We start from the raw sequence: 72,089 nt of genomic DNA, 5'->3' as shown, positions 1-72,089 counted from the left end.
GATCTATACGCTTATCCTGAATGAATATTATGTTAGTTAATTTCCATTTACATACTTCCAAGAGCAGAATATACTGTTAGTGTTACTATACATTTTGGCATACTGTACACTGTTCGATGACTTGTGAGCTACAAGGAAAGCTAGAAGGTTGTACAGTTAACTCCCAGTGCAAAATTCTAAACCATACAACCTACTACCTCAACCTGGATGCACACACTTTCAGCTGTTGTCACCCCTGTTTATCTTCACTTTCGAAGTTTACAAAAATGTCAGGCGATAATAAATTACACTGTAAAACAAGACCTGGTGAGTAAGGAAACACATGCAATGTCATGTGCAAAAATGAGCTGAACTTTCAAGGCTCGCTGGGATTACATGCTGGACGATTTTCCACCACGGAGACAGAGACCCATAGAAACGAGCTTGTGCCATTAAACTAATCACAAGATCGGATCTACGGGTTAATGACAAGTGGCTATTCACTGATGAGATGCTTGGAAAGTAAAACAACTGCAGTGATTGTGAACTATTTAGAGACGTAATGAGGTTAATATTAATATATCATGTAGGAATGTGCCATGTGAACCCTCATGGATATCTGGATAAAATTTTTTATTTGCCATCATGCAATTCAATGCACAGTAATATACAAACTTTTCTTTTGGGATGAATTTAATTATCATCTATGCAATGAAACAAGAAATGAAGTAGGCAGTATTCCTTTGAGAACATTCCAGATATAAGCATTATCGCCTGTACAGGTTGCTGAAGTTTGCACATATTATGCGCAGATTATGCGGATTGGTTTGGATTAGTAACAGTTAAATCAACACAAATTCTACTGCTAGCTTTCTGTAACTGTTTAACAGTTACAATAGTCGGGGGAGTTCTTTGTGCAAAGCCCTCACGTCAACTCACAGAAAGGCTTTTTGGGGAAAAAATAGTAGGTAGCTAACAGATCGTGTTCCCCATTAAAATCTTTGACAAGTTCTTCGATTGATAGCTCACAACCTTTGCCTAGTCCAAAACCTCAACAGCTTTTCCCACTTCAGTGCTCATGAGTCATTGAGGTAATCTTGCTCTTTCAAAACCGTGCCAGACATTCAAACACCGCCACGCCCTGGGCTGTCAACATGAGTTCTGTTAGGTAAAGAGTGAAGTTGTATGCTAGCATTACTGACTGGATGATAATAACATTGATATTTTAGGCATTTTAGACAGACAACATCTCTTTATTAGTATTCTGTAGAAGGAGCGGTTAACAATGGTTGACTAGCTATCCAACAACAGAACAGTCAATTGCAGGATTAGGGTTGATTTGTTTTTCAGATGGCTGTTTAGACATTCTTAGTAATTCTATGATTCTTATTTTTTATACTATACGCTCTATTACTACGTATTATATATTTTTATACTATACTATTTTCAAAATGTTAAATATTACAGTTATAAAGTTAGTGTAAAGTATAACGTACTAACTGTTTTTTGACAGTTTTTTAACACATGTCCTGAAAACCTAAAAGAAACATTCATCAGACATCCGACTATTCTTGTTGGCTTCATAAAGATCAATTTGTAAATAATTATGTCGATGCCCACAAACATATTTAACAGATACTGTATAATGCCTTCGTTGCCATTACAAAACATAAAAGAATTAAAAGATTTAAATTACTCCAACACAACATTCAGATTGGTTTTACAGGTTGTTACTCGTATAGTGTTTTTCAGATGTCAAACTAAGTACAGTCGGTTTTAGGCTTGCTGCTCTAACCCCTCTGTTTAACGTATGTGATAGATGGCAATGTAAGGACAGTCGGAAGACTCTAAGTACAATATCAGTTTCATTACCTCTTGACCTCTATCTAGATTGACAGTTTTTGTAGAGGAAATTCTGCATGGCCTCTAAATGGACAACGTTTTACAACCACCATCTGAGAACTTTACTGTCGGCCATAAGACATATGAACCGAACATCCTTCTCCGAAACGGCCATGTAAGGTCGAACTCAGCTCTTTGATTTTCCAGTCAGCTTCCAAGTTTAACTTCTGCCCATAAACTGGTTCACATTACCAGACCATTTCAACGGAGCATGGTGAATAGGATCCAAGTTCTGATGCTTAGCAAGTAAAGAATGTGGACATGTCAAATTATACCAGTCATGATTTTTGCATTTCATGGATCTCCCCACACCAAAGTCAAATTCGAGCATCATTAACAGTCTGCAGTACATGTGTAGAGCTTCAAGCAAAGATATTTTTGCCCTTAAGAGTGAGCGTAATTTAATAAAAGTATGAATCAAATACACTTTAAAAAATCAACCCATGGTTAGAGAAACATGTTGACAAAGCAAGCAATTTAGATGGGATATGTCCAGTCTGATCTCACAAGAATTTGTAACTATTTTACAAGGTGGCTAATTCGTTTAAATTCTTGCATTGCAATCATACAAAAACGTACGATTACTAGAAAAAAAGTATTACTGAAGCCACACCCCTAACCCAGCCCCTAATCCTAACGTCACTGGTGATAAAGCAAATGGTACTAAATGAGATTGTACGAATTCATACGAGTTTGCCAAAATTATCCACCTCATAGAACCGATATGTTTTTGCTGAAAGATTGTGTTCACTGTGGTAAAAATATTTGTCGCTTTTTGTTGGTTCAACTTTTAAAAAATAAGTATTAAAATATTAGTTACGTTAAAAATAAAACCAGGCAAATAAAAAGCCATCAGCCTTAAGAATTTCCTCCCCCTCGACAGGGCCGTTTGAAGGAATTTGGGGGCCCCAAGCAAAATGGACATGGAGGCCCCCCCAAACCCCCGCCCCACCCGCCCGCACACACGCAAAGCCTACAGGAACCACAGCATAGCCATAAAGTTTAAGTTCAACCACACTTTATATAAATAAAAAAGGTTTACAGTGCATAAACTGCTGTTGCATAAACAGTGCATAAATAAAACATGTTTAAAGTTCAAATACTCATGTTGCATATACTGTGCATAAATAAAATAAAATTACAGTGCAAATACTGCTGTTGCATATAATGTGAACATTTTAACATTTTCATGGTCATCAGCTATTATTACAGTGCTTGAGGTAGCTTGAGCTGTAGAGCTAACCTCAGTGTTGGGAAGTGGTGCAGACTCAATTTCTGTTCTGGATGCAGTGTCTTCCACTGTGAGAGATGCTATTGATGGTGTAGCTGGGGAAAAAATATGTTTTTATCAATATAATCCATCTGTCGAGGTACAGAATTCATCACTGAGTGTCTGACACCTAGAAATTTGACAGGCACTACTGTATATTAAACATTCTGAAATATCCATGGGCTAAAGTGACTTGTATTTACACAGTTTGGTGGGAATTCAATAGTGATTTGCACTGTTGTTTTTCTAACAATATGACAGCACACACTTATCAGTTTAAACTCTGGGCTGTGCAGGATATCAGCTGTAATTCTAGAGCTTGTGGTGGTACCTTGTGCTATGGAGGAAACATCAGCACTGAGAAGTGATGCATCTGATGTTGAGGATGAAGTTGATGGTGTAGCTGGGAAAATAATTGAAAAAAAAAATCTGAAATTACCTGTGAAGTACGTTTTACCATTTCACTGTTAGCATATTGAAAGAGGTCACTATTAACAGCTCAGCTCAGTGAGAGAAATTCACTCTACCTTCATCAGTGGAGGTCTCCTTAGGAAGAGCCGGAGGGCTGAGAAATTTAAGCAAAGCACCTTGAGGGAGAAAGAAAAGATGGTAACACTTAATAATAACAATCATTAATAGATGGTAAATTGATAGTTAATTAATCTTTAGTTTACTGCCATTTAACTGTTAGCAAACAGTCTTTTTACTGTTAACAAACAATGAAATTATAATTATATGTTTACTAATTATTAGTAGTGCTGTAAATTAACAGTTTATTGTAACACACATTATATCTATCATATAATATATTAGGTATCGGGTAATGATTAAACATTATTTGAAAACCTTTAAGAAACCATTTTAAAATATCTATAAACATTACATAGATAGACGACCAGATATTCCTAACACTTTGTTAAGGGTTACTAATGCTTAAAAACATCCCAAGCTAATGTTTGATGCACGGAATTTATTGTGTGGTTTTCCTAACCCCCGCATTTGGTAAATAGATCATCACGGTGGAATAGTTAGTACAGCATGCTAACGTTATGCCACTTTCATCAAAACCTATTACAAAGCTATAGCAATGTCATGTCATTAAATACGATAAACAGTGATTCTGGAACAGATCTGCATCTTCCTTATCCCGTTAAAAAACATATTACAGTAGTATGTAACCATATTCCGTCCGAAGTTGCACTAACTGTTCGTTACAAGCAGCATTTGCCGTCAGGCAGGTTACAGGTAACGTTAGCTAACATATTTTTGCAAGCCTACCTGCTGCAAAATGACACCAAGACAAGAAGAGCTATTTTATTCAGTGTAATTTATCACTTACCACTATCTTGTTTATTCTTATCCTCCTCTTCCTTTCTCTTCTTTCTTTTTTGGGATCCTGAAGCATAATTCCGCTTCATGACTGCCGACGGAGGTTTTGTTTTTGCCGGCAGCAGAGATCACGAAAGGGGCCCCTTGAGGGGGATCCCAATAAAAGTGTCATTGCACTTTACTGCATTGACTGTCAAAGGGGCGCTCAGTTTGTCGTTGCATTTTATTCTTAACCAGTTGTTGTCTTTGGGCCCCAGGCCAGCTCGGGGCCCCCGGCCAGCTCGGGGCCCCAAGCAATTGCTTGGTTTGCTTGCCTTGTCGCGACGGGCCTGCCCCTCGATGCACCTAAGGTGATTCCGTCACATTAGCAATATAGCAACGGCATTAGTTTACAGTCATGTGTTTCCGCAACAATTTTTCAGGCTTAAGTTTAGGATATACTTATTTGTCGAAATTAAACCAAATGCAACTATTGGAGTCTATTGACCAAAGACAAGGCAGGGAGGCCAGCGAAGGAGGGCGGAAAAGCGCCGCAGTCAGAGGAGCCATCGTCCTCAGGTAGCCTACGAAAAGAGGCACATCAGCACTCATGAAATTCAACGACCTGCTCAAAATCGATCATATTTTATGTATAATAACAATAAGTAATGAGTAAATAAATATAAATAATATTATGTTAGACTTAGGGTGACCACCCGTCCTGCTTTGTGTTGCACCGCACAGCATTTTAACCCCTTGTCTCCAGTGCACACAACACTCATACAAACGCAACTATTTTTCATAATGTATAAGAAGTAGGCAGTGATTTCAGTCATCAAGAGGCTGCGACGTCTGTCAGTTGATCGGGTGGCGATTCTACCATGTCAACTTGCCGATTAAAAACTCACTAAAACACGTAAACTGTGTGGCTTTGAAACTGTGGGAAACTTTAGCCTATAGGATGTATTTAGCGTATTCAAATAAAAGAAATATTTGAAAATCATTAAATGCATTATTTAAAAATCCTACATATTAAAAGAGCCACTCTTATTCATTATTTGTTCGTTCTTTATTCCTTCAATTTTCTTATTTTGAGAAGATTTTCAAAGTCGACAAAAGATAACTCCACATCTGTGCTGTGAACGCTTGTTTGGGTTGAATAGGTGCATGTGCCCGTTTGCACGCAACGTTTGTATACGTTAACCACTTCTGAGGATAGTGGGGGTCTCGAGTCACTGGCACTGTTATTTTGGGGGTCGCGGGCTGAAAAGTTTGGGAACCCCTGATATAAACATAAGTAATGAGTTACGGAAGTTCTTCAACCGTGACCCTACCTAATTTCCTAAATAATTAAGTCTGTGCATTACAAAATATAAATAAAAGTTTTTATCCATAGAAGTTTATTTATAAGAAATATTTCCATCTTGCACAAGTTGATTCGTAAACCTTCACATGCCTGCTGTTCCACGTGATAATGAAAACCGATTAGTCCAAAGCCAAGCATGAAGGAAAGTAATGAAAGCAAGGAAAGATAGGGATTGCTTGGACGGTTTATCTGGAAAAGCGAGATATTTTAATTTGATATATTTTATTTAAATGTCTGTTTGCACACGTGAAGTGAACTCAATGGTGCTATTAGTCTTAAACAAGCAAATGCAGGCAGCAGCTGACTGGGGCCCCTCACGTGCCATTTGGCTACAAGGCAGTGTTACATGCATTGAAGAGTCATTCGGTTCATAGCAATTACTCAAACATATGACAGGACCCATGACTCACACTGCACTGTATTCTGCTGAGTGAAAACAAGACTACGGTCTGAATCTTATTAAAGTCAAAGAGAAAACTCGGATGCATAACACTCTTAAAGGCAGACCTGCACTCTTCAGCATTTATAGTGAACTTTAAAAGTTCGTAAAGGGAACCGTTGCCAGAATTAGATTTCTTCAAAAAATGTATATGAAATGAAACACTCATTCATTCCGTTATTTCATTAATGCTTCATCACTTTAATAGAGGTAATTAATGATCTGTATGGTCAATATCTGGTTTGTATTTCCCAAAGTGCTTTTAGTCTTCGCCTGTCACATCAAATGTTTTTATTGAATGCTCCTTGCTTTTATGCCAGCTTGTATTTCATATAAAAACCAATTAAAGATCAATTAATGAAATACAATTTAAGACTGACATATTATAGCACATGATCCTAGTTTGAGATTTAGCCAACCACTTAGTCCACCCACACTAACTGAAAAACAAATTGCAATACTGTCCTGCGCCCCTCCGCAGTAACTCATAGGCAATTTTAACAGTGTTATGCACCTGCATGTGCCCGTCCCGGAGAATGTTAGTGTGCACATCACGCAAAGACCACCGAACCTGGAACACTTTTCCAGAGGTACGGTAGTGTTGCAAGAAGGTTATTCTTCTTATGCTTGATAAATAGCCAAAATTGTACCCAACAGGGAGGTATTCATGAGGTCTATGAGGTGCTTATGTGTTATACCTCATCATTTAAAGCAATAGCTGTAAATTCTGCCCTTCAATCATTTTCAGCCATTTGCGTCAGCTATAAGCAATTATTATTTTGATGGATGGTGGGATGGGCTGAGGCTAAAAGGTGCAAGGAAACCTCTTTTGTCAGCCCTTGTGGTAAGGGACCTGAGTTTATTGCAAGAAGCGCGTCGCTGGGAGAAGTGCCAAGAAAATGACTTTGTTTGACCCAGCTGTCAATCAAATTCCTCGATCAGTGCCAGAATAAACACGGTCAGTTTTAAGCAGGACGTGTTAGTCAATTGCCGGTTCTAAAGCTGCAGGCAGAAGGACTGAGGAGAAAAGTGAGGGGTCCTTTTGGGGGAGCAAGGGTGGACACGCTCGCATAAAGTCGTGATGCGAAAGTCTCCAATAGTTGCATTTGGCCATCATTTGGCTTTACGTGTACCAAATTTGACCATCGCAATAGAGAGCTTTTTATTTTATAATGTAATTCATTTGTGGTGTCAGTAATGTTTCAAACACATGTTAATATCATCGCTGTCATTTCGAAACCTCGGATGTCCAAATTGGCTGTTTTTCAGGAAATGAAGAGAAAACTGAACATTCAAAAAGGATTAAATACTGTGTTGTCAAAGTTGACAAGCACTTTTTAATTCTTTTTATTGGTTAGATATTAGCTAAACCCAGTGACAAACTAAATATGGAGATACAGGGTTTCAGAAGGACACCAGCCATATCTTGTTTTATCTTCATATTACCATGTATAAAATCTATAAATTGTACATTCTGACAGTTAAACTCTATTACTCATTTAGCAGAATTGGTGATAACACAAAATTACCACAAAACGGCCAAGTTTCTTCATTTATTATGGTATGTAACAAAGTGTTTTCATATTCGAGCAAGATTAGTCATGTCTCACGATGATTGAATTTTTATGATAAAAAGTCCAGGAGAGATATGGATTGGAGAGTACAAAAAACATTGATCATTTTTTGCTATACTGTATGAATCACTGTTCCCAAGTGCTAAAACATTGATGAAAAACATCAAAACTTTATGAATATGAAATGATCATACCATCAATGTGTGTCAAATAAAACATTATTTCAGTGCTTACACCATTTCTTAAGCTTGTGATAGCATTCATTAGATTACCCTTACAAAAGATCAATGGCATTTCGGTTGAATTACTGTCTCTGTTAATGAATCTCCTCGTCTGTGGCTTAACTATGCTTATTGTTGATTGCTTACCAGTATGTCATCCATTAGAGTTTGTATCCTAGGTTTTTTGTACCGGCTGCAATCCGCATCTACAATGTGGTTTAATCTCTCTTAATGCTTTTCAGATAACTCTCAGTTCTGGTCCTGATTTAATAAAAGAAATTGAATATAGAAATACCGCCTTGATTTGTACTTGTCTTAAAAAATAGCAAAAGTCTGGAAGTTTAATCTGAGGTTGATTAGACTGGAGAACGATGCTTACAAATCAGTTTCAACGGTTGTCATGTCAGAACAACAATTCTCTCGGTTTCATGCAATTGCTGCAATACAAATACTGAGAGCTAAAGTGCGTTGTGATCTATATACAAAATTCAGAGAAGTCAGACGGCAATAGGCTGATAAAAGAAGAATAACTGTAATTATAGCTGTAATTTTGAAATATAAGCATTAAATATCACAGATTTTACAAGGAGGACAATTATTTACCAAGAAAATTTAGACTTATGATTTTGGAGAACCACTGTAATTTCCACAGACATATTTTCTAGTTCTTTGTAGTTTTGTTTTCTAATAAGGAAATAACATCAAAAGCTATGCTGGTTTTAACTCAAAATGCTAGGTTGTTTCAACCCATGGTGGGATTACAATAACACAGCATTGTTGACTGTACTGGAGATGGTTTTAGCGGCAGTAGCATAAATGTAGTCCGAACTTTACTTCCTGTAGATCTCCGCAAAGAATCAACTGTTGATTAGTTTTAATTGTATTTAATGCTATAAATTAATATAAATTAAATCTAATATTAATTGTTATATTATAACACAGACTGGAAGTTAAAGGAAAAGTTCACCTCAAAATCAAAAAAGTACTTTTACTCACCCACATAACGTACAACATGTTTTAAGACCTCCCGGTGTCTTCGGGACACAAATAAAGATATTTTAGGTGACATCCGAGAGATTTCCAGGCCTCCTCATATAATTCATGGTTATAGTGGTTGTCAAGGTCCAAAAAAGTAAAGACATCTTTAAATTGGTCCATCTGCTCATAGTGGCTCAACTGTTTTTTTTCGAAGCGACGAGAATTCTTTATGTGTGAAAAACTAACCAAAATAACGACTTTGATCATGTTGAACATCATGTGATGTGGGTGAGTAAAAAATAACTCAATTTTGATGTGAACTCTTCCTTTAACTTCGGGCCAGCACGTGTGTCTGATTAATCTGTCTATACAACACAAAGACTGGTTTTGTCCAGATGTTATTCAACCACTGGTTAAAAACTATCCTGTATTTTATTGGAGTGCATGCATAATGGATCATATGTATATTCAAGTTTACAATTCTGGTATGATTCACATGAACAACTACGCCCAGGCCTCTAGACTCATTCCAGATCACAGCAAATGAAGATTCATTCAGATTCAAAACACATCAATACAACTGTTACGACCGCTGCAGGCTGTAGTCGCACCTTAGTGTGAGACTGCATTAAAGAATAACAACCACATTATCAAATGTGCTGGTGGCACCATAGTAACAGCACCAGAAATAAAATGTTGAGCCCCATTTTCAAGAATTTCAAAACTTACGGAAGAAAGTCACAAAGGACACACACACACAATCATATGTTAAACTTGCTTGTTCCACAAACACCATATCCTGAAGTCTACACAATAGCGCTCGATTCTCTCACATCTCTGAAGAAATGTGGGTTGTGGAACAAATAAATAAAATCATTTACCACAGCACCACAAACAATGAGACAATAATGACTTGTGGCATCATGTAAATGCCAGTCAGAAGGTCATGGGAATGGGATTTAAAAATTGAGCTGATCTTCACTGACTGCTTTCATAACTACCATTGTGAAACGGAGAATCTAAACCAACAAAGTATGTAGAAGACAGACCGACAGATCTCATGTGTTTCAGTCATCGTTTCACTGCATAAGCTGATTGTTTAATATTAAAGCATTCATGGCTGTCAGACTAATCCTAAACAGTTTTCTGATTTATAATATTACATTTCCCTCCTATATGAAATCCATTTTCCTAGAATATACTTAATATAAAGATGTTAATAAAATGCATTCTTATATTTAATATTTATGTGTCTATTTCCTTTTAAACTTCAGTTGTCAAAAACAAAGCATATTCATATTGAGGTCTATTGTAGACCTCAATATGTATTTTCTATTTTCCTGTCAGTATGGTGTCATTTAAAAAACACAAATCTAGTCCAAATCATGCAAATGACACTGTGGGCAGAATAAATTGCTGTTTATTCGAACTGGAATGTATTGTACACTATATCCCTCTTGATTTTGGTACCCAGCCACATAGTTGCCTTATCGTTTATAAGCAAATTTATAGCTGAATTGCTTAGAATGTGGAATCTGTGCACACCGCAGTCTCTGTGGCAGGCTAAGGAAATGCAAAGTGGTCTCCCTCCACAGTACAGCTAATGGAAATAGAGTGGAAATGGATCACAATGATAGCTGGGGTCAGATGAGGCGAACGATTCCTCAGGGGTGGAATCAAAACAAGGAGCCGCATGAAATCGAGACTCAGATTTCACTGCTGCTCGATTCGATTGGGTGAGACCACTCAGTGCTACTATAATATTCATAATTACGGTAACGTGCTGAGAAAAGATCACGTTTTTTCGGATGATATAATGTGAGTGCTTGTTACACACTAAGATTTGAAAATTACAAGGCATGAACTACATGGGAAAGATGTCCTGCCTGGGCACCGAAATGCACTGTGTGGTGCAACACATCCACATCTTACATTTGCATCGTTTTTTGCACTAAAATCTAGATTTTGGCAGTTGATGCAAAACCTAGGATTAAAAAATATAAATATTGGGGGTGGGTATTTAATGTGTAAATATACTCTTTTTATAAACTAATTCCAACAGTGACAAACATTTTTTAAGAAATGTCACTCCACTGTTATACTTGAGCTTCATTCCATCCTTTAATTTCTCCTGAATCAGACTCCTGGACTCAAATCACTTCAGGGAGAAAGGGAATAAATGCTTATAATCCAGTTTTATGGAAAGTAAACCAAAGAAATTCACAATCAAAATCTGAGCCAGCAGAACAAAGAGCACGACTGCAATAATAAATATTTGGCATAACCTAACCAGGGTATGCAGCCATGTAAACCTTGTTTAAATCAACTACTCGGCCACTGTGAATACTCCAAACAGCAAGGGCTTTTTTGTATAACTAAACAAATAATTTTTTAGCATTACCCACAAGGCCAAACTTGCAGCATCAGCATTTTGTGGGATAGAAAACCCCCAAAACATATGGAAAATATGCAAAAGCCAAAGTTAAATGAAGGCCAACTGTTAGGGAAGTGAAGCATGTAGATTCCTGGTGTTTCCAATGTTCTACCCCTGCTGTGTTACATGGCCTCAACCCCTTTTGTGCAGGGTTAACCCGTTAAATCCCACCAAAGTGGCTATTCAGTGGAGTGTCATCCACCCCAGGGGTATTGTGACTGCCCTTTGTTAAGAACAATAGACTTAAAGAGGATAAGATACCAATAGCACGTCCTAACTTCCTCTAACGTCGTCTCACTTTCTTCACCCTGGTGGGCAAAGTGCCCACAGTCATTGACCCCCCCCCTTTCTTGTATACTCAGAATTGAACTTGTAGAAAAATGTCACAAAAATTATAGTCATTCAACAAATTAAAATAAGAACTGCTTTTAGTCTGTGGGTGAACCCAGGTATAAATGTTTTGCCTTTTCCTGGTCTGAGCTCATGACTGTAGTCAAAAATGCACAAAAAGGAAAAAAGAAAAATGCCATATATCATTTATAATGCCAGAAACAAGTTTGATCGTAACAAATGCATGAAACCAGAGGAAGCTACAAATAAGGGAAAACCTCAAAGCAACTACCAGACAAAACTCACCACCGAGTACAAAATGCTGACAAATGATCATAAATCAGGTAACCGTTTTATGTATTAATAGGATAGCACATTTGTATTTTAATCGCATAAAAAATGCCTAGTATCCAGAATAAATCTGTATAAAATTGCAGAGTTCTGCATTAAAATAAATGTCCTTATTATAAAATCACAGATTCCCAAATATGTTCACTTGAATTATACGACAATTTTAGCATTTCCGTTTCATGGGTCACTGGTTAACAAACACACTCTTGCTCTTGCCTCCCTCGAAGCAGGTGAACCGAGCGCAAGACTTTCCCACGATCCCTCAGTAAATCTCTCTGTGCTCAGCCTCTTTCCACTGCTTCAACCATCTGTCTAGTTTTCAGGGGGTTTCTGCTGGAACAAGTGTCAGCTGCCGGGACGAGTCCAGCATTCCCAAATAGATTTCAGCCAAATATTTAACCCACATTACAAATGTTTTGATAAAAAAAATAATTTAGAATTTCTAATGCTGAAAATGTACCACCAAATGATGCGTCACGTTTAAGGTCTGTGTGTCTTTGTTCCTCATTCTCTACTTAAAGAAACAGCTAGGTTTTTTACTTATGTAAAATGTAATTTTACATAAGTAAGCTTGAATTTCACTTTCTTTATAAAACGTTTCAATATTAATATTAATATCATAACAGGTGTTTAAAAATTGGCCAACTACACGGCAAATTAAAGTGAAATAATTATACATTTAGGACCACAATTCAACACTGATAGCAGCCTATCTGAACAAAAAGAACCGAACAAAATGAATAGGCGACAATATTTCTCTATCAGAAGCGAGCATCGTCGAGGAAAATTCACAACACAATAACTGTCACGTATCTGTGTTTGACCTTCGCGCTCCTCTTTTTGTTTCCGAGAACAATGCATGCTTTTTAAAATAAAATAACGCCTGTCGAAGCGACAGGAAAAATAACGCTCGGATTTTGAAAAAAAAATGAAATAAATAATAACAGAGCCATGGTACACAGTCATGTGACAAAGAGTCGTCCTTCTATCCACCATTTATTCTCTCTCTTGCAAGCAGCCCACGCATCATTTGAGTATTAAAAGAAGCGCGTCTGGTGCCGTGGCTCTCCTCCTTTCTAAATGTGTGACATTGGCTGGCCGAGAGCATGAGAACGGAGCCTATTCAATAGCAGAATCCTCATACTTGGCTAGTAACCATGGAAGCAGATGCCTATTCCTCTGCCCTTCTTACCTCCCTGCTCCCTCATTGAAAAGAGGGCTCGCCTCGCTTTCTTCTTCCTGACCGAACTTGCTTGGCCCTCAAAGGGAGCGATTCAGCAGGTCACTGGTCTAGACTTGTTTGCATGGTCCACGGATCAGCCTTGAGGTAACCCTTGGTCCGCGTGCGTTGCACCGCCGCAGTCTGCAGGGGGGGACATCGAAGATGTGAATTTGAAAAGGAGCTCCGTCCGATTTTCCCTTTGTGCCTTATCCCCCATCGATCGGATGAATATCGAACCCTCGGTCTGTGCATGTGTGAAACGGATAGCTTAGTAAGCATTTTTTCTAATCAAGCTTGCGTTGTGGGCCAACTCTATCTCTCTCTCTCTGTCTCTCTCGCTCTCTCTCTATCTATCTCTATCTCTCTCTCATACTTAGCCACCACTTTCACTCTGTCTTTAACCATCTCTCTCTTTCTCACTTTTTTTTTCCTCGATTCTCTCTCTTTCCCTCACATTGTCTTTTCTTTCTTTCTCGCTCTTCTCTTCCTTTTTTTTGATCATCTGGGACATCGGAATAAGCATGTTGTGATACGTCAGATCAATGCAATTTTTATCTGTTATTGATCCAGTTGTGATTTCAGCAACGTGGATTTGCGTTCTGCATCGACGCCATGCTTTTTTAACTCTGATCATAGAGGGACTTTTAAGATCACCAACTATCAAATGTGTTGCTTTTATTAGCTGTTTTGATTGCACTTGTGAACGTTATCTGTATGGAAATTGGAGCAATAGAAATAAAAAATAAGGCTATAAATAAAAATTTTAGGACGGCTGTTTTATGAAATACTGATCTCTCATAAGGTGAGTGTAATAGTGTTCTGATATCTTGAATTTTAACTGCATGCCATTCCTGTTGTTTCATGTGTGCACTAAAACATTTATGTTGATATGGCTGGTATTAAAGCTGTGTGTCTCAAAGCTTTATGACGTGTTGTAATTATTGTAGGATTATAGGGATTCATGATGTACACAACGACATGACATTCACACTGATTTTTAGACATCATAGAATTTATGTAAGAATATGCTTGATGCTTGATATGGGGAGAGGAAAGGTTTTACACTAAACTTAGTTTTTCATGGATTTATCATTCTTAATTTAGAATTCATTCTTCCATTGAAATTATTTACATCTTGAATTATTACTGTATTTAAAAATATACAGTAGCCTACCTTTATATACAGTATCTGTACCACTTCAACATTTTGTCATATTTCTACAAAAGAAGAATATTTCAAATATTAAAACCGTCTCAACTAAAAATTGTGTTTTCTTTTATTACATTTCTTGACAGCTGTCACTTTTGTTTTTACAAAGAATTGTTAAAACAAATAGTACAAATATGAAATGTGATGATTAATATTTTTTTATGTAATATGTTATAATTTAGAATGAATATATAATATGTTAATTTAATATTAATAAAACTAAAAAGCCATTTTAATCAAAATGTCTTAATTTTGAAATATCTGATATAATACCTGTATATATCATTAGTGTTATTATATTTTTGAAACACATTATTTATATATTTACTAATACATATATTTTAGATAAGGGTTGTGAATGCAAATTTGTTAGAATAATTCAGATAGAAAATGAACAGCTTATCGCTCAACTTTGCACCACAAAAAGCAATTCATGTTCATAATAGATAACATGAGCTCTAGTTTCAAATAGAGAATGCCCAGATCTGGATGGTTAAGGGGGCTGAAGATGTGTGTTTTAGAGGAATTTGATTGGGTGAAGCCCCTCACAATGTTCCACACACGCCATGTCAGTAGCTTGTGGTGAGGTCACAGGAAATGTTAGTTAATTTAGGAAATTACTTTCTAAATATGATATATATAAAAAACATATGCCTTTTTGTCTTTAAATTCACAAACATTAAAAACGTAAATTGGTCAATTATTTAAAGTGTTTGGATCTTAAACAGTTTTTTATTATATATTTTTTTATAAATGTGAACTTATATATTTTATATATCAGTTTTACTATATTATTTTCTTGTTTTTACAGAATATGTATACTTCATACTTTTATTTAGCTAAAAGAATTGTAGGAACTTTAATGTACATAAGCCACATTCACAGGTGCTTCCTTTTATTTTTACAGTATCGATTTGCATACTATTTTTTAGAAAATAAGATTATTAAGCTAAAATAAAAAATACGACTATGACTTTTTACTCTTTATTCCTGTGCCTTTTTAAAGCAGTCTTAGGAAAAGGTCCAATCAGATAAAACCTTACAATTTGAACAAATATTTACACTTGATAAATGTTAACATTTGATATGTATATACAATTATTTTTAAAGGTTATTAAAATTGTGTGTAGACAGACTATATCACAACACCAAAATGCAGATGACAATAACTGATCCATTTCACCCCAACAGACATTAAGACCCAGCCGATGATGTTCACCTGCAGTTATATTATGTGTGGTGTGCGTTAAACAGCCACGTCCAAAATTGTCATTTGTGATGCACGTCTTGTGTTTTGACTTTGAGACATCAGCTCAATATGTTCTCCTGGCTTGCTCGAACGTGAGACTCACAATGTAGACAATGAAGCCAAGACCAGCTGTGAGTTTCTCTTCAGCTCACTCTATGCATTATTTATAGTCACATCAGTAGATTAGGCTAAAAGCTTGACCCTGCTGCATGACATTGTCTCCGGACCATTGGCGTCCTGGTCACCGCTAACAAATGATAACCTGCTCTATCTGTCCCCAAACCGTCTGCCTTGCTGCACTTATAATGCGTTATTATCGTTTTTGTACATTTAGAAGATGCATTTCAAATGGAAGCACTTGGCATAACATAAGAACAACAAAAAGCATAAGCGCAGTAAAACTGGTCTCATATACAAAGCAAAGTTTAGACAGATTTTAGACTGCCCCTTAATTGCTATTGCTCAGTTATTATAGATGCTTAGAAAATGTACCAAAATAAACAAGACATTCACACATGGCTCGATACGTTTGTTTTTCACGGTTTTACCTCAAGTGTCATTCTTAAAAAAATCAAACAGACAGTGCCCCCCAGTACACAAAAGACATCTCCTTTGCATAACCCAGGCTAACAAAACACCATTATCTGTTTAATTGCCTGAAAACTGTTAAATAGCCTCTATTTACACGACAAGATGCAGCTTGTTGTGAAGTGTGGCACAAACGAGTCATCACACAAAAGATGTTGACAGACACAACCGCCCCTGAATCCCCCCCCAAAGACATTACACTGGCTCATGAATGACAGCAACCTATACACAAACAAACACACACACACCTTAATGGTTTTTAAACAGGTTAACACAGATTTAGAAAGAAACCCAGCATTTACAAATTTTGATTGGCTTCACTGTACAGATGTTAAGTAAATATTTTGTGGAAATTAATCTATATATGAAGAATTTGGTTTGGTGAAGATTTTAAAAAAAATCATGTATTTTAATTGTGCATTCGAATTAATATCACTTTAAATGTAGTTGGTTTGTTTTGATTTAAGCTATAATAACAAAATAATACCATTAACTAACACAATAAAACCCCAAATAAAAATAAAAACATGATAACATAATTAAAAACATGATTTTTGAGTTCTCTCTTTATTCTCATATATATATATATATATATATATATATATATATATACAGTATATAATATGCAAACAGTACTATGTGGTGCAAAAGTCGGAGACTTTTAACGAATTTAAAAATCTTTCATTACTTATCAGCACAAAATTTTTTCTACTGAAATTGTGAATTGAAAAATGTACACGTCGTTGTTTTGCATTCGCTCAAATAGGCTTGGATTTGATAATTTTTGTGCAAAACCTGATGATCCATGTTATTCCTGTATTCCAAAGAACATTTTGCATGCTTCAATAGAGGCTAGCAAACCTTACCGTTGGTATAAATGAGTTTAACAAGCTTAATATCACAGAATATCACAAACAAAAAGTGCAGAATATTAATACGGCTTCCTCATTTTGTATATTTTTAAATCTTAAAGCTGTATTCTATTTCCAGGTATTAATCAGATTTTTAGACTTTGAGACCCATCTGTATGATTATTGATCTTGGATGGATATGAAAAAGGAGCGAGAGTCTGAGCAGAGGAGCGATGACCTGAAGGCACGATGACTGGGAGAAAAGCTTGATATCACACTGGGAGAAAGACGAGAAAGAGAGAGAGATGGGGTTCCTTCTGTCTTCTCTCTCTCTTTCTCTTTCTCCTGCTGCCTTTGTGTGCCATGCAGGAATGTGCTTGCTTTTCATTTCTCTCTTTGTGTCTGCCTCCCGGGCTTTAGCAGGCAGTGTCTTATGCCACAGTGGGGTCAGAGAAAACACAGAGACACATTCATGGCCACATCAAGTTTATGTGAGAATCTGTTCCTTCCGTGACCCTAATTTCCATATGAATTGTTAATAAAATAGCAGTCCACTGAGGGGGGATCAATCTAACAGGGGAAGTCAAGCAAAGCAACCTTGGTTTTAAAATGGCCCCGTCCCTTATGTTGCCTAGGTGCTGAAGCGCTCGAGTTAAAGCCACCGCCAGCATATGTCATTATTGACGACGATGTTTACTTTAATTGTGAACAAATGGAGAGCATATATTTAGAGGCCTTGAATAAATCATGGCAAATGCATTTTACAATTTAGCAACACGTAAAGTTTGTAGCAATACTCTTTCGTATAAAGTGTAACAAAATGGCATCCAGAGTAATTTAATTGGGGAAAAAGATCAACGTGTTTAGTTTCGGACTCTTTAAGATCACTCAAGCCAATCACAGGTTGGGATTCTGGACATGGAGCAGGATACAGCTTGAGGGGCTGGCCAGCAGATTGACTTTTCTTTGGGTACAGCACACGTGTCCAGTGACCCCGCCACACTTTCCCATGCCCCCGATTCCCCATCTATTCTAATAGGCATCCCCATCCTACATCCTAGACAGATCGATCGGATTTGACAACGGCAATGTTTAAGACTTCCCTCTGTGATGTCATAGAGGTGTGTTGTAAAATGACAAGACGACAAGGATGGGAAAATAATTTGGGATGATGGGAAAGTAAATTATGATTGGAGGTCGCTGAAACACCTGTCTCTATCTTTTAACACATCTACATTTTTTTATGTTTTTATTTTTTTATTATAACATTTTATAATATTATATCGAAATATTATTTAATATAAAATATTAATAAAAATACTTTCATTATTAATATAAAATATTAATACCCTCTAAAAAGAATTGATTAATTATTCAATATATACTAAAAATAACTATGTTTTATTTTTAATTACATTTTTTTAAATAAAAAACTTTTTAAGCAGTAACACTTAAAACATTTTAAACAGTTAATCGTGATGATTAATAGTAGGATTGAAATAATTTACTTTTATTATAAATGTAAAAAATTTTTTTATGGATTTACAGATCGTTAACAATTTATCTACTTCAGATTTCAGATAACAAAAAAGCATTCCTTCTGACATGTCATGATATATCTAGTTCACAGGATCTCAAATCTCTTAACTCCCTCATAATAACTCATAATATCATGTTCTATCTGAGGAGCTTTTTTTCTTCTCAGTCCTGCTTTGCTTTACACATCTGTTATTCATACAGAGCTTTTCTTCTGATTAAGTTGTCTCTTTGAGGACATTGGATGTCCTCACTCTTCAGAATTTTTGGACTTGTGGACAGATCTCGCTGTGAAGCAAGAGTATGTCTGCCAGTTTGACACATACAGAAGAGAAGCATGACATCAGGGATTTGTCATTTGGAAGATATTTCCAAGAATTACATTGGGGAATAAGCCCATGCATGGGGAAGGCTTATTTAACTGAAACTCTAGCTGTTTTCACTACCTTTTTTCTCCAAGTTCTGAAAATGTGTTGCTTAGGGGAGCATAGTTGCCATTACATATACCTCCTGTTTCAAAACGGAGACATTTAAGCCTTGGGGACTAATTTTGAATACAAAAGAAGCTGTGTGACCACATGACAATATCACATGAAAACCCCACCCAAAGACTACACTGACAGAACTCAGAAAATTACATCATTTATTTTATTTGAAAGTCTTCATTTTATGGTATGTCAAAACCTTTTTCAAAATATTGTTATATTTTATTATCTTGGTATGAATTGTGGTTTGAAAGTTATCGCCTGTTAATAAATGAAACGCATTTTACAATTGTTTTAAAAACAATTAATTGCCTGTGGGATGTTCATTAGATTTTGTACGATAGTCTAAATAATTATGTCTATGTAACCCATAAGTTAAATATTAAAACACCAAACAGGCACATTTCCATAGCAAACTTCAAAGCAATGCATTCATTTTTACCTAAGGTTTTCTCTTAGCAGTTGCATTAAAATGAATTTAACCTTTTGCAATGTAAAACCAAATGAGATGTTTCTGAGACTACATGAAAACCAGTTATTTTCATCAAATATTCACAGTGAATAAGCTTGTTTTGACTGTTGAAATAAGTGTTTATTTTTGTAAGCAGAAAATTACATATCGACTAATTGTTTTACTACTTAAAAAGGTGGTTTTCCCTTGCTAAAAACATTTTGACATGACGCTATTTGTTATTTCTGTGTTTGACTGTACCTCCGACAATCTCTCTCAGAAACACAACAGAACATTTCCTGGGGATATCAGTGAGCCATTATACACACACAGTGCTTCTTTTGTTTTGTCATTTCCCTCAAACAAGGGTTCTGTGACATTGGAAAAATATTTTGGAAATGTTTTGCTTTCTTTATATCGAGTACAGGTGTTGAGATTAGAACGTGTTCTGACAATGCTGCCATATCACAAGTCAGAGTTGAATTTCGTTGGGGTATCAGCCAGCAGGATGTGCATAAAATAATTGTTAGATTTGATCTTACTCAGATCTTCAAATATTTATGGAGTGTTGAAATCTTTTTTTCTAAGTCACGCAATGAATATCAGATTACTAATGTAGGGGTTTCTTTTAAAATAAGGAAAAGTGTCTTATTTCTAAAAGCCATCGGTGCTTCTTTATGTAAATTTCCTCTACACATTAATCTACAACCCAAGTATCGATTTAAGTGGAAATGAGAGTAAATAGCTGTCCGTGTAGCTTTTAAAAAGTAATGTAACGAAAAGAATAAAATCGATCAAAATTCACTTTAAAATATTACAGTTTTAAATATCTGAGAGTGCCTTATTTATTGCATTTGCTGGAATGCTTCGAGTAAATAAAAAACAATATTTTCATTCATTTAAAGGTACCGTTATATTTGGCTGTTTTTAAAGCTTTCATTATGTTTTATGGGTGTTAAACAATGGATGTTCATGTTTCTAGTTAAAAAAAAGCTTTATATTTCACATTTATCATGTCTATTGTTTATCACTGTCCCTCTTCTCAAAAAACGATTGAATTTTTTCCAGTTTGTGTAAAGTCCCTCCTTCTGAAACGCTCTGATTGGTAAAGCTGACCCAGTCTGTCGTGATTGGTCCTCCGCTTAGAGCTTGTGTCTGAAATTGTCCCACCCACACTCTTCTCAGGCTGTTGTGATTGGTCGGTACCCCTCTCGGTGGCTTTTAGCAATACACAGTAACAATGGCAACTTCACATCATCTGTTAAAAACATCCGTATCGATCGAACTGTAACAGAGGTCTTCTAGTGCATGTGCAAACCTCAAGCTTTGTTAGAGATCACGATTTCTTCCTACTATGGCGAGGGGAAATGACACTGGATCGATCGGCGTTAAACCGGTTATATTAACACTAATAACAGATCATTATTTTTGCCTTTTTATATTGGACCCATGTTGGATAGTAAAACAAGTAGATTGACCAGGAGACATTTGCAAGCAGGACTTCAAAGGACGTTTCATAGACGTGTTTTAGAGGTATGCGCGAATTCTGTTAAAGACAATATCTCGCTTGGCATGGAACTTTGAGCTTGATCATTTTGCAGACATTATTTATGCTCTAACAGCAACATTACACACTAACTAAAGTTTGAAAATTGGCATCACGGGAAATGGCACCTTTAAATCAATAACGGCCATAAAAGAAACATTAGTATAATTAATTTTCCTCATTTTGTCTTCAAATAAGTCCCAGAAGGAATGCATGCAATTGCATTAAGGAACACGTGAACGATTCAATAAATTCCACAATTAAACAATTGAACAAGATGGTTTGAATCTCCAACTCCAGTTACCCCGATCAACACTTGACTTACTACCTCAGACCAAGAACCTCAAACGGATCTAACTGGGCCATCTTCCATTCTCAATAAACCCAAAACTGCATTCTCAGTAGTGTTATTTTAGTGAAACCTCATAAGAACAACCTAACTCAATATAAACACGATTTGATACAATTATATCCCACACAAAGGAGTTTCAATCAAGAATACATAAAAAAGATTACACAATTATATAACGTAAGTCGCTCTGTAAAGCCATGCAGTGCGAACAGCCCATCCAGGAAAATATCGAGAGCTACTGTATGCACAGAATGAGCTTAAAGTGATAGTTCACCCAAAAATGACATTCTGTCGTCATTTGCTCAGCCTCGTGTCATTTCATACATGTATAAAATACTTTGTTCTCATGAACACAGAGAAATATATTTGGAAGAATGTTAGCAATTTTCAATTCCGTGACATCATTGACTGCCGTAGTAGGACAAATGAAATGGTTGTCCAAAGTGTCCCAGAACTGTTTGTGTTCCTAAATTCTTCAAAATATCTCACTTTGTGTTGAACAGAACAACAAAATAAATGTCCTACTATGGTAGTGGATGATGTCACAGAACTGAAAATTGCTAACATTCTTACAGATATCTTATGTGTTTAACAGAACAAAGACATTTATATAGGTTTGAAACAACCTGAGGCTGAATAAATGATGACAGAGTTCTTATCCCTTTAAAAGTGCCAAAGCTTTGCTGTCGGCATTGCTTAAAAACTCCTTGATACAAGATAATCAGTCAGCATGCATTCATTTGTTTCATAAAACCATATAAATCCAACACCTATAGGAATCTACCAAAAAGCTTTCAATAAATGAAAACTATATCATTATTTAACTATAATCAATAAACGTAATGACACTGACAGTGCGATACAATGTAACACAAGAAGGTACCAGGAACTGTTGAAAATAACTTTAACCTCTTGTTTTCACTTCATGCAAAAAGTAAAAGATTGAAATTCCAGACAGGGCCATGAACTTGCATGGAATTTAAGAACAAAGCTGCCTTTTCACCTCAATTCCAGCCTCAGCTGATAAGGCGCACACAAATTGTTTGTATAGTCAATGCGCAGTGAGAATTCCCATTATTAAGGAAAAAATCCCTATACAATTGGCAACATACATATATTGACACACGCACACTTTACTCTCCCTAAATCGAGTACAGAAGCAAGTATACACTTACCATATAGCTCGTGTGCAACATGAATGAGAGTAAAGCATCCTCAGTCTAATCCATTTAAGGATTTCAAATAACTGCTGTCTAGACCACGCAGAAACTTGGAACTACACAAGTGAAACGACCTTCCCCCTTCCTGCGAGCGATCTGTTACCCCCCACCCGGCACCCCCTACCTCATCCATGAGTGGAACCGCTTTAAGTGCCTGTCAGGCAGAAAACCGGCTTCGGCATTGTGCAGCTGTAATGTTTCTCCCGGTCCGCCCTCCAATGGGGTTGGCCTTCTCCTCACCACATGACTTGAAGACAGGCTGAAAGTGAAAAGAAGGGAAAGATAGCACAGAAGTGCAGAGAGTTTAATCTTGTCTGCAGGGCCATGTACCTGAGGAGCAGGTTTGAGTTTACAGTGCTTCTCCAACATACTTTATGGAGCGCTGTGCGAGGGTGGGGGAGGAGGCGAGCGAGCGAGCGAGGAAACTGTGCATAATCCTTTCCCCACAGAAACTTCCTCTCGCTCTTGCTCAGAAGAGCCGCTGGCTCTTGTTGAAGCACTGGAATGCAAAGGCCATGCTTCAAGAGGCCCAGTCATACAAAGTTACTTTTCTATGACCTCGGGCTTAACATTAACACGTGTGTATGTGTGTGTGTGATGACAAGGCTGAGATTGAATATGCAACATTTTTGCATTTTCTGATGTGATGGGGGAAAACTGAGTTCTGAAGTGATATTTTTGTTTTACTGTTTTGTTGTACATTATTTTAAGTAATATTAATGTTGTCATAATCATATTTATTAAAAGTATTTGAGTTTATTTATTACTGAATATCCTCTTTTGGGAACATGCATTGCTAAAGTCATATGATTTGCAACCAGCTTTTCCACAATTAAAGGTATAGTTCATCCAAAATAAAAATTCTTTCATCATTTACTTACCCACTGTATGACTTTCTTTCATTTGCAGAACACAAAAACAAGACATTTTAAACAAACGAAATTTCTATTGTAAAGACAGAAAACCAATGGAAGTCCATGGGTATCACCCTTGTTTGGTCACCAACGTTCTTCAAAATATCTTCTTTTGTGTTCTGAAGATGAAAGAAAGTCATAAAGGTTTGAAAAAACATTCAAATATGATGGTAAGGGGACATTTTTTTACTCCAAGTGTCCGTTGCTCTCTTTCTGCAGAGTTGTTCATCATTCTGCATGGACCTGAATGTAACCAAAGAATATTACAAAGTACACACTGTAACAGCAAAGCATGCTAACAATTCCTCTACCATTATATCATCACAACTGTGCACGAGGATCGAATGATATCGGTCTTGTTACTTAATGATGTAAACCTGGAGTTTTTCCAGAGTTTGACTCGTATCACATGGCTCCTCTCCACTTCCCATTATTCAACCATTCTAGATGTCAAATTAAACAAGGGTCATTTTCCACGAACAACTGAATCAGTGAAAATAAGTTACCAGGCCTGAAGGCGTGTTGCGAAAACAGGCAGACTTTTCCATCTGCTTTCGCACTCCCCCGATGCACAGAACATCAGTGTTTGACCATAAACATGAACTTCATGCTCATATGATCAAGAAACACTTCCTCTGGCCTCTGCCTCCTTCAGACCGTCTCAAGGCAATCACATGAGTATTGTCTCTCACAAAAATAACACAAGTACAACACACTTTCACTTACAGCTCCAGATATGCACAAGTGGGTTGTAGAGCACAAGCGACTGCTCGCATCTGTTCTAGACCACACACTCGCTCTGGTACCGCTCAGAACTTAAATTAGAATGCACCTTGTCTTTGCCGTGCCCTTTTCGAGAATTATTCTCGAGACTAATCAGACCCCGGGGACCTAGACCACAGTGCCGAGGGCCTAGAATAGGGTCTATTAGACGTCCATTTGGACTTGAGCCAGCACGTCATAAATGACAAGCGGAGTGCTTGCTCCACCCGTGAGGCCCTTATGAAAAAGGTGGTTTGTCAATGACTACACAGAATATTTTCGTGTGCTGTATTTTTCCTACTTCAGGTCTTTTTTTAATGTTGTTTTTGAAAAGTACAACATTATAGAGTTAGCAGACCTGTAAACAGTAAATAAACACCTTATTTGCTCAGCTGTGCACCAATTAGAGGCTTTCAACATACATTATATAAACTATATTCTGGAAAAATCTCCAGTTTTATTCCACAAGCTAGAAGGTTTACACCTTAACACACATTTACAGGGTTTTATAATGGTCCCAGCTAATGTTTCCTCAGCCTTGAGATGTTTATATAAGGAGGGTGAGATGCAGAAATATAAATCTGGGAGTGGTCTACCCTCATAATGACACATAATTCTTTCATGTACAGTAATTCTAGAGGAACCAGTGATGAATTTTCATAAACCAGGTGCACATGGAAAGCAAACATCACTTCTGCACTTTTTTTGGTGCAGGCATTAACCGCAACAACACACTGACTTTTTGAGAACATAAGATTGTACAGCGGTTTGTAAGCCGTTGGCTTTTTTATCCATTTCCCTGATGGCCCGATTTCCATTTGTATACGCTGTCGTATTGTGTCAGGATAATATTTCATAAAGTGCAGTTCGCATCATACGGTATGCAGGGAGCATAGACCAGTGCAAAATTGCACACGTTGGCATATGTGTAAGCAAAATTACAGAAAAAAAGCTATAGTTTTAGTTAAGAAAAGATTCTGTTCAGAGGGAAAATAAAGTTTTTTTTGTGCGTGCTTCATCATTTGCTTTTAATAAACGCATATCGATGTAAAAAAGCCAATAACAAAGCACTTCTTGAACGATTAAAAATACTTCAAAGCTCACGTGTTAATCATAAAATGAATAAATATATCAAACCAGCATTGCATTTTACTTGATATATTTGAGTACTATTATATGTATGCTTACATCAAACCATAGTCACACATTTTTTGCTTGGTTGAGCTAAAGTAGGATTAAAACGTGACATTTCAAAAGGTCGAGTTATTGCTTTTGTCTGATAGAAATCGAACTTTTAAAGTGCATGTAAACACACTTATTGTCAAAGAACACTGGAGACACTTTCATACTGAACAGTAAGGTAACATCTGAAAAGCATTATTAACTCTTCAGTGTAATAAATCTGTCATGTTATTCAAACGAGCGCATTATCCTTCCATACAAAGACTATATAACCAAACAAAGGTAGTCAGGGCACCACACATTTATGAGCATCTCAACAATAACATCCCATTGGCTTGCAGACCAATCATACAGGCGAGGCAATCAAACTGACTGAATGCCGTGACAGTAAACAGCCTGTCTGTGTGAGAGAATGAAATGTGGGTTAATTACCACGTCTCCATAGAGGTGCGGTTTTTCAGATAAAGCGTCCCGCCACCCCAATGTTCCTGGAACCTTGCGCTGCGGTGACCCCTCTGAGTGAACCTTATGACAGGACAAGATTTTACCGGGTGCCAAAATATTTACAAAAACATAAACATCCTGCCATTTAAAAAAGGTACACCAATGTGACCCTGGACCACATAACCAGTCATAAGTAGCACAGGAATATTTGGGTAATACCCCCCAAAAAACATTGTATGGGTCAAAATTATGGATTTTTCTTTTATTCCAAAAATCATTATAATATTAAGTTCCATGAAGATATTTTGTAAATTTTCTACAATAAATATTTCAAAACTTTATTTTTGTCAGTAATATGCTAAGGATTTTATTTGGACAACTTGAAAGGCGATTTTCCCAGTGTTTAGATTTTTGCATCTCATATTGTCAGATCCTAACAAATCATACATCAATGAAAATATTTATTCAGATTTCAGAAAATCTAAATTTTAAAAAATGTACCCATAAAACTGGTTTTGTCGTCCGTGGTCACAAATATACATTTGTTCTAAAAGTCCAAGATGACAAGTAAAAATACTTTTATTTGGATTTTCTATTTTGATACTTCTTAATATCAGACTTACAATTTTAATGAAGTTCATGTGTTATTATTATAAATTTTTTTCTTATAAGGAGATATTTTACAGGGCGTCAAGCATTGTTGTGTGGTTGTCCTTCAGACAAGAAAATGTGTCAGTTGTCTGAGTACAAATATTACTTGTCCAAAGTTTTAAAAAATGTCAATATAATTGTTTGTGAAAGTTTGCTTATATGAGTTTTACCAAGTGTCCACTACGGCCACCTAAACGTGTCAATACTCTCCATGATTACTATAGGACAAAGACAAGCAGTAACTATTATTAGTGTCAATTCTGTACGTTTGGTGCTACAGAGGATTAAAGTTTTGTAGCACAAGAATAAAACGTCTGTTGTCATCATTACAAAATATGCAGTTCATCACATTAAGTGCAGGTAACAAATGACATTAATGTTACATACAGATGGAACATATAATTTATTGTTTTCCTAAATTTGTTTGATTTTTTATTGAACTTTTTTATACAATAAAGGTATAATTGTCCACATAAATTACTGTAGTATTTTATAGCTATAGTGTTATTTGCTATAGTAAGCTGCAGTACAATTTGCGTTAATGTATTTTATTGTTCTTGACTTCAGACATTTTAACCCACTTTACATTAAAGTAATAGTTCACCAAAAAAAAGAAAAATGTTGTCATTATTTACTCACCCCCTTGTCATTTCAAACCTTTATGGCTTTCTTTCTTCTGCAACACTGAACAACGGCGAAACTCTTTGACGTGAATGTGTTTTGTGTCTGTACAACAGACATGAATGGGTATTTTTGAACATTCTTCGTAATATCTTTTTGTGATCTACAGAAGAAAGAAAGTCATACAGGTTTGTAAAGACAAGAGGGTGAAAATAATATAATTTTCATTTTTGGGTGAACTATTCCTTAAAGTTCACATCATTCATTAATCCCACATTCTTTGTTTATAAGCAGATGATTCAATATTGACTACATCAGTGCAGATGTCAAATCTATGAAACCCAAGACTTTATCTTGCAATTACAGAACGTCTAGACATTGGAACAATAAAATATTATTAGCTGATTTAACCGTTATGGTTTTTGGAAGCAGTTGTGTTTAACAAAGATGTTCTTGACCATCAAAAGAAAACCACCTTACAACGAGAAAAGGAAAACCCCTGTTTTTCCACTCGCTGTAGACTTTGTCTACCAAACCTTGGATTTCCCTTATTAATCGACACTTTGAAACCTTATATTAATATGAAATGAAAAACACTGCAAACAAATCTAGATACTATCTGACCAGTCCAAAACGCTTGAGATCAAATGGGAATGATTAAATCCTTCAAGCCAAGCCCTATTGTTGTTCCTCCATTCTTTTTTTTGGTTGAAAGATCAAAGGGAGGGGGTTTAGCATTCCTTTGAATAAGCTTTTAGCTTAACAACACAAGGCAATTTAGATCTTTCCCCAGCCAAGACAAAGGCTTCCATGGATCTGCTAGCTGATATTCTAGGGCCTATTGTTGCCCTTGAACCTGATAAATTTGACAGGGCCCAAGAGAATGGACATTGTGATTTCACAAAGCTCTCCCTCAATAACCACCGGGCTAATCTCCTTGCCTGATACCGTATTAATAACCTTTTAATTAAAACAGAAAGCGACATTGAACAAGGACTAAGCTGCACCATGCTGGGAAGTAAAACTACGATCAATACGTATACTCGCCGTAGCCCGACTAGACGAAAAGCTGTTAAAGCAAAAGAGGCCTCTGTAAAGTGAACAATGCAGTAAAGGACAAAAATATTTGCTTATCAAAAGATCCAAAGAGATCAAAGGGGAGAATCAATGGATGAAACTCATTTAATTCTTAAAGTTTTATAATGTCTTTAGCAGGGAAATACCATGCAAATGTGAAGCTTAAAATGAAAAAAATCATTTTTTTGACAAAGGTTTTCACCATGTCAGTATTTGGAGCGTGGTTTAAAAACTCATGTGAAGTCTCTCACAAAGTTTTTAAAGCATTTTTCCATAGTCGGGTATAAGTGAGTTGTCAGTTCCATACGGTCTATATCCTCATAAATTGTCACATAAAATATAACAACTTTTATGATCTATAAAGAGCAATTCCTTCTATATTTTTTGGGTATTGTTGCTTCGGGTTTGTAAATTTTTTATCACAGAAATACTACAAAGTATGTTATCTCTCAAATGTGTTCATTCTTTTTTGTCACATCCATAACGCATAACATTTATACTTAAAATAGAAAACTTTATATTTTTCTGATTCCTGGACAACAGTGGTTTGGTGAAAAAGAAAAAAACTAAATGGCTAAAATGTACACATTATATAAGTTGGCACAATCATTTTCACTAAAAACATGATAAAAGTAGATCTAGATTTGTATTTGTGTTTCTGATATTACTGTCAAGTCTGTTATTCTTCATAATCCTTCTTTAAAATACTATCTGAAATGACACTTTTTGTCTCACATAACCAAGCCCTCCCAATTTGAACCCCTTCCCTCCTTTTCAATACAATTGCCCCCATCAAACATTTTTGTTCCAAACCAGAACCTTCCTAAATTACTGTTCTGTTGAACACAAATAAATTTATTATAGGAGAATGTTAGCAACTGAGATTTCTGGGGATTGTCAAAAATGGCATTCAAAGGTGCCCCAGAACAGTTCTTGTATTGTGAATAGTTATTCAAAATATCTTCTTTTGGAAAAATATACAAGATTTTTTCCCAGAAAATGGTGCCCCAGAAATGTCAGTTGCTAAAATTTTTACAAGTATCTTTCTTTGTGTTCATCAGAACAAAGAAATGTTTGGAAGGACTTGAGGGTGAGTAAATCATGAGAGAATTTGGCACATTACCCAAGTAAAATCTGTTGCAAACGCTGTTACGCGTTAAACGGTGATATTTCAAATGCCACAAAAAGGAAAAGCAGATGAGTGAAAAGAAAAACCGCATAATTTTAGCCAGGATATGTGGAAACCCTGATAAAGATCTGGTTTAGTCGGAGTCTGCAAAACCAGCTTTGAGAACCTGCTAGTCTGTCCTTAGCCAGCGCATGGCACGCTGAGGTCATGACCCGGTCATGAATTGCTTCAATCAGCTCCAGGCTGCGACAGGAGGGAGGAAAGCCGTGAGCGCTTTTGATCTCGGTTGGCTAGTCAAGCAGCATGGTTAAAAGATCCTTCTCCATCTCCTTCAGGTCAGGCTCTGTGGGAGCAGGGCCGAGGGCAGGTCAAGAGCACTGTGCTATTTTTCCTCCTCACCGAGTCCCTGCACCCTTCTATGAACTTTTGGAGCTCCCATAGCTCAGAGCGTTACCTTCCTGAATTGGGTTGGAAGAAAGGCCTGCCTTGATATTGGCAGGTGTCCTTTACTGGGTGTTTCTCTGACTGAAAGGCTATAAAAAACAAATACAAATCTGTCATCATTTACTCAGCCTCTTGATATTTTAAACCTTATAAATCTTCTGCAGAATATTGGTAACAAAAAACTGTCGGTCCCCATTGACTTCTCTTGTATGGACATAAACCAATGTAAGTCAATGGGGACAGACAATTTTCGTTTGCTTACATTCTTCAAAATATCTTCTTTTGCGTTCTGTAGAAGAAAGTCATACAGGGTTGAAATGACAAGAAGGTGAGTAAATAATGATAGAATATTCATTTTTTGGGTGAACTATCGCTTTAAGTGATGTCCTGGGCTAACCTGTAGTACGAACTATGAGAATGAAACATAGGGCTATTTCACTTGGACTCGAAGCTTTGATTAAATGGCAGGCGTGCATATCAGTGCTTATATTGGATAGCACAATACTTTCAAAGCCAATTTCTTTTGGACCGAGTGTTTTAGGATGAAGATTTGGACATGCCCCTGAGTGCGGGATAAGTCATCGATATTCATGTTTTGTTTCCCAAAAGAGAAAGCCTGTTCATTTTAAATTAGATTATCTGCTTTTATGAGAACACTAGCATACAGATACCATGAAAGCTAGACAAAAAAAGCCACAAACCAACGTTGAATTCATGACACATTACTGGCACAGTTCCCATTTATCGATACACCGGTACTATTCACAAGCTTACATCATTGTAATCCAATACACAAACAAGCTTTAAAACGCACGTTGTGCTAAAGTCAGTGTGTGGTCTTCTGCAACGAATCGTACTCTTCCATTCATAGTGTCTCTTGACAGTAGAGGCTTTTTAGCTCTGGATATCATCAAGCCTTAAGAGGCTGAGAGTAATGGGATACATTCTGCGGTTGAAGGCCAGCACATCATGATAGGTGAAATGAGGACAACGAGCATTGTTTCTTTGCACTGTGTTTACATTTACACCACACCTGCTTCCCCCACACACTCTCTGAATATCACAGATCAACCTTCGAAGAGTTTAGGGAGGACCCTCTGCCAATTTCTGATGCAAGGGTTGTCCAATATAAGCACGTATGCTTAGAATCCAACTGAAACAAATGTGAACACTGCCATTTGCTGCAATCAAAACCTGTTTTATAATGCACATCCAAAACAAAGAATCTACATCATTAACATAAGTTTTCATTTCTGATCTTGGTGTTATGTTGTTGATACATCAAATGGAGCAAATACTGTAAATTGGATTTAAAAATGCTTGTTTTCTTAAGATCAGTTAATTTGCTTCCTTGAATCTGTGAATTTGATTCATTTTGAATGTTTTATACTGCAATAACTTAGTTTTAGTTAGTTCTTCACTGCAAGAAATTAGAAATTGTGAACAGACAGCAGAGACAGTGTGAGAACGCTGAGGTTTTTGCTGCCACCTGGTGTCTGAACGTTAATCATGTTAAACCGAGTGAAAATCCTTAAATTCAATAAAATGTGGCACAATTTTTAAATATTGTTTGAGTTTATACATACTGTGTCAAATATATTGTGTGATGAAACTGACGTTACTGGAAAAGGAGCCTTTCACAAGAGACTTACTTGGAAATCTCGAAATGCATCAGAGGTCAACATTGCAACTGCTGTGTACTAATAAAAGGAAGCACGTGATTTTTACGAATCAAATCAAAAGTTCACCTCCAAGAAAACTTAAATGCCACATCTAAGTAAAACTATAAATAAATCAAAACCTGTTGCAATTCCTTAAAAAATCTTCAGAAGAAGAGTGTCTTAAACCACTTATAAGAAACAGACTTGGGAGACCACTCACTTTCCCTTCCTGTGTACAATCTCTGTATCACATACTTTTTATTACAACAGTTTTAACGTCACTGTTGTATTCTTTATTAGTAAGTTGTTTCAGTGAAAGATTTTGCAAAATCATCCGTATCAAATGTTCCACTTTTGGAATGGAAGAAAAATACTTTAAACCATGTATACTAATAAAGTATTACAAAATATTTGATTTTATTAAGACCACAAGTTTAGTATTTCTATGATATAACTCACAATTTATATATATGTGAGCAAAAATTTGTTTATTTGATTTGATTAAAAACATAACCATTATACCATAAAATAATTGAAATGATTATACCTGTAAACAAGCACGTGGGAAACTAAACAGGAATGAATCTTAACTAAGTTTAATTTATCCTTGTGATCCTAGTATCATTTTCCAATACCATTTTTTAACTAAATGTAATCAAAACATCTATGATCATCATCTGCTTGACATGGAAACATAGTGTTTATCATGTGATAAGGAAGGTCAACTAGTATTGTGTCAGACAGAATAAAAATAGTAATAATTTGAGTTTATCTGCAATCACGTGGGGCTCCAACGATTAGTCGACATTAGCGATAACGTCTACAGTAAACAATTGTCGACAAACAATTTTGTTGTCGAGTAGTCGTTTGATTTCACATGATTTTAAGGGCCCGCAATTACGTGGTTTGACCTGTGGGGCGCTGTGGCGCGACTACCCTTCAAGAGGCATCTGTACCTGCATTAACTCCGGCTAAATTAACAATAGAAGTTAGAACCCTGCCCAAAATACCACTTTGATGGGTTCCTATTGTATTTTTCCAGCTGGAAAGAACTGTGTCAATGCCTTGCCTTATTTATGACGCAGTAGCAGCAGTTTGATTGATGAAAGACTGAAACCTGATGGAAATGTCTCCATTCAGCTGACTCGAAGTTCACTAAAAAGCTATTTTTAAAAGCTGAAATAATGGCCTTGTTTTATTTATTAGTTCAAATAGGTCAAACCCAATAATTTCATGAACTGAAATGAATGAATAATCGAGCAAAACCTTCTGATTACTCTACAAAATAATCGACGATTAATCGATTATCAAAAGAATTGTTGGTTGCAGCCCTGTATTGGAATAATTTTGACAGATATAAAATAAGGAATTATTAAAGAAGTGCTCAACCCGTTACACTTTCAACTGGAGTCTCCAGAATGACCTCAGTGTCCTGTTTTTGAGCACTGCTTCACTGATGTACCCAGTCTATCTGCCAGGAGGAAGGGGCTGAGGTGACAATACTGGAAACAGCAAATAATTATGTGTAAGACACCTCTCTTGCATTCTATGAAATGTACAGACCAGAGTCAAAAATGAAAATATAAAGACTTATAAAAAGATATCTGAAAGCTACAGGTTACTGTGATGTCTACAGACTAACCTCACATTTAGACAGAATATTGTGAAATATATATTACATATAAAACAAATAAAAAGTGCAAGTAAACAAAAATAGAAAACACATAAAAAGAGAGGCATTCATTATGTGGCGTTTTGTTCATTACAAATCAAACTTAATTGATGGAAACTGATGCACTCAAACAGCATTACCTGTGGGTTACCACTCAAGTTTGGGTCAGGGATATCTAACATCATGATATTGAAGTCTGTAGAGAAACGTGTGTGCTGGAGGATCGCGGCCATCTCTGCACCCACCTCCACAGGAATATTTGTCTGCACAAATAAAAAATAACAGGAACCATCCACTGGTAGTTTACACTTAAGACTCTGGAAAGTGATGCTCAGCAACAAATAAAACTTAGAGAGGCTTGTATTGTTGAGCTTTATCCTGCAGTACCTTGAAAGAATAAAAGGCATCAAACTCAAAACAGTCCGCACAGTCGGGCACGGTGCCTTTATATGTGACAAGTGCTTTGGTCGTGATGGAATGTTGAGGCAATTTAAAGATCCGGTAAGTTCCAGATGTATATTTAACATCACCTAAAGTCAAGCAGAAATGTTAAAAAATGTTGCATCTGCTGGCACCAAAATTACTTCAATCAATTTAGAAAGAAACATATAAGATCAGCTTTAATCTCTGAACGTATCTTATTAAGTCTTTAAGAGAGAATAAATAGTTTACCCGTCTTTTGTTGAAGTTCTGGGTTCTGAACCACAATGTGACTACCTGCGACCAGGTGGGGAGTACTAAAACCCGTCTCTTTCATCAGAGTGATGAGGTCCTGCCAGTAGAGGGCGCCAGCCATTCCTTCACCTGATATATAAAGTAAATGCATTGGTTTACAACTTCGTATAGCATCCCTAGGGACACACTTACTAGCATGAACCAGACATGTTTAACTAAAAACTGCACCACACATATAACTGCATATATGACAACATTTTGCAAAACCATGGTGTAAAAGATAAAACAAAAAAGAAAAATACCAAATATATTTTTTTAAAATCTGTGTTTACCCCACAGAACTGGATCATCCTTGAAAGAATCTGGAACGACTTTGCTCGCATACATGTCACTGTAATACAACTCTCCACCCTCCTGTGAGATGCATCCATGAAATGCATGATATTCGTAGCATACAATACAAAATAATATGGCATAAAATGTATCAGTAGCCATGTGGTGACAATAACTCACCTTAAGAACTTTGTACGCTTCACTAATCACAGCTTTCTTATCTGGGCACAGACATATCACACAATTTGACCTGCAAAACAAGAAAACATTGGCTTTTTTACTTCACTAAAGGTGCATGAGAAACATGCAAAATGTAATAAATACAAATGTAAAACATATGGTTACAAATAATAAATCTGTATAATTGCATACACAACTACATCCAAAGAGTTGCTCTGTATCCCCGCATCACTGAGCTTCTCCATGTATCCTTTCACAAACACGGTGTTTGCTTTAGAGTAGCCAAATTTCTCCTGATGGTACTGGACGTATTGTTGTGAGGCAACTATCTAATTATAAAATAAACACAGAGGTTGCTGACATGTGATGTAGTTACAAGGGATATTTTCTTTTTTTACTCAACACAAACACAAATGTTAACAGAAAGTGGGTTAAAATGTTAGACCTGTGACGTACCATCTCCTCCGTCATATCCAGTCCAGTGACATGACCCCTCTCTCCAACCAGTTTGCTGAGGACATAGCAGTCCCTGCCTGATCCACTGCCCAGATCAAGAACTTTACATACTTCCAGCTTCTCCGGAATCACCAGACCACAACCAAAATACCTGCACAACAGATGAACGCTATATTAAATGAATTAAAAGTTCAATGCAAATGAGAAATCTTGGTTTTGTACCTCGTGCAGACATCTGGATGAACTTGTCTTAATGCTTCACATGCGCTTTTGGGCAGCGGTCTGGAGGGCATGACACAAGCAGCGTTGGTCTGCAAATCTTCTGACGTCGCCAGGCGAGAGCCATAATAATTCTTAAAAAAATTGAAATAGAAATTGCGTTATTTGTAAGGGGTTTACCTTTGTCACATAAAGTCGATGGGGACGGCATGTGCATATGACATAAAAAACGTACTTTGATGTCACAAGCTGATAAGTCTGAGCAGCCACGCTAAATCGCACACAGCTAATCTAAATTCATTTTGGAAATGGCTTACCTTCACATTTTCATGCACAGCAGAAGACATGTTTAGAGTTTGCTGTTGACCAGCCAAGGTCCGGACAAACTTGCTTGCGTAGTTCTTGTATTGGAGCCAATGACTGTGAAATGACTCAGCTTTTTATAGCTATCAAACGAAAAGGGTAAAGTCGCGTTCAAAATATACATACTCATTGACAATTATGCGGAAGAAAAACATTCTTTATACAATCTAATGCAGCCATTGTACTTCATTTCTTGTCACTTGTAACCACTGACTTGTCAAATGATTTCCTCGCTACGTGCAAAACTGCTACGACATCAAGTGGGGTCTCCGCGCGTCGGAGAAACGGGCGTGCCGAAAGGTAGCACAGCTGTCGTTGTCTTATGAGTATCTCAGTCTTTCTGCATGTTTTTGTTTACATGTAGGCTACTCAATCATAGTTGTACTAAAGGGGAGAAATGCATTTTACTGCTATGTTGTTGCTATTCAATCATGACATCAAGGAAAGCCAATTTTTTTACTTTAAAAAGCTTATCGAGACATTTGTACCATCCTTAATAATAATTGTAATTTGCTTTTTAGTGCGACACTTATCAGCTGTTCCTTAAAGATCAGTTATTTATAAATAGTTCAACTCCAATATGTAATACGCTGTACCTTTTACATTAACAATAAAACTCAATGTGGTGTTAACACAACCATGTCCTTTTCGTTTTCATTTTAAATATGTGGTTTAGGTAATCTGATGTGACTATATTCACTCTTAATCAAATGAAATAAGATACAAAACTGAATATTTTACTGTTAAGTATAAGACGTTTGCACAATAGGGGAAAACTATATACAGGCAGTGCTCCAAGACTATGTTTAACTAATAAATAAATAGGCTAGAGCTAGCCTGTGTATGGTTATGAAATTCTGGGATGATTAGTCTGGGAACAAAAAGATTCAACAGGCCAACGATTGCCCATTATGAAATATGAAACAATATTATGTGTTATTAATAAAGTGACATTAGAGCTAGAAGGGCAGTTTTAGGTGTATTTGCTGACATCAAGCTGTGACACAACGGTGATAAAGGGGACCACAGAACTTGTCGAGGACACTTATAGGGCCTGGTATCCAAAGAATCACCCTTTGCAGTATCTTTGTAAATCAAATGCAGATTCTTGGTTTGATATTTAAAATCTTTGATACAAAAACAACACAATGAAAAGTTGGATGTGGGCCAATAGCGTTTAAGCTGATTTCCTCCAGCTTTAAGCGTGCTCAGAGACGTCTCGATCATTGTTGCTAAAATGATCAAAGTTTACACAATTATCAACCAGCAGAGGGCGCACGGCGTCCATATGTGAGAAGACCTTTCCGCAATAGTCACCACTGGTGTGAATTTATCAGAAGTGCAGAGCTTTTTGCTATTATTTAATACATTATAGTAAAAATAATATAGATATAGAGCCAAATGGGTTGTCAAAAGGGCAAAGGTTATTATTAAACAAAAATAAATGACTGTCTTAGACACACACACACACACACACACACACACACACACACACACACACACACACACACAGTCACCTACATTAGGCTATACACATATTTCATTTCCAAGCATTCTGGCATTTGACTGAAATTGTTCACAAGTTTGACCTGAAGCTACATTCAAGCATCAAGTTTCCTGTCAATGTAGATGCCAATTCACACATTACATTTAGGCTTCTGAGCTTAATACGGGTGTAGATTTCCATTTGGTTGTTTACTACTGTTATTTGAGACTACTGCTTTTTTCAAAGCATTTACAATTTGCGTTTTGAGTTAAGCTCAAGGAGGATTTTTAAATCATTCTAATGGAATAAAATCCCACAATCCATCTTGAAAGTGTCTTGCTGGATTTATATGCTCTCCGTGGACACACGCACAAATCACGGCTTGAAGCATATTTCACATAAAAAAAATGTCTTGCTCTTGTAAACTCTATATTGGATTTACTCACTGTATGCTAACTTTTGCAAGTTAGGGCACAACGGTTTTAATGCAGTCCATTGTATTTGCTTCACATATTTTCCACTAATCTATCATGTTGTCTGTAAAATAGTTTGAGTCTGTCGGCAAATACAGTATCTATATATCGTCTCTAACCTTGGCATTTATTGTCTCTGAACTGTGAAAAGGCAATACAAATTGTGATTGATCACATTGCATATTAGTTACCCAGCTCTCTCTTTCAACGGGGGCTGTACTTGTCAAAACAACACACCAAACCTTTCCTACAGTCAAAGTGGGGAACTTAGGTCAGTGATGATAAGGTCAAATGCAATCCAGCCTGAATTACTTTCCAGGAAATCTGTGTAAAGTACTGTTATTTTGATGGGGGTGGAAGAATGAGTGTGTCTTGGCACGGTTAAGAGACAGTAGTATGAAGAGACCCAGTGTGATGAATACGGACATTGTTACACTCCTGTGTATGTGGAACTGGAAAACTCTTCCCACAATGTCCTGCTTGACATTAAGCAGAATCAGTCAGCTGTGACCTTACACTGCCCTCAACGTCCTGAGTTCTTTTACTAAACAGCCTGTACACAGATTAAAGGGTGGTCTGAATATGTCTGGCTTCAGCCCCCCCTTGAAAGCTAATATCTGTGGGATGAGTCTTTTAATATCAAAGGCAAAACAGGGTCTATCGAACAGAAAATATACAATTAAGGTTTCAATTGTATTGTGAATTATATCTGTTACTGTAATGTGAGGAGTAATATATACGCTAATACAGACCTATTAAAGCAATAATTCTCCCCAAAAAGAAGATTTCTTAATTATTAATTCACCCTCACCTAACCTGTATGACTTTCTTTCATCTGCAAACACAAATGAAGGTATTTTGCAGAATGTTGGTAACCAAACAATATTGACTCCATTGACTACCATTGTATGGCCACAAAACCACTGAGTTCTCAAAATATCTTCTTCTGTGTTTCATAGAAGTAGGAGTAATATACAGGGTTTAAATGACACGAGGGTGAATAAATGATAATAAAATATCTATTTTGGGGAAAACCCTCCCTTCAAGACAATAGTGTGTTGTTGGCTTACGTTAACAAGCATCCGATATGATTTCTAAGTAACAAAACCATACCTGACTGTTTATCAAACCTCTGCTTTTAAATCCCTGACCCTTCGAAAATCCATGACCACTTTACCGCGGACCAAGAGATCAAAGCTAGCCATCTCCGCCGCGGCATTTCCACCCCCCTCTCTGCATCCTCTGACAAACGAATAGTTGTCAAGCTCCACAACTTGACCTCGGTCTTGCTCCCAGACTTATTTGTTTAATTTCGGTTCCTTTTTTTGTAGTCAAGGCAAGCAAAAGGTTATAGTCAGTTCAAGCCTGACAAACATCTACGCTGGGAAGAGTTCACTGCCAGACTAAAGGTTATGAGAAGTTGAAGGAAAGAGTAATCTTTGCAAGATCAAATAGGGGAATTCAGTGGAGGAGAATGTGTACAGTGTCACACAAGCGGCCCTTTCCTCTGCAAACAAAACCCCACTGTTCCACTTTCTGTCCGGCGCGCAAGCACGCATACGGTCTCAGAGGTCTCATTTAACCTCTGCTGGCCCTTTGAACCGCTCAGACCATCTAGTTAAAGCAATCTATTGCAACACGTTCAAGGTTAGTTATTTTCCTTTCACCGCAAGAACAATGTATGGGGGTGTGTCAGATCTTGCTGTGTTGACTCACTGCAGACGTTCAGATGGATTGTACAATGTGCCGTGAAGGGAATATATACTTGAAAAAATCATAAGATAAAGCTACATCTAAAACACACGATGTATACAAATCAGCTCTTTCATGCACCCAGTCTCTCTCTCTCTCTGTGCATATCTGGCATATCTAATGCGATATATGTGTGTGGGTCACATGATTTTTGTTTGATCAAACATATATTTGTGTATGATCTACCAATGTGATACAAATGATGGTTTAACATAAAGCACTACGTTTAAGGTTACAGTGACTTTTAGCTGAATGCTCGCTTGGGCTGTAAGTCAGCCAGGATGCTGTATTCCAAGTGTGCATCTCAGAGTCATAAATCACAGGTATGATTTAGAATTTCCAGCTCAAGCACAAGGGTCATTAGCTATCATCAGCCAAGCAGAGCACACTTTATATGTATTGTTCCACATCAGCGAATTCATGCCAACTGTGCAACTTTCTTTGATCCATCAAAAATGCACGCAAGCTCTTGTTCAATTACGAGGGAGAGGGTCTGTAAAAGAAACTCAGCAGGAATGTAAAATGTCCTCTGCTTTATCAGCGTCACCGCTGTTTTACACGCTTTCCTGACATTATCTCTCAGCTGTTCAGAGCTGTGCAGACTGGGGTAAGATGTGTCGCCCGCTTAATCTAGTGCGTTATTTTTGTTACACAGACTATGTACTAGAAAGGGCACAGAGAGGTGCATAGAAGTGCATTGTTTCATGCAAAACATTTTTTTTCTATTATAGGAGTAAGCATTGGTTTCAAATTCAGAAGGTACTGTTACCATTGACAGTTCATTTGTAAAAACAGATAGCTAAAATTTTCAATCAGTTTTAATATCAATTAAACTGCAGCTGGTTGTTTTGATCAAGTTATAGCAACTAAAAACAAATGCAGCTAACTAACAAAATAAAAACATAAAAATCATGATTTTTGAGCAAATGAACCCTTCTGTTTCTAATACAAAATTAAAAAGGAGAGTTACACGTATTACATTAAATATTCTGAATATTAAACCGTTCTTTGGTTGGATTGTGAAAATGATGCGAGACCAAATTAAGACTAACCTCACTTTCTATCTTTATCAGCTTTTCTTTTACACGTAAAGTGATGACTGCTCTGTATTTTTCTTTTTAATAATATAAAATACTTCCCCCAAAATGAAAATTCTGTCATCATTTAGTCACCTTCGAGTTGTTCCAAATCTGTATAAATATTTTTTTCTGATGCACACAGAGAAAGACATTTGGAAGAATGCTTATAACCAAACAGATCTTGCCCCCCATAGTGGGAACCTTTATTGTACAATATTTGGTACTGTTGAACAAAAGAAGACATTTAGAAGAACGAAGGACGGCAAAAGGTTCTGGGGCACTTTTGACTATGATTGTATTTTTTCCTACTGTGGTAGTCAATGGGGGGCGAAATCTTTCTTGTTAGAAGCATTCTTCCAAATATCTTTCTCTGTGTTCATCAGAACAAATACACATTTACAGATTTGCAAGAACTCAAAGGTGCATACATAATGACATAATTGTATTGTCAGGTGAAGTATCCCTTTAACATTCAAAGCAGCATAAAAAAAGGTTTGATTTCTGAGTCAACACACATTCGAACTCGAAAAGCATTTTGAATACTCGCTCATGTACGACTCAAGTTAATCCCATCAATTTGCACTACCGCCAGCCCCCCTACCCCCTCACTTTGACACACAAAGGAGGTGCAGGCCTATATTGTATGACCTAGTTTGGGGGGAAATCATGAAAGAACGATCATATTCAAAAGCAGGCTTGCATGCTTTCCACAGCTTTGAGCGTTAAAACCCCTTATGCTTGGTTGTCGGTCACTGAAACGTGTCATTTTTAAGCTTTCAAAAACGTAGACGCTAAGAATATAAATATAGAACTGAGCAGAAGTTGAAACAGGATTTTTCTTCTCCGTTTCCTGAGAACAAGTAACAACGTCGGCTTGAGGCAGGTTGTTCTGTTGCAACGTGTCCCTTTTCTTCTGGCGTACCTTTTTACAGACCGCTGATCTGTCTTGATGTTGGCCTCAGTGATGCACGAGGTCATCTCTACCCCATCACTTCCGCTCACATCCATGTCATTGCAACCAGCAGGAATTAAGGTCATGACTCAGGGCCCAACAAATAAAAATGAGGTCAGCAGCATGCTTTAGTCAGCCAGAGACATAGTTTTCGTGTACATCAGACATGCTTTAACGGATCTTCCGAACACGTCTTTCTACTTCCTTTTGGGGCTTGTAAAATAACTTTGCTGGGTGTTAAGTCCAGGTCGCGGTCTACTCTAGACATAATTCTATAAACATAAATCAGTTGAAGTGTAGAACAATGTGTTAAGGAAAACAACTTTACAGCTTCCTACCGGCCCTTCAAGTGAGACAAAAAACAAAACGCATTATTCTGATTGTGCATTTCAAAACTTTATTCGAAATCTGTGCAAGTAAACACTCAAATGAAATGTATTTTTAGAAATAATGATACACAGTAATACTCAATATATTCAAAACCAACGCAAGTTCAGTGTAATCCTTCTTTGTACGGTATAGTACAGAACATGATTGTTTACCTGTTGTAAAAAATAAAACGGAGTAAAAACAAAATATCTTCATATGCACATTTGTTTCAAATGTTCAAACGTTTCTGTCCAGCGGCCTATTTCTCATGACAAACATACATATCACATTTTATGTATTGGCTCCATGACAAAATATATATATATATATATATATATTTTAAGACTTTGAATTTCCCCATGTCCAGGAATACATAGGAACCTTCTCATGCATCTTCATGCAACAGGCAGCAGTGTACTCTTAAATATCTGACATAACACAAGATATTGCAGAACAGATTATCGTAGTTTTTCATCAGGAGACACATGCAAAAGAAGGACAAAAATCATCCTCTAAAGTATGTACATATTAACATGGCATTTACTTTGAAGTCTCTTTAAGAAATTTCAAAACTAAAATGCTTTTCACTCATACAAAATAGCTGTCTTTCATAAAGATTATGCTATGTACATAAATATAGTTTATAACGAGTCTTTAAGATTGATGAAAAATAACATGTCAGTATGTCAAACATAAGACTGGAAAATACATCAGCAAACAGGTTTTGTGGGAACCAATGCGTTGTGATTGGCTTGATTTGTCTCGAGTCGATGCAACAATCTCTTGCATAATAGAACAAACATCTTATGACACATGCTAATACCAAGACCTGTTCATAAATACACTTATACAATACAGATGAGCAAAAGCAGTCATTTGTTGTAACTTTTTTGTTATATTCATTCATCATATTCTTCTAGTGTACTTTAAAAATCAACTGCTGTCTTGAAAGAGGTAAATGCTGAGAAAAAGAATAAAAGCACATTACAACAATGGGAAACGGAGAGATCAATTAAAGAATACACACTTCACATACCATACATACTGGATATCAAGATGTTTTAATACTGATGGATTCATTATTCAAATATCTTTTTTTATATTTAACTGAAGAATACAGAAGCCACACATCTCTTTCAGAAAAGGCGACAGATCTTGTTTCTTTGAATGTTTGTATAAATACTGTGACATTTCAAACCATCCTGGCACAAGTAAACGTATACATTTCTTTCTCCATCGACTTGTAAATGAAAGAATATTTACTTGCATATGCTGAGGCACAATCTGTTTACACACCATGTGCATCAGTGCATCATAATTTACCACCTGAGGCCAAACGTTCACCCATGTGTGGGAAATGGAGTGGGAACTGATACTGTTAGAAATACGCGAGGGCATATCTGTCACATACCTTTCATACTGTAGAAACTTTTATTTCTGTTGTCGGGCAAAACTTGAGAAAGAAGAGACAGAAACTAGTGCTTTTAAGTATTCAAATGAACTTTGGTTTCATGGTCTTTGCAAACTAAATGAAATGTAATTGAAGTGGAACTGCAAGATCTCATTTGAAACACAAAGTATCAATCATGGATAAAAAGAAGCACATTTCTAGTCCAAGCAAAGCTGCTGCTTCACAGTCTCGAAACGTTTCTTCAATGACCCGTTTAGCACAACTTACAGTATAAGTGTTGCATTGTAATTCTATGAAATTAGAGAGATGTAATGTTCAAATTTCAAAGGCCCCAGTATCACCCACGGACCCGTTTTTGACCTTTGTCTGAATTTGTTGTGTGTCGGCATCCAGCTCCTTTCCCTCTTTGACCAGATGTGCATTACTCCTCTGGAGCATATAGTATAAAATAGGGTTAGTCTTGGTAAACCTAGGCATGTCTGCATCATACTTTTGTGTTTGATCATCTCCATTAACCATCTTAGCTGGGACCTTTAAGTCCTTTATCGAGGCATAATCGATTTTTGACCTTGATGTCTCCTGCAGTGTAACAAGGGGAGATTCAGGTCTGTGGTTGCTCGCCCTTTTAAAAATCACATTGCTGGGGCTCAGGCTCTGGTGAAAGGTCTGAAGCTCACCTTCACTACACGGCTGTTTGAATGTATTCCCATTCAGCACATGATGTGATGGTGAACTGAATGTACCCCTTGGCTGAGACAATTCCTTTAAGCAGTTGTCTGAAAGTAGCAGCTGCTTTAGGACATTGAAACCACGGTTTTCAGTAGACTCAATTGGTGGAAACCTAGCTGGTGGACTGTCTGCCTCTGGGGGACTGGATGGGTCACTGGCCTCTCGATCTCCAGTGACGTTAAAAACACTGTCGTCCTTTATCCTACTTGAACGTTCTAAGTACCCATCTTGTTGACTTGAAGAGTGGTCTTCCAGTTCTTTTGAAAGTTTTCGCTTCTTTGGGATTGATGGTCCCTGGATTTCAAGTGATTCTTCTTTGATACAACCCTTGTTTAGGTCGTCTACCTTGTTTGCCTGAAGGGTTTTGTTAAGCTGCTTTTTTAAGAGATTACAGAGAATGCCATCTCTGGGGGTAGCCTCTGGGGACACTGGTTCCTGCTTGATGTTTCCTGGAGAAAGATAACTGGTGCTTTTTTTAGGCTCTACTACAAAGTTCTGGCATTGCTTTGACATTTTGTTATTGTCAAAAAATTTGTCTTCGGCTTGATCATCTTCCACAGGTTCAGTTTTAATAGAAATGTCTAAAGAAGATCCATTTGGCGTATATTGGCCTAATGCCTGATTTGTCGGTTTATCTATAGAATTGTTCCTACCATGATCTCTTTTTCGTTTACTGCCTAACTTTTCTTTCTGAGGCGCGTTACCTAAAAGAAGCTGTAGAACTGTACGCCTTTCTAGCAAATTCTCAATCTCCGAGACATGCTGAGCTGAAGTTTTTGCCTTGGTCTCGTCCCATAACGGGTGCTGCTGGCTCTGAATTGGTGCAGTGAGTCGCTCCAGTAAAGTTATAGGATGGTTAACTTTCAGTTCCTGGTTTGTGAGATTGATAGGGGGTAAAGGTGGCTGTACTGGGGGAGAAATGGTTTGGTTTTGTTTTCCACACTGAGCTAAGTTCTGTAACAATTTACTAGCACTAAAGGCAGGTTCTTTTATTTCACTTGAAGGTTGTTTGGTTTTACAAAGATCCAAAGGGATAGACTGTGAATGAGGAGATCCATAAACGGTATACGGAGATACACTGCTGTTAGATTCTCTACTTTGGGCAAACGTTGGCAAGAGTTTGGGACTTCTACAATTCAATCGACATTGTGAGTTAAATTCACTAGTATCCTTACACCTAGTTGTACTGAAAACACTTTGGCTACTTGTTGATGGACTGGTGACATTTGGGATTACAGATCGCAAATCAGGATTATCCAGACCTTTGTTTACCCTCTCGTTATTTTTGTGATCCAACAGCAACTGTAAGAGAGTGACCTTATGATGAGGTTTCATCTCTGCACATGCATCCACCTCTCTGTGATCCATGGCTACTTTGAAAGGTAGACTATCAGGCTTCCATCTATTTAACGAACACTCTGGGCCCCTCTCCAGTGCAGGTGAGGAGGAAGTAGATACAGGTGTTTGCACATGTGTTCTGGTCTTCAGAGACAGGTCAATCGGAGAACAACTGGAGTAAGTGCTCTCAGCATCACTGCTGTCTTTTGTGAAACTGCTGTCAGGGTTTGAGTGCTCGCTGTCTGAAAAAAGAGGAGAGCTCCGAGTTCCAAAGGTGCTGAGGTCATCTTTCAAGTGACCCTGGCCATTAATTCGCTGTGATGTGTTATGACTGTTGAGAAGTTGAAGGAGGAGACTGCTGCAGTTCTGTGATGGTCTGCCCGGTTTCTCAAAAGGTCGACGTTCTCTAAAGCGATGACCTGTCCTCATGGATCCTTCTGCCCTTCTTTGCCCCAATACTAGGCTTGGACTCTGTCTGCTTGAGCTTGTTGACATTTGTGATGCTATTCCATTCTGAGTGTGTAAGAGGCTTAGTCCAAGAGCCTGGCTGGAAGTGGTTGGTTGCTTATTATCGTGATTTTGCTGTGTGGCCATGGCTGAAAGTCTTTCACTGGCTAGTCGTCCAGAAAGTTGGGCTTTTAGGGCATGCTCTCTTGAGTACTGCTGCAGGTGAGCTTCACTAGAGAGCAAAAGAGCAAGCTGACTGCAGGCCACACTTGGTTTGGGCGATGGAGCAGGACTTGATCTGATATTTACCAGGTTTGCCACAGCTTTGAGGCGTTCAGTACACGAAAGAGATTCTGGGGATGGGGAAGGTGTGCTACTCTTTAGAGCTTTAGGAGATTCTGAAAAACTTTCTTGGCTAGACCGTCTACGTTGATAAGGCACACTGCTGCTGTGATTCGTCATTTTGCTTTTGTTTACTAACCCTTTGAGGTGGCTTGAAGCAGGTCTGTGGCAAGGCTCATCTGCCCTCTGCTTTTGCTGAGCCTTGCTTACCTGACAAGAGGTGTCTTGTGGCCTCAAGCCTTGGATAATCTGCTGTGGCAGGGTCACGTTCTGAAGTCGAGAACTGAAAGATTGCAGCAAACTGGCTAACAGTGTACTTTCTCCTTTATCCTGAGAGGATCCATTCTGACCTCTGTGACGGTCTTCATTTTGCCCATTGAGTGCAGCAGGAGGTGCTGACCTCCTTAGGCTTTCACTGTTAGTCCAGGCCTCTGAGTTGAGTAGACGAGCCTTTCTGAGGTTCTGTGAGGCTCCACAGTGGGAATTTGTCCGGTTCGGTTCCTGTTGAGTGCTATGATTGGACTGGGCATGCCCTCTCCCCTCCTTATTTCTCTGCTCCTGGTTGCCACTCTGTGTTGCTGTGGCACCCTGTCCTCCTGCTACCTGATGCATGAGTAAGCCTTCCAGATATGTTAATACAGCAGAATCCTGGTGTGTTTCAGGGCCAGGCTCTTCCCCATGAGTCATGTTCAATACTATAGTCTCTTGAATGGTTGGCCACCACAATAAATTGTTCAGTTAATTTCTGCCAAAATACTTTTTAGCTTCCAAACCTTGTTGTTTAGGAAAACAAAGGGCCTAATTTATTTTTACAAGCCATTCCCCCTTTCAGGAGGCAAAAGTTAAGCAAGACTGTTGGTAAAAATCATATCTGCCACAGTCAAGACGTATACAGGATCATTTTGGCGTCAGCATTTTGGGTTTCCATGGGACGGGATGTGTGATCCAAAGCTCCAGGACTGTGAGTTAAATCACCGTTTGCATCCAGAAATTCAATCCACAGGGTCCGTTGGTGGTATCCCTGTAGAAATGAGAGAAAGGTGGTATTAAAACAATGAAGTCACATTCTCATAAAACAATGCAGAGTTGTAAAATAAAAATCTGTAGCATTAAAGGTTGTTTATGTTGATGCATTTTAAACATAAAAAATACTGTTTGTGTGATTATCTTAAACCCTTTCAGACCCTGCATCTAATGGATGGAGACTGCATTTGTGATGCTTAATGTCCAAAATTTGTAAAATAGACTTTAAAATATGCAATTTTACACAAACACTATATTTTGGGGATTCAATCAGGTCTCATTCTGTCCAACCACAGCTGCAACAATCAAGACCAATACAGGTTTCAAGGGAATTGTGAAAAATTACTTTCAAGCCACAGTTTGTGAAGGCGTCTTTATTGTTTTCACTATCTAGACTTCAAATCAGAAGGATTAACCAACAGAATCTCATTAAAACTGAATACACAGAACTTTCGTTACTGAATTCTCATTTATTTAATTAAACCTATATAGCAAATATACTTCATATTTAGAATTCATATTAATTAAATAATATAAATATGTGATTTTACATTCATAAAGGAAACATAAATACATTCCTGTACATTGTTTTTAATGAAAAGCTATTGAGACACCTGTGCTTTCTTTCTATTTCGCTTTATCTCTCTCCCTCTCCGGTCTGTGTTAGCACCTGGAGACAGAACACCCACATGCTGCACCCAAAGTCCTTCACCTCTATGTCACCACTGTTGCTCTTACTACATTATCTCAAAATATACCACCTCTGGATCACACAGTGCCATTTGTTTTTGTGGAATGACACATTTTATCGTGTATGCGTCAGCCTGCTAAACGTTGCACACACCACAAGTTTTTTCCTCACTGAGACACAGTAAAAGTCACACACGAGTTTCTCAATACAGTAGTACCAGCACAATCCAGTGTTCACACTATACCAGAAAACAGCACATCATTTTAAATGGAATTGCAAGGACTTAATAATAGACTACACACACAGCTGACCTTGTCCGTGCTCTGGTGTCAAAGTGAAGGTCAGTGGCTACAGTTGATTTACTCTGCTGATAATTGGCACCTCTGGTCGTTCTACTTTGCTGGGACTGACAATGGGCGGATGCTAGAAATGACCTTATAAAAATGATGGTCACGGCCGTGTTAGTGACAGACTTCTAAAACACTACATGATTAAGTCAACCGAGTTGATCTAAATGTTATCTTTTAGCAGCATTGTTAAAGAACAGACTTAGCAAACTGTAACATTTGGGTATAAAATCATGTATGTATTTCTTAATTCTATAATGGTTTTCTATCATATTTTGCATGCAGGTGAAATGAGTGAAATTTCAGCTGGTCTGTAAATAGATAACTCGAGCCCTACTAGTAAACATATAGATCACTATTATGTTAGCTCATTGAAAAAATATTAAACGCTCTCTTATTTGTAAGTTTGCCTAGGTTGAAATCGCTTGAACAATGAATAAATTAAATGCAAATGTATAATTGTACATTATCAGTGATTACAAATTATCAGTGTTAAAACTGACAGCCACATGTCGTGCCACTGGACAAAGTTGAGGAATGTGATGCAATTAATTATTTAAGACTAGATCGGGAGGTAATAAGAGATGATTTATCAAAATATACGTTTTATCTCTCCCTGATAAATCTTTGCATCTAATGTGTAAAATAGTGTGGGCGGGTAATTGATTTGGGCAAACAGCAACAACACCTTATCCTATTTACTTCTGCCAATAGGAATAGGCCACTGTATCTTACTGGCCTAATTCAAGAGGAAACACAATCCTGACAATCCTCCAACCCGTTAAATGAATAAAGAATTACTTTAACACGTATCTTTTCTTCAAGAACATGTCCGCTATCTCATGTTAACTATAGAAAACATAAGAAAGCACTAAAGACTTTAAACATTAAACATTAAATAGATTATAAAATCTTAATTAGAGCCTAACTTTATCTTAAAGTGATAGCTCACCCAAAAATATTTACACACCGAAACAATGACTGTAACCAATCAATTCTATTATATAGACACAAAGCCATTGCAAGTAAATGGGTACCGCCGTTGTTCGGTTTCCAACATTCTTCAAAATATCTTCTTTTGTGTTCTGCAGTATCTTAGTATCTACTTAAACACAGGTCTGTCTTCTTCTCTGGGTTTTGTCTTTACAAGATTATCACCATCACAGCAGACTGAAGACACTCCTGAATAAGTAACTCCCGACTGGCCTGATATAAATGGAGAGACTTTGATATCTGGAGTGGATCCTTCATTTCTCAACTGCGAGGTAGAAGATTAATTGACCCCACAAAAAAATACCAGATCATAAATTACATCCACAGTCCAGAAACTGTAATCCATTTAGGCTATTTAAAATGCATGATGAGGCAAAAGGAGCGAAACCTGCTGCATGCCCCGTTCAAAGTCAAGGTCAAACTCACTCCGCGGAGGCGATTTGAGTTGATTCAACAGCTGGCGTCCATACAAAGCATTAGGTCTTAATAAAAAGAGACAAACCTGCCCTTGCAATGTACGTTCAAACTCAGCGTCTGGCATGCTGCTTCGCTGATGGTCTCTCGGTAAAAGAAACATTGGAGATGGTTGGGCTACAGTTCCACACAATCACTGCTGTGTTATTGTTATCCACTAGTCACACACAATGGCACACCACTACGTGGAACTGCAACAACAACACATTCCTAAGATTGCGTTGGGTGACTCAGTCAATAAGGGCCACGCACCACTCTAACTAGGTCACTGTGACCTACTTCCAAACAAGCATTATGGGCATCACACATTGACGTATCCCAGCTGGGGCACACCCCATAGTTAGGGCTTTGCCAAACAGAATCTCTGAATCCTAGTAAAAGCATGAGGTTGACCTACATTAGGATGGGCTGCCCTTTCACATGAGCAAGCACAGGGAGATGCCAGTATGTTTTAAGCAGGTCAAAGGGACCCCAAGCGGACAGAAATATATGCAGATCTTTGCGTCCAACGTCACAAGACTCAAAACATAATTCCAGAGTACTGCCACCAGCAATGGTCTTGACCTTAGGCTTGTAGATTTATGACGGCAACATAATGTTAACAGGAACGCTTAGAGAAGACAAGGAAGGTTCATCTTCAACTCCGGAATCAAATGTATCTTTGTCTACGGATGGCAAAACAAATGACATGCCTAGGTAATACTGAGTGTGCTAAAGGCTGCCAAGGAAAAATGTAATTACTGCTCACGACAAGGAAACGGGAACAAACTAAATATTTGTTCTCTTAATTGACTGTTGTAAATGGCCCAGTTTCCGGGGTTGAAAATTACTTTGGGAACGTCAGCATGGGAATCGGTCCACACCCATGAAGCAGACCAAGATAATAGCTGAAAACAGTACACAAGGGGAATATTTAAGACAAAATGAAAATTGTATTTACTTGACTTAAATTTCAGTCTGGTCGTAAAGCTTTCGTATTGCCTTAATATGCGAAACCCTGAAGTGTAGAGATGAAGGTGGGTAAATGACAAGACTTTTCAATTTTGGGTGAACTGTGTTTAGGTTTATATACAAAAATCGATTCGCATTGATCCAGTGACATCACAGCAAAAGTAACTCTTCAGATCATGTTCAGAGTTTGTGCCAGTCACTATGTTAACAACATGGTCCAAGTACAGCACAACTATTGCCAGTATTACAACTATACTTTGGCAAACCAAGTCAAATACAAGAAGGGCACATGACACCTTCAAAACAAACCGAAGTAGCCACATGGGGAAGACTAGAGTAGAATATATCAATGATCGACAGACGCAATATCCAAATAAGGGGAAACCAAGTATCATGGAAGTCCAACACGAGTGCCTTAGGGGTCAAATGAAGTGCGTCATTACCCTCGCATCATATGCTTGTGTCTTCAGAGATAGCCAAGAAATATCAAAACAGACATGATCCACTTTTTCCGGGATGTGATGTCATTTAAAGTTACTGGCAATACATAGTATATTATCTTACACAACTATAAACACTAAAAAAGGTCTTGACTTTGGTAGGGTTAATATTATTTAATCATCAAGTTTTATAATGCAATCGATAATTAATGTTTGTCGGTGTGAGTTTATCACCTTGTGCTGTGACTGGCATCTTTTAAAGGGATAGTTCACCCAAACATTTTTAATTCTGTCATCATTTACTAAGCCTCTTTTCATTTCAAATCCCTACGACTATCTCTCTTCCGCAGAACTCAAAAGATCTTTTTTTTTTAAAGTTAATGACCGAACAACGGTGGTATCCATTCACTTCTATTATATGAACAAAAGCCCAATGCTGATATATTGATTGATATTTTAAATATGAAATAGATTAAATATATTATTTTGTGTTCTGCAGAAGAAAGTCATACAGGTTTTAAATGAAAAGAGGGTGAGTAAATTATGAAATTTTTGGATCACTTTAACATCAAGATAAAGTGTTAAGTATTCAGCTGGTCATGTTTGGATAAAAGTGTCTGACAAATGAATAAATGTAAATGTGATCTCTCTGGTAATGTGATGTCAGCGGCCATAAGGCAACTATCTCCAGATAAAACAAATGTACATGTTTTAATCTGTTATTATATTACTGACGTTACACCTAAGATTTGTCACAATAAAAAAATTGTTTTACATTATTTAGTACTATTTTAGTGTTTCGACTACATTAGTGCACATTCAAAGTCAACAATATAAAACAACTTCAAAGTGTAGCATTTCAAACCATTTAAAAGAATGTCACTCATATGAGCATAATATATATAGTAAATGCAAAAGCAATGCAACTTTGCAACTAAAACAAGCCCACAATACGCTCAAATATATTTCTGCCATGCTCAGGCTGATACAGTATACGATCTTACCTTCTTATGAAGCTGTGACACCAAGAACAGGTACAATGTAGTAATCAATTTGCTCTGCAGGCTGTAAGGCTCTGACTGAATACCAATACACCTCAAAAGCATCCTGCCCCTTTTCCTTCTTACTCTCTCTCTCTCTCTCTGAGTGTCTCTCTCCCGCTCTTCTGTTTCTTCGGGGTTAACACCCTTCAGTGCCCTAGTCTGACCAGCAAAGGAGAGGGCAGCGCCTTGTCCTCTAGGCAGATAACCAAGGCCACTAATCAAGCGTGCACGCACCAGGTTGGAGGATTAGAGGCTCGCTCAGAGCGACTCAGCTAAGTGCGCGAGCAACAAGGTCGCCATTAAACGTGTAGTTACCCTGTGGCTGGTCTCTCTCGCTCTCTTTATTTCCCGCCCACACACTCACCCCCTCTCACACACTCTTGTGTACGCCGCAGCCACGCCGCTAGCGCTCCGTCACACAAAACACACACACCCTCAAGCGTAGCCTCTTTATACACCCTCACATACTCTCACGTACACACGCCCACAGACGGGCCCACTCTCTGCCGAACGGGGATAATTCATCATATTTTACAACAACGTCTTTCTAACTCAGCTGAGTGATATTGCATCCTGGCAGCGTGACAAGAACGAGGCACGGCCCCTCCGACAGCCTGTGTTTTTTGGCATACACAGCCACACACTCGCTTTTATAGTATGAATGTGTGTGTGTGTGTGTGTTTGTGTGTGAATTGGAGCAGAGACCGGTTGTGGGTCTGTGATGGCTGAAAGAGCAAAGCCAAGCTGAGATGCATCAGCAGGCGAGACCTTATAGAATTTCTTCTTTCTTTTTCTTCTTTTTATTAACAGAGGAAAGTCTAACCGATGGCTGGCCGGTGCAGCAAATGATCTGGAGAGAAAGGGCTCATTTGGATCATTAGTTTAGCTGCACATGCACCGTGCCATTTTTAAGGTGCTGACATGAAGAAACATACAGTCATTAGCCTAGTGCCTTTAAATCCCAGCTGTTGTTTTAGTATGTATACATATAAGAGTACAAGCATGTTTCACTTGTTCTTCATTCCATGGGCATAAAAATGAACCTGGACTGAGAGTTTCAATCAAAAGCTCATCGATGCTGATGTGGTCACCGATATATTGTGCACCCCATCATGCAGTCAAAGGTGACGTTTTCAAGTGCTATTTAAACAGCTCTCTTAAACACACACCCTTCTTTAACTGGTCATCGAATGGATAACCCCGCCCCCAAACTCGGTTGAGTCAATATATACAGCACGCAAGGTAAATAGAGGTGAAAAACATAAATCAGACAGAACAGCATTAGACGGAAATATAGCAAATGCAATGTCTGCTGCATATAATTATGTACCTCACCCAGGACACCATTATGTCCATAATGAGCATCATTAGGAGCTCAGCAGAAGAAATATGACATGCAAATGAGAACCCAAATAAAAGCTAGACAACCCACAGGAACTCACTGCCTCACATTTTGATGTTTTCGACAGGCCGGGGATTAACGCAACGTGCGCGTGTCTGTGTGGTGGCGAGGATGCGGTGCCATTAGTCTACCCTTGACACAGTGACATCAAGCCGCTGTCATGTGACACTCTGTCATTGGCCACCTGGCAGATCCTCCACCTTCTCACGACCTCATCCTCTAGTGACCCGAGGCTCTGGGCCCGGCCCGTCAAGCCCCTCCCTCCCTCCGCTCCCCCAGCCGCGGGAAGGTCGAACGGGTCACAGTGTCCTCATCTGTAATCCGCTGCCATTCGTCAGCAGTTGAGGCCGGAGGAGGCAGCCTCGCTACGAGGGGAGAATGCCCAATTAGGCAGCTGTCACACAAAGCAGAGGCTGCAGAAAGAGAGCGAGGGAGAGAGAGAGAAGGCCGAGGGAAAAATCATCCCCTCCTGTTTGTGGAGAGGACAAGCAGCTGCGGGTGCCAATTACAGTGATATGTTAACCATTTCCACCCTAGAGCAAAGGGAGAAGGGAACCAGGCGCTCTAAGCCTTACTTTGTCTCCCGGTGGAATTCCACTGGTGGGGTCTGTGTTTACAACCGCTGTCACATTTGGCTGAGAAACTTGACTCAAATTATGGCACCTCCACTGGTAATAGTGTCGAGATGGAAATTGCAACCTCATATTTCTTTTAGCTGTGTACGTTTGCGTTCCACGCTGTTAACAATATATCAAGTCTTTCTGTAACACTTTCAAGTAAGGATGCATACAAGCAGCAAAATATTCTAGTACAGACATGTAGCAGCAAGGGACAATCAGGAAAATACAGTAATTCCATTGAACTAGAAATGTGTCCGTACAAAATTCAAAATAAAAGTCATTCAACTTTAATAAACATAGTTAATATAAACTTAATCAATAATCAGAAGAATCAAATAATTTAAGGTAATCCTTTTTTAACAATGTACCATCCAATAATGATCGTAATTGAAAGCACTTCTGCAGCCTGTTGCTATGGTTACCTCCTTAGGCTTACATTGCTTTTGTTTGTAAACATCCATTTAGCAGCAGGTGACAATACATTAGAGCCCTGTAAAACGGTGCTATGTGGAAAAAAAGGATTCTCCACCCAAAAATGAAAATTCTGTCTTCATTTACTCACCCACAAGTTGGTCCAAACCCGTATAAACTTCTTTGTTATGATGAAGACGAAAGATATTTGGAAAAATGTTAGAAACTGACATTTCTGGGACATCATTGACTGCCATAGTAGGAAAAATCATTACATAGTTTTTTTGTTTGTTTATTTTGTTAAGAACAAAATGAGTTATTTTGAAGAATGTAGGAAAGCAAACAGTTATAACTACCATTTAAATTGTTCCTACTATGATGTACCTTAAATGTCTGTTGCTTACATTTTTCCAAATATCTTTCATTCTGATCAACAGGACAAAGATATGTATGCAGGTTTGGAACAACCGTTGGAGTGGGGGGTAGGAGTAATTCCATAAAAAAAGACATAAAAAACTATAATTCACTATAATATAATTCACGACAGAAGTTTAATTTTTGGATGGAGTATCCTATTAATTAGACGGATCAGACGGTCTACATAAAGTCTATCCCACGCGGCACAACCACCACAGCGGGTTATCTCCTAAGTTAAAACCAAAAAGAGATAACCCAGCTGTGAGTCTTCATCAACCCAAAGAGACCCAAGGGGATCATTGTCTCGTACCTCAGAGAACTCAGGTTAGTCTTCTTTTACGTCACAATCTCCTCCTGTTCTCGTGCCCTAGAAAGAGCAGGCAAGCACAGTTACCGAACGCTACAAGTTTAATCAGAGATGAATTAGGCACTGGAAGGCAGCAGGAGCTGACTCCAGGCTGAATAATCACTCCTTTTCTTAATTAAATGATTGAAGAAAAGCCAGCACATTAAAGGGAAGACGGTGCCTGGGTCTCCTGCCTTTTCCCAAGATGAGAGAGAAGTTATTAACACAGTAAAGTCTTTGCAGTCATCAGAGCCAAATGCATGTATCCAGGGGAAGAGGGCAAGAGAATTCAAGGATGTGACAGACTATGATGGAGTTGAATGCTTAATGGCAAAGTACACAAAGCTCCAACTCATAATACTGAAGAAGAAATTGGCCAAGTTATGAAGCTTCGAAATATAAATATATAGACATTAGGCAACAGCCAGCCTGTTATTTATGCATTAGTACTGGCCATTAAAGAACCCATAACATTTGACTGCTATTACTAATGTGAAAGCAACTCTAAACTACCAAACTAAGCCGTTCCATTTAAAAAAACATATGGGACTATGTGTTTCATATAAAAGCATATCAACACATAATAATAAACACTCATCTTGGTCTTTTTTTTGCATAAGCATAAATACACAAATCCCTGTCTGCTATTTCAAGAGATTGTGCTCATATTTCTAAAGAACCAGCGATTTAGCAACTATACACCTTTGTGGTGTTTTGATAAGTTCAATAGGAGTGCAAGTGACAGTTGACATCCTGACACATGACATCAGTACGCCACAGGTAAAACCTGGTTTCCAGGGAAATCAAAGACATCTTCTTCATTCGTAAACAGTTTTACTTTGTGAAAGGCTCCCTTGAGCTGCTTATGCAAGTCATAGTTGTAGACTACAATGAAACAGTTATAATATCATACGTCTGACTAGTGGTGTACACTTACAAAATACCATTCTTTGAAGTACCATGAAGTCTATGAATAAACATAGTCATGCCGTACCCAAGGTATGCTTAATAGTGACCCACTTTATTCCTCAAGTTATAAAATGTAAGATTTTTCCCAATAACCATGTTTATATTTTCATATGCTTAAATCAAATGGACTTACGGTGCATTTAAGCTAATAGGTTTTTATCAGTACGTGTGCTTCCTGGGAGTCGAACCCACAACCACTGCACTGCCAACGCAGCACTCTTTGGAACACCAAACCAGTCTTTTTTTTCTGATCACCATAGAAACGAGTTACATAAAATATGCAGTCAACTCCCCCTGAGCATTTAGTTGTAGGTCTCCACAGCACATGAGCTCTTTATGTACCTCCAACCACCCCTTCCATGTTCCTGGTCTGCTCTCTGTTACTGTGGTCCGTTCCCAAAAGAGCTGACAGTAAACTTTCCATCGGTTTGACTTAAATAATAATAAGCACTTTTGAAGGACTTGAAAAAGACAAAAGTAATGAACGCAACTCGGGGGGGGGGGATAGTTGTCCTGACACAGACGGATGGACATGGCCAAGCCGGTCAGTCCTGCAATCGCTAATGAGCAGAAATGAAGTGGGATTAAAAACTTAATGGCGGGGTGATAACAGTGCGAGTCGCACAGCTACACGAGTCAGCTAACTTTTGACAGGACTGTCTCTTTAAAAGCAACGTTTACATAGTCGCTCTATCGCCTTGGCATCATTTCTGATTTGTCTGCTTATTTATCGAGTTTCAAACCGTATCAGAAAAATGATCAAACTATAGCATTTACTTTGTCATGTCAATCTATCAACAATTATTTGTTGTTAAAGAAACAGTGAGTAAGGCTTTTAAGTAAGTGGGCGAGTTAATAAAACGGGTTTAATTTTTTAAAAGCTATTCCTTTAACATACGCAAATTCTTAATCAAAATAATCCCAACATCTTCAATATGTCGGAAAACGTAACGGTACGCCATCTCAATATTCGGAGTGCTTTGTACGCATCAAATAAAAGCCATTTAAAGACCCGAAACAGGGCAGAATTTAAAAGTGCATTCATTTTGGAGCCCGGTTCGAGATAAACCGTACTTAAGTCAAATAAAACCCTCTGACGTGACAAACGGCCCTACTGAGAGGCAGCCAAAGAACAGCATGTCTCGAGTTGTCGGCAATTGGAAGAGATGAGTAAAAACGCTTGAGCAAATGAGGTCCTGGCTGTACTCACACGGAGCAAAGTGAACTGTTTACTCCGAGCACACAAGGGAAGATGACTTTTACTGCAACTCCATCTTCCTTCCCTTCCCCCACTTTCTCTCTCTCTCTCTCTCTCTCTCTCTGTAACACACACTCTTTTTCCCTCTCTCTCTGAAGTGAGTAAATGTCAGAGGGTGAGCTCGCGTGACCTTGAGTCGCGTCAGAAGCACAGCGAGGGTCGTGCTGCCTGCAGGCGTCCTTGAACTGCATCTGCAAGACAAAAATCCCTTCACGCTACAGTGATAGATATCTCAAATATCCTGCCTTTCTCCGACGGCTGCCTGCGTTATCAGTTCCTTTGATGAAAAATTTCATAGAGGCTGTGTACCTCTAACCTCACGCCACAGCCGAATTGCGCAGTTATCTGCTCGCCTGGCCTGAGATACGATTTGCAATATGAAGGCAGTGCTTCAACTAAGACACTGATTCTCGAGCTGGAGTACATCTTACTCAGAGGGGACTTGGTTTTACTTTATTAAATGTATAAAACAGATTGTATGACATAAATATTATGGCTGTCGAATAAAATACGTTTTATATTAAGTAAACAAGGTAACACTTTTACATTGAGATTGTATTCAGTAACATTAGTTACTACATTAGTTTACAAACTTACATTGGAAAATATTTGTTTATTGCATTGATTCATAGAGTGAATATTGATTTGAGCATTTATGAATACATTTTAAAGTAACATTGTAACCGTTTTCATTAGATAATGTACAATTAACAAAAAAGCTAACATTAAAAGCTGAACAAATGTATTGATCAACATTAGCTGATGTTTGCTTATGTGTTAACTAATTCTAACATATACAACCTTCTGCTACCGTCAACAAAACGTATGTGAATATATATCATTTTATGTGGACCACACTCACAGTGAGTTTTTTAATCCACAGTAAATTGGTATTAGTTTAAAAAATGACAGAAATGCAATGTTATATACATAACTATGTTTTGTACAGAGGTGTATAAAGATCTTACATAACGAAGCAATATGTTTTTATTACCTTAGAAATACACCGCGGGTCAACCTCACCACTAGATGCCATTAAATTTCACACACTAGACCATTGACTAATATTAAAAATGTAAAATAAACACACATTGAGTCTTACGATGAGGCTACAAAAAAGATTGAGGACACTAAGAGATGAGATTGTCAACCGTAAAAGGAGGTCAGATTGCTGATGCCCACTGCTATAGTGTTACATTAACTGAAACATCATGCCAAGCTATGCTTTGCAACTAAGTAAAATGTACACCATTTTATGTAATTACACACCACCTGGCATGGCACAAACTAATAGGAGCGCAACTGCACTAACACTTCGTAGACGTGCACCTAAAATAGGGGGCCTTTTTCTGGGAGGTCAAAAACAGGGTTGATACAAGCAGAATTTTTACGACGTGAATGATGACAGCTTCTCAGAGACCCGGGCCCCCTTCCGAGGAAGTAGAGTTGCCCCCTCGGCAGATGAAACGCTACACCCTGCCAACCCCGGCCACGCTGGGGCCCAGCTGTTCTTGTCGTGCACTTGGGTGTGCTTTGCCCCGCATGGAGCGGTTTTTAGTTTAACCTCAAGAGGGTGATCAGGAGGGGACGGAATCCAGTGTTGATCTTCATCCCTGTCCGGAATGGCTAAAAACATGTTGGCAGATATCTTTTCTGAAAATACTACTCATTCAGATTGGCTTGCGTAGGCTCTGCTTTATAAACTCATCTATAATTATGCATCTGAAAGACGCTTCTCTCCGACGTTGGATGGAAGGGATACGTTTTATCACTTCATGCAATTACTGGGAATCAAGCCCACAACCTTGGCATCACATTCTACGCATTTTAGCATTAAGAATGCCAGGACTCAGCAGGGTGCTCGCACACATTTAACTTTGACAACACTTAAGTGCAGGTACACCGTGAAAGATGTGAAAAATGTAGCTTGTTAATGTAAAATCTGGCCAAAGCATTAAAAAGAATCATTGTTCTTAAAACGATAGTTCACCCAAAAATAAAAATTCTGTCATCATTTACTCACCCCTTGTCATTTCAAACATGTATAACTTTCTTTCTTTCACAGAACACAAATGAAAATACTTCTGAAGAAATGCCAGGGGGCTGATAAGGATAACCTCTGAGATCAGAGGTTGTGTTCATGGATAAAAAGCAAGGCCGGTTGGCTAGTCTGTCTACTCCTGTAAGCCTAAGAGGAGTAGCCCACAGGCCATAAGAAGTGAGCAAGGAAATCGTTTTTACGATATAAGCGAACATGAAAGATTCATGAAATGGCATGCACTTTAGAAATCTTAATAGTCAGATAACAAGTGCATAAAAAGGGCTCCAACCACATATTCAAGGTTATTTATTGTTATATCACCTGCATGCATATATTGTGAATATTTCATATATTGCATGGCCCTAGAGATCTATTCACACTGTAGAAATTCATAATTTACATGAAGCATAACCTTCCTGATTTCCACAAGAATATTCCACTCCAAGCGCTGGAATCTTAGTTTATAGGACCTTGTTTTCAGCTGGTGAAAATAGGTCACACAGTCTTCCACTTTCTTAACTGGACAAAAGAAAAGTTCAACACAGTCTTATCACACAACTCAGCAGAGACCACCTTAATTAACCCCAGCGAAGAGAGATCAAGCTCTCATATTGCCAGATGTGCTTTCTAGCTCTTATCAGGTGGCATGTATGTGAGACAGGCTGATCTTAATTAAATACTGCTCCTATCCAAAGGCTATGCGGCACATTCGTTTTTACTCACTTCACGGCTGCCTTCTCTATTCAAGGAGGAGATTATTTCAGCGGCTAATGGTGAAAGACTTTAAAAATCCCTTGCCTTATTAAGTAACATATTGTGCCTCGTGCTATCTTAAGCAAATGGTTTCGCTGGAACAAGCTAGAATTCGAGGCGGGGACCTAACACCACAGCGGTGGCTGTGACAGGTTACCCCGAATCGGTTCTATATGTTGATATACTTGTTAGGTGGCAAATGGTGCTTGTTGCATTTCTCAATTCCCAGTCGACAACATTAGCATCTCTTGACGCATGACCATAATTTAAACTTGTGTTATTATTTACTCACTCTTCCAAATCTGTATTTCCGTGAAAAGTAGAACACAAAAGAATTTCTGACTTATGCGCTGTATCCATAAAATGGAAGTGGATGGGAAAACTGATTTTGTTGTTTATGCATGCGAGAAAGTCATAGGTTTGGCATGCCAAGAGTGAGTAAATAATGACAGAGAAATAACAGAATTTTTGGGCAACTATGTTTTGTGTAAACAATAGAATTTTATAGTTTTATTTAATTAACACTGCATATAGGAATTTATAGTCTGTCTGATATTTGACCTGTGTTTTGACTTGCATAACCTTATATGTTTTGCTTATAGTCAATGTTTTCTTGTACAGCTGCTTTGTAACGTTGAAAATTGTAAAAAGCGCGATATAAATAAAGCTGACTTGACTTGACAATAGTTTATTTGCTTATTCCTTACTGTTGTCAACCCTAGTATTATTTTTACTGAAGTACCATAGCTAAACGGTAACATTTGCGAACACTTTCTGTCATTAGAAAGGTTACTAGTGTACCAATAACTGCAGAAACTATGGTACTTTGGAGGAAAGGGACATACTGGCTCCATGTAAATAACAAGCTGGTGTAAAAATAGACTTTTGTGCGCTGGAAAATGTTCTGGCCTACGTGTGCTTTGTGCCTTTCACATACCTTCCAGCCTGCGAACAGCCCGCCGAACCCTCACCCGACCTTCAGCCGAGAGAGGCAAACAGGGTTGACCTGCCACAAAACTTTCCCGGCTGGATGATAAGCGCTTGTTTAATTATATTCATCTACATGGATCTGACATTGTTGCAGGATGATGTCAGAGCTCAGCAAGGTTAGCAGAGCTGAAAGTGGATGGGAATGTTTTAAAGCCTCCCACTGCAGCACTTTGCAGGCAGCAACTTTATTTTCTGCTTTGCTCCACGAGCACAGAGGGCAGCTTCACTATCCGCTGTTATCGAGGGCGTGCAAGGGCATCTGCCGAACGCAGGCAAAGTGGCTGAGATAGTTCCGAGAGATTTCTTTAAAGAGAAATAAATGTCACTCAGATGTGAAATATGACTAGCTAATACTGTTTGCTAATAAAGTCGCAATATCATCTGTTTTTAGTAGCAAACGGCTTATCTGCTGAAGTATGAAATGTAAGTAAAAAAGAAAAATCACAATAATGATAAAGTGAAACGTCAGTTGCCTTTTGGCTATCTACATAAAGGGCATATGCATGTTTACATGACAACAGCGGGCACTGTGAAGTGATCACTCAAAGGCAGGTCAATTCCCTTTGATAGATAGGTTTACGTGTGCGTGCACCTCAGGGGGAAGAGTGCACAGGGGCGCTATAAAACATCTTTAATGGCTGAACCGGGTGCTGGGCCAGTCTTCATCTCATTTACAGGCAACTTGGATGTTTTATCACCTTCAGCTCTCCTTGCTTGCCTTGCCGCCCACACCAAGCGAGCAGAAGGATGAGCAGACCCGAACGCGAATTATATCATTGCCCTTATTTACGCCATTCAAATGTTTTCAGGTCATCTGTAATCTCCTTATAATCAGCGAGGTCAAACCACAAAAAGTCCATATCGTTTCAAAGAGCAGGCCGGCTGAATCAGACACGTCTAACTACGAGTGTCAGGCGCTAACCGCAGTTGCAGAGGCAAAAAATTGGCACATAAAAGCTCAAAATTGTCAAGACTGCTGTGCATAATGAGGGTTAACTGAACCCTTTCTGAAATTGTGTCACTGCAGTTGACCCCAGTCGTGGTCTGGTTTGCACGGGTCATGTCGACGCTTATCAAAAGGGTATTAAGGTCATAACTGTCATTTTAGATTAACGTAAATCCCCCTAGAATCGCTTTGAAAACAGACTGATTTGCCTGCGAGTGCACTCTCAGAGCAAGTTAACCCACCTTACGCAACAAACGCTGCTTGTGAGATCACACTGGACTAAGATCTTGTGTCTTTACGTCAAAATCTAGATGAAAAATGTCTATAGACAGATTGAACAATAAGGTTGTGCTATCAGCAAGATTTAACAATGCAACAAGTAGCCTCTATTATATGCACTTTGGCCCAAATAATTCCACCATAGCTTAGCAGTTCTGATATTGTGTTCCAGTTCCTTTTTGCTGATGCCACAAATGAAGGCAGCACTCTGCAAAAAAAGTTACCACGAGGTCTGAGGTACAAACATCTGCCATTAAAGTTTTCAGTGGCAGGGTTTAAAAAAACCTTTCTTTTAATGACGCTGTGGGATAGGTGTTTGATGGTGGGATACGTCATCATCAGACATAATTATATTTTTTCTGCCTTAGGCTCCTGGCATTCTGATATCTAGCCTGTCATTATGCAAGCCAGTGTGATATACATTAAGAAAAAGGGGTAGAAACCACTAAGGCTTGGCAATATATCAAATGTTGGATATTACCATGATAATTGTGCTGCTGAATATATAGAATTACAGAATATAATATTGTTGAAAATTAAGATTAATGTGCCAAAGATGGCACTTAGTAGAACCTTCCCCTTGTAGGTCTCTCAAGCAGCGCAAAACAGAGTATCAAAACATACAGAATCATGTTTTTAGGGGGAAAAGGAATATCTCTCCTAATTATTCCAGAGCAAAAGCAAAAATATATATCAAGCATCGTCAAAGTGTAAAAAGATATTAAGATATCAAATTGTAGGTATAGACCATTTTGGAAAACTTAAACAATGCTGGTCCAGAAGAACTTCCTGTTTCAGTTTTTTAACACTGCACAAATGTTTGAAAAAATGCAACCAACAGAACATTTATATCCAAATCAAAATGTAAGATATGGATGTTAGATTCACAAAATAAAATAAAAATTAATCAAGTTTACATCCTGTAGATGGACACAAAAGAATACCGTCCTAGCCTCACAATATCCAGATTTGGTCTGACCAACTTTGAATGTTAGTTAAATCTTTGTAAAAATGGCAGACATGAATAAATAAGCTAAAAATAAGATTTAGATAAAAAATCCATAGCTCAAACCCAAAACCCACACAAAATATTATGATCATGATTTTCCTCCCAATTATCTTACAAAAGGATATTGGGTGTGCTTTGACAGTCTAACTGTTAGACTCTAACACAAAGCTTTCTTCCCAAAGCCTTGTTTTTCCCTTGGCTTCAGTTCATTATTAACCCAAATCACTGGCCAGGGAAAGATCATGTGTCCTGACCTGACAAAACAGCTTATTAAACCGTGCTTGACCTTGGTGTGACTCTTAAAGTGGATGTCAACCTTGAACTGCAGATGACAGACCACAGTCAAACGCCCTTAATTCACTCAACGCAGCCGGCAGGATCAGGTTTCGGGGCTCATTATTGGAGATACCCACTAAAAATAAACCAATGAACAGTAAAGTGCTGTTCCAAATCAGCCTGCATGATAATTATCTCAGCCTAGTGGGAAACAATCTGGCCCTCTGGGTCAGGTCCGAGGCCGCACGCAAGGGCAATGATACTTCAACGGTTTGACCAGGACACGGCTGCCGCTTCCAGTCTCACCGAGCCTCTCTCTTTAATATGCACCATTTGGGGGAAGGGTAACGAATGTTCAGATTTACCGATGACTATCAAATGAAAAAAACATCTGCTCCTCTGTGATGGATGAGGTGACACATTTTGTTCAAAGAGTGAGGGTGGCAATAAAACCTCTAACAAAACAAAACGAAAAGCACAAATGACCAAAACAAAAAGATTACACCTCTATAGCAGAGCAAGAATTAACATATCAAAGTGGCACAGTACTGTAATGTTTACCCAGCTGTCCCTGGTCTTTCCAACACCGCGGATTCCTTCCACAGTCCAAACAGGGAGGGCAACCAGACTATGGCAAAAAAACGTTCAAGCTGAACTCAACAAAAAAGCATCCCCCGGGTAACAGCATGAACTGCACACCCCGCTACGTGTTATGGAGGGGTGAATGCTGTTGCCCGGTAACAGATTAGCCTAGTTTATGCTTTAGTACGGTGGATCCTCTGGCCAGTGCCATTTGCTCTCGGCCAAAGGTCTTTCCAACGCTAAATAGGCCTTGACCATGAACTGACTGGCTCTTAAAATATTCACAAAAGCATGTCTGCGGTGTACATAACACCATATCAGAATCATATAAACACATTAGTTAAGAACAACAGGGCAGGTTTCCTTGCAACTTGCTAATGATGACAACCCCATATCTGTTGAGGATACTTTTGACTTCATTTAAGCATTTACCCCCTTACATCAGTGCTATGAACATGTTTGGTAGCTCATCTCAGGAGTCTTTTTAAGAAAAAATTACCTTCCAAACACTTCCAAAATTAAATGGATAGCTAGCCCAAAATCACAACAATCTGCATAACATTCTTTCTTCTGCAGAACACAAAAGAATATATTTTGAAGAACGTCTATCAACCAAACAACATTGAGTTCACACGAAATGGACAAAAAACACTATCTTCTAAAAAATATCTTCTTTTGTGTTCCACGGATAACACAAAGTCATAAGGGTGACTACACAATCTTCATTTTTGAGTGAACTATTCCTTTTAAATCAAGACCTTCAAGGAGAAAACTGAACTATATCTAGGGTCCAGAAAAAGACTTTGAGATAAGCTGTTTTGACTTGGGCTAACAAGCAATCGACTTAGGAGAACACCCTTGCAATCACAAAGAAAGCAACATGTTACAAACTACTCTGAACACCATTTACTCATTATGTTCAAGCTCAAAAATATGGAGTTTTGCACAGACAAATACCACTTACATTGTCTTTGTAAACTATAAAGACCTCTTACCATCTCGTCTAATGTAATCTGTGTGAATTGTTTTTATTTTGGTACACCTAATATGGTTCACTCACTTTTAGCAACAACAGCCATGGTACTTGACACTAAAATGAGTTTGTAATACTAGAATATATTGAATGTCTTTAATAATATTCTTCTTTAGAATGATCGAACACAGTGTTCCCTTGGCCATAATAGGTTGGGACTAGCTGTGAGTCCCATTTGGTAAAAAAAAGAATGTCCGTTAGGAAATAAATCCAAATTCAACATATACAAAGGCCCATACTCTGTAATACAAGCAGACAGGATTTACATTTTAAAACCATGACACCATAATGTTTTTTCGCTGTTTGATATAGATTAGCAGCTAATGAATTTTTTTAATTAACTGCTAAGAAACACATTAAAGGTCTAAGTTCACACTGTGCATTATTGTCCTGATGTGCGCATCTCGAGCTGTCTTCATCTCTTAGAGCAGATTGTTCTTATTTCAGATCTTATCAAACCTGGTACACAAAATTTAGACTGAAAAATAACCAGTGGTACCACACGGCTTCTTTGAAACCTCACCGCACTGGACAGAAACTGTTAGACAACGGTCTCGACCACAAAGACTCTGGGATGGAAACCGAAAAAGTATACTCGCCTGCCATGATCCTAAAATGTGGTTACAGTGATTCTTGCACCTAACCTCGTTTCACGTTCCTCTCAGCGTGCCGATAAATCCATTACCTCTGCCTCACGTCCACTGCACATACTGCTGTCCCCTCTCGCCATATATCAATCTCCTCAGTCATTCATAAATTCTAAAAATCCCCTTTTAGTTAATTGCAGGACCAATTTAATTTCTAAAAAAGCCCCCGAACACCAAGTTTAATGAAGTAGGAATACGTCTCCCACAGACTGCGCCGCTCTGCCGCGGTGGCTGGTGTGAGTGGATGAACAGTGAAAGATTCTTGCATTAGAGGCATATAATTATGTGAGGGTGAGGCACTTCACAGCCTCCGCTTATTGTAGCAGACACAATGCCCTTGCCTGAGCTCTGTAGGCTCCAGAAAGGACAAGCAACTAAGTTGTGAAGGACAATTCCCCCTAATAGGGTATCACTGCGGCGGCCTTGGACTCCGAATTCTCTGCTCGACAGGGGACATACATCAATCCGTCAGCCCAGCCACAGACAGCCCTCTAACCTTCAAAAGTCTCAAGATCGGTGAGGAATGATTGGCATTCCAGTGAGCCACTTTTCTCAGTGGACTTTGCTTCGTATAACCAAAGGAAGTTAAATTAAGACACCATTGAATAACAGTCTTAAGTCCAATTTAACCATCGCCCCACTTTGTCCTCTTAAGCCTTCAATTATGCTGATCCTACCACACGGTGACCTGCAAAAACCTTTATCCCTACAGCCATTAAAGCTGTCTAGAGACATGCCGATCAGCTGGTATGTATGGCTGATATATATTTTAAATGATCAGCTACCGCTATGCATTTGTCACATCGATTACTACAGATCAATAAGACAGATGACCGATATTTTGGACCGATATGTATGTAAAATATGTACAAAATTAAGAATAACAAAGAGATCTGACAAAAACATTGACTAAAAATCTTGGTTACTACAGGTTTACTATAGTAACACCCTGGTAAACCGTAAGGACAGAAAGAAGCAATTCTCATCAGAGAGTATGCCCTCCACTTGATGCAGTCGCTCTTTACAAATTGGCTTTGAAAATGACCGATGACGATAATCATAAAAAAGCTTAATAGATAGATAATAGATTGTGTGTTCAAACAAATTATAATGGTTTAAAAGGTGTTTGTGTGATATTTAGGAGGATCTATTAAAAGAAATGCAATCTAATACACATAACTATGTCTTCAGAGGTGCATTAAGACCTTACATAATATAGCGCTATGTTTTTATTACCTTAGAATGAGCTATTTCTATCTTCAGTACTTACACCGCAGGTCCCCTTACATGGAATTTGCCATGTTGTTTCTACAGTAGCCCCAAACGGACAAACTCTACAGAACACGTTTGGTAAATTTGTTGTCTCCTTCGGCAGAGAAATGAAAACGAGAGACATCTTAGTCCTGTGTCAGCCACCGTAGTTCTGCGAAAGAAAGGGGTGGATTGAGCCGTTTGTTGCAATACGCAACCTCGCCGCTAGAAAATCTTTTTCAATTCTTTATTACAAATTCAGACACTAATCAAATACAGATTTTTCCTACACAGTAATCAAACCAAATTTGATCCATCTTTATTCCAAAATGGCAAAAATTGCAGAGTCCTATGTATTGGCATGTTTAGTAGGCATGTTGTCCACTAGTGTTTACTAGAAAACCTGGTGAAGACCCACTTAGGGGAAAAATGAAATTCAACAGTTCTGCACTAAAACTAAAACAAACCAGTTGCTTTTCATATCTAATTCAGCCGTTTCCTTCTCTAATTTGACCATTCTTATCCAACAAAAGCTGCAAATACACCAAACTGTGTGTGTATGCCAATATGGCAACGCTACGAAAATCTTAATGATCTTAACTAAGTTTTAACACAAAGTCAAGAATAGCTGGCACATGTGCCATAAATCGCATACCTAACATTGGCCTACTCTATAAAAACATCACTGATACACATCGCTCCCCTAGGTCTGACATTTCTATTCTACAGATGGAAAAATCATTTCTGTGGTGCACTGCTGACAGATGAGCTGGCACACCGAGACATGATTTAAGATGCTTCTTTTCCTCTTGCCCTCCACTTTTGCTTACGCCATTAGTTTAATACAAGACTCTTTGCTTGCATTTGTCTTTTTTTTACCACGCCCCCCTCCACGGACCAAAACACGAGCCAATTTAAGAGGCACTGTAAATGTCTTCTTAAAAGCTGCTGCAGTGCTGAGATCTCTGCTAGCGTGCTATCATTGATCCCTGATGTTTACAAGATCACGTTCAGCCGGTCGTCTCCTCAACAAGCCTGTGCTAGCGTGTGCACCTCTCCTCCTGATTTATCTGACCCCGGTCTGTGAGTGCACAGGCTGTAATTTTTTGCAAACTATGAATAATGTACTTCAATCTCCATTATGGACAATCAATTATAGGTTATGATTGAGGGGCGTGGTGACCTCCTGTCCAGTAGATGAAGCTGTCATTATCCGATGAACAATGAACGCCTTCGATCCGCAGACACCCATACACACATACACATCACATTTTTACTCCATCCTTCCATTTCCTCATCCTGCATTTCTTTGAATGGCCTTAACCGTTTCACCCTGTGCAAAACGACAGGAGTATTACGGTTTCCCTCTGTCAAGTGCCTTCTCCGAAATGGTCAATGTCCAGTGACCAGAGATTCGTAATTCAATTTATAAATATCATAAACTGGGAGCGTAATAATAATACGGAACAAAGGCAACAGAGCAGGAGTTTGCAAACATTTTTGCGGGACTATGTGAACATTTGGGCAATTGACTAAATACAAAAAAGACAAATTGGCTCTAAAAGCAGAAACCTTCAGCTGACTTCTTCAGTTAAACATTATCTGAAGTGTTGGTGTATTCATATCTTACAGCAATGTTAACAATAAGGAATGTTATACGAATTCACTTTCAAATACAGAAACCATGACTCACAACACAAATAATATCATTAACTAGTCGACATAACTATTTTTTACTACTTCTCTGACATTATTGCTAACAAAAGCTTATTTCAGAGCTATTTAAGAAGACATATTTTATAAAACAAATCATACAAGTTTGGAAAGAACATTGAAGTAATGGCTGTGGGCAGTAAGACTTGCTGTTTACATGTCAACGTGATCTTAAGCAAGCCCTTTCTCCTGAAATGCAAACATTTGAAACTTTTCAGCCCAGAAGAAACAAAGACCCGATGTAGAGAGATAACACTTTTGATTCGGTTACTCTTTACAAGAACATCAACATTTACACAGCTGGACGTATTCATATCCTAATAAAGGCAAAGATAGTGTTCTTGCAGATTATAATACACCGTATATTTTATTCAATGCTCCATACTGTTCAAGAAGAAATATACTCATGAGTCACCTGAGCACTGTAAAGTTAGGATCCTGTAGTTAAACACATAAAATGTTAAAACGGCCCAAAGCATTATATCTAATAATACAACACGGTCGAGGTCGATCTTCATGAAGAAATGCTCCATAAATGAATCTGACCATATAATCACGCGTTTCATGTAAACTGAACAAAATATTACTTACACGTCGAATTTATAGCTGGCGAGATGCTTGTTCCTTGAAACAATATTTCAGAGCGCTTTAAAGACCTCACACAGGAATTTGAAGATTCTCTGTTAGACTAAACATAAACTATGAGGTAAGCAAGGTGTCACAGTCATTCTGTATTCACAGTCACATTAGTAATGTCTCCACACCACAGTGCTTTGCTGTACTAAACGCAGACACAAATGCACTGTTTTATCATGTGTTGTTGTGCATGTTATGTTCTTACATAGGACAATTGACAAAATTGTGTTTGCCACCACTACTGTGATTTTGTCATCATATTGTGTAACCCCACGTATTAGATAACACAACCCACATATTTGTGCAAGCCTGCTTGTACACATTCAATGGATAAAAATGACGAAGACACAAAATGGAAACGTCAGCTCCCACCACCCCATCACCAACGTGTGACATATATAACCCCCTGCCTATCTTATATACGCACAAGCCGCTACACAATAAAATGCATTGTGGATTCAGCCTTCACTGCCAGAGCGTTCATGCGATAAACCATAAATGACAACTGAAATGTAATTTTGAGATACAGACTTACCTGTTCAGATGCCGAAACAAGAGATTTCCGTGAAAATAATGGTGCATTCAGGAACTAGTCGGAAACATGCACGCGATATTCTCTTTACGATCAATTCGGTTGTAATAAAACGGAAGAGAGAATGGGGCTGGCGGCGTCTATTCCCCACATGTGCCGTTTCTATTGCTTCTCGTCCTGCAGTCGGTCGCTTGACTGAATTGTTTATTCAAGGTATCCCCGGCACCCTGCATTGCCATGTTCACTCCTCCTCCTACCCTCAGCGTGGACGCCCGACCGACTCCTCGAACGAATCGTTCTGGGGTGATTCAATCCAGCCGGCTCATAAAACGACCTAAAAAACCGAAAGGAACAAAAATGATGCTCCTCAAATTTAAACACTAGATAAGAAAAAACATTGTAATAATATAAACATTATAATCTCCTTTAAAGACATATAGGCTGGAAAATGAATGCATATTCTACTTAAACTGTTAATGTTTTACCCTTTTCATTTTGTTTGTTTGATTAAAAGTTGACGGGTCAGGTTTTATTGCGGTAGATAGTAATACATAGACAGTGTGATCATAAACAGCACAGCGGTATTTAACTTACAACTTTAAGTTAAATAAAAACATATAAGCTGAATCGCAGAGACTTCTGGGAAGTGTTTTGAGTAACGATTCGAATGATTTGGTGAAGCTGTGTCAATCGGCTGAGTGAACAACTCGTCCGAACGAACCGATTCGCCAAGATGATTCGGACTTTCCAATGCTAATGGCGCCACCTTTAAAGCCACAGCCTTACTGTACTCTCTTATGCTGTTTTTTAAATCAGATGACTTGTATGTTCACATGAACAGCACAGGGGAGGTGGTGTATACACGTGAGTCTTTGTGATTTTAGTGACTCGTGTGTTTGAGAGCTAGAGTTTAGGTACATTTTTTTCCGTTAGGCAAAAGTGTACATAAAAAGCAAATTAAAGTACTTTTAAATCAATCGTGATGCATACTGTACATCAAACAATTTACATCAAAACACTTTCAAGTGAATCTTTACACATAACTTGTTGCCAATGTTGTTATAATAAAACAAGATCAAAATCTGATTCGTCTGACCTTAAGTGAAGAGATAAATGCTCATCCTAAAGGATAAAAAAAGGTTTAATGTCGCATCATGCATGTTTCTCTATGCCTTGAGAAGTCACTGTTTTTACACCAAGTTCACACCTCCCGAGACCCCATATGACTAACCGATAGTTCTGGCTGAAGTAAACAAGCCCCACTGAGGTTACAGATGGGCTATATCCTGATGGGACGTAGCATCAGCTATCAAGTTTTTCACAGCTTTTCCTTGCATGCAAAGAGATGTTAACATCCCAGCTGCTCCCCTTTAGATACTCAATCGTCTCCTCCCAAAAGAGTCACTACTGTGTGAGATGCGAGGAAAACCTTTTGCTTGTGTGTGATGTTTCACATTTTTATGCGATTGAAGATATATGGGTATAAAGTAAAACATAATCCTTGCATACCTTATAGTAGAATTAGTAATTTTAAGAAACACCAAAAGAAAATACTTTTAGCCAAAGTAACTTACAAATGAAGAACATGCGGAGCTAACAATATAGCCGGTATGGCACTGCCAAGTTCTAAGTGCCACCTACAGTAGTACAGCAGGATGCTTCCTTTAAAGTATAATCTTGAGGTTAAATAACACATCCCAGACCAGGCAGCAGGGTTAAAAACAAAGAGACTTTGGCCCCAGCATGTGACGGTCAACATTAGGTCTGCCAGGAGACAATGACCTTTGATTCCACTGATTTCCCTTGAACTTTCAATGACCAGGAAGAGCAAAGGCTCCCTGGGCAGGCAGGTGCAAACAAGGATATGGGGTGAGAAGCACAAACTGCCGTCTCCCCTTTGGACTCAAATACAAAGGTTGCTGGTCTTGCCAAAGAGAACACCATAGAGAGAAAAATTACTGTTTAACACAATATTGACACAGTCGCTGAAAAA

The 72,089-nt window shown here is 38.1% G+C and overlaps 2 protein-coding genes across 7 annotated transcripts; both read right to left on the bottom strand.

The window, feature by feature from the left end:
- Positions 1 to 30,794: 30,794 nt before the first annotated feature.
- LOC306908253 (arsenite methyltransferase) lies at positions 30,795 to 36,084 on the bottom strand. 3 transcript variants are annotated; one of them, XM_079480955.1, is made up of 11 exons: positions 35,860 to 36,084; positions 35,600 to 35,728; positions 35,286 to 35,416; positions 35,064 to 35,214; positions 34,800 to 34,936; positions 34,608 to 34,677; positions 34,427 to 34,508; positions 34,092 to 34,223; positions 33,807 to 33,949; positions 33,560 to 33,682; positions 30,800 to 33,249 (listed from the first exon to the last, which is right to left on the bottom strand). In XM_079480955.1, exons 2-11 carry the CDS (start codon positions 35,627 to 35,629, stop codon positions 33,172 to 33,174), a joined length of 1,077 nt encoding a protein of 358 aa, XP_079337081.1. In that variant the 5' UTR covers positions 35,630 to 35,728; positions 35,860 to 36,084; the 3' UTR covers positions 30,800 to 33,171. The 3 variants fall into 3 exon arrangements, with proteins under 3 accessions (XP_079337080.1, XP_079337081.1, XP_079337082.1); XM_079480956.1 differs by having other exon boundaries at positions 35,810 to 35,916; XM_079480954.1 differs by having other exon boundaries at positions 30,795 to 33,249; positions 35,600 to 36,003.
- A 5,700-nt stretch (positions 36,085 to 41,784) lies between these two features.
- Positions 41,785 to 70,362, bottom strand: nrip1a (nuclear receptor interacting protein 1a). 4 transcript variants are annotated; one of them, XM_079480816.1, is made up of 2 exons: positions 70,100 to 70,362; positions 41,785 to 47,044 (listed from the first exon to the last, which is right to left on the bottom strand). In XM_079480816.1, exon 2 carries the CDS (start codon positions 46,708 to 46,710, stop codon positions 43,483 to 43,485), a length of 3,228 nt encoding a protein of 1,075 aa, XP_079336942.1. In that variant the 5' UTR covers positions 46,711 to 47,044; positions 70,100 to 70,362; the 3' UTR covers positions 41,785 to 43,482. The 4 variants fall into 4 exon arrangements, with proteins under 4 accessions (XP_079336942.1, XP_079336943.1, XP_079336944.1 ...); XM_079480817.1 differs by lacking the exon at positions 70,100 to 70,362 and adding an exon at positions 51,947 to 52,278; XM_079480818.1 differs by lacking the exon at positions 70,100 to 70,362 and adding an exon at positions 49,580 to 49,709.
- Positions 70,363 to 72,089: the final 1,727 nt, after the last annotated feature.

The sequence above is a fragment of the Barbatula barbatula genome (assembly GCF_947034865.1).
Source record: "Barbatula barbatula genome assembly, chromosome: 19".
NCBI classification, from domain to species: domain Eukaryota; kingdom Metazoa; phylum Chordata; class Actinopteri; order Cypriniformes; family Nemacheilidae; genus Barbatula; species Barbatula barbatula.
This window is presented reverse-complemented; position numbering and strand designations above follow the sequence as displayed.

Coding starts and splice junctions, on each gene's coding strand:
- LOC306908253 (XM_079480955.1), bottom strand. CDS start 35,629: ATGTCTTCTGCTGTGCATGAAAATGTGAAG. Junction 34,937..35,063: donor TGGATATGACGGAGGAGATG/GTACGTCACAGG, acceptor TTTTATAATTAG/ATAGTTGCCTCACAACAATA. Junction 34,224..34,426: donor GGATGATCCAGTTCTGTGGG/GTAAACACAGAT, acceptor TTTATATATCAG/GTGAAGGAATGGCTGGCGCC.
- nrip1a (XM_079480816.1), bottom strand. CDS start 46,710: ATGACTCATGGGGAAGAGCCTGGCCCTGAAACACACCAGGATTCTGCT.